We start from the raw sequence: 72,089 nt of genomic DNA on the forward strand, positions 1-72,089 counted from the left end.
AGAACTCGCTACCTTGTGATACACTGCTCCAACTTGTGTTCTGTTTTTATTATGAATTCCCCATTTTCTGTCTCGCGAGTAAAGGAGAAGAGCAAAGAAAGTCACGATATACCAGTGTTCGGCTCGATTTAGCTGAATCTAACTTGAAAGTTCAGATGAGTTCAATAACCGTAAAGCAGTGGTTCTAAAACATTTTAGATCAAAGTTTAAATTTAGTTTTCGCGACTCAAGCCGCACACATAGAAAGAAAGCATTATTTAATATTAGTATGCTACGATTTTACGGTCATGCATGACATATAGAGAACGCGGAGACAACAATTGTAGACAACACAGCTCTACGAAACATGTCTGACGTACGCGAATTCAAAATGGAGCGGATTGTTTTCCTATGTGCGACGCATTTGTACTACTGTCTTTTTTCAAATTGCAAGAACGCGACTATTCGGAGCCGACTGCCTACCATTACGACTACCCAGCATTTGAATATTGAAAGTTTCAGACAAACAGTCACGGAAATATTTGGCCAAGGTGTTGTCGCCGCCAATACCAGCGGTATGTTGGTCAAAACTTGCAGTCTTCGTGTGTCCAGACGCAGAAGGGGTTGCCCTCAAAATGAATGTCTCTCATAGGCCCACATCGTCTCGTTGTACACCTCTGCACCAGAGCATACCAATTCCCAATGGGCTTTGACGGTGCTTCCAGACACACCAGTCGGGCTGATCTGATCATGAATTCAAACCAACTTGTGTAATACAATGGTCGGCACATTTTCATGATCAAGCAATATTTTATGCTTGTCTGCTTGTACCCGGCATCATGAGTTCATGACTATGACTATGTAAAACCAATTCACAGGAAATTGCGCGAGGCGCGAAGAATATTTTTTGCAAGAAATTCAATGAATATTACATGCATAGTAACAGATCGCTCTGGTGCCGTGGTGACCCACAATTATGCCCTTTGCGACCAATACTTTAAGAATCCATATGAAGGGGGAAATTTGCGTTACAGTAGCTTGTCAATGTGAGTCTGTAATGATGTTATTTACTACCATCTTTGTGTCTCATGCTAATTGAACCGTTATTATGAAAATATCATGATTGCTCAGAGACAGAAAGCAGAAAGTCAATTTTACGTCATTTTTCCGGCGTCCCGCGTCCCGCGTGCCTGCCACTGCACCCGCTTGCGAACCAGATTTCTGATTACGTATCATTATAGTGCGCAAATATTAATCCCCTACGGCTGGTGCGAGACAAAGTTATTATAAGCTACGATTAACAAGTTTACAATTGCATCGAAACGACGAAAGTTAGGAAGCCACTTCACTTGAATTTCATATTAAGTTTATTTGAATTATTCTACATCAGAAAAGTAACAATTAATTACGAATTTCATCCGCACGACGTTTGTAATCCGGTTTGCAATTTTTTTTACCTGGACAAGTGCGCACCACCCCACGGGTTGGCCATTGACCACCCCTGCAATAAATGATGTATAGCTGTTTATTCTTTCGAAAATTACAAATCTATGCAATGCATGGAACAACCTCTTATATTTTAATTTTCGAGTTGCGTCTGGGCTTGCGATGAGACCATGCTTGAATCAACAATATCAGTTTTAAAAACATTTCCTAACACTAGCCTGCATCATGTCATCATGATGAACGAATCTCACGTTGTTGCCTAGGATCATATCAACTAAATCAACGAATTTTCTTTAAATTTCGTAACGCTATTTCGTAGCACAGAAATGGATATTTCGAGGCTAGACGATTGCGTATGCGTGAAAGACTTCGCCGTGCTCGCCGAAAAGCGGGTACCGTCGAACAACATGGCGTATGCGAACACCGGAGCAATGGAAGAACAAACGCTCAGCGAAAACTGCAGCGCTTTTCGCAAGTGGCGCTTTCAACCGAGGTGTCTGCGGGATGTGTCGGATATATCTTTGAAATGCACCGTTCTTGGCCGAGACCTCAACTTCCCGATAGCGGTCGGTCCGACCGGTCAACTGAAAATGTTTTCGGACGCGGGAGAGGTCGACGCTGCTCGCGCGGCAGAAAGTCTCGGCACCGTGTTCACGGAAAGCATCTTTTCCTCAGTCAGGATCGACGACATAGCAGCCTCCACTCCAAACGGCATGAACTGGTTTCAGCTGTATATTCTCAAAGACCGGGATTTAACAAGGCGTCTCGTCGAAAGAGCTGAACGCAATGGGGTGAAAACTCTGGTAGTAACGGTGGACTGTCCGATACCAGGGAAACGGTTGCGTTACATGCAATATAAACCGATCACTATCAAGCTGGCGGAGTTTGAAGATTTGGAAGGTGACTGGATGACCATCGTAAACAGCGTGCGCGATTGCTGCTCTTCATGGGAAGACATAGACTGGCTTCGATCAGTCACGCGTTTACCGATTGTCATAAAAGGCGTGATAACGCCCAAATCAGCACTGGAAGCTATTAACCACGGTGCGTCGGCGGTTTGGGTTTCTAACCACGGCGGTAGGCAATTCGACGGGGTGCTACCATCCATTTACGCGTTACCGGGAGTAGTGCGAGCCGTCGAGGGAAAATGTCCCGTGTTTTTTGATGGGGGAGTCCGTACTGGAGGTGATGTCGCCAAGGCTATCGCGTTAGGAGCTGATTGTGTCTTCTTGGGGCGGCCGATAGTCTGGGGCGTTGGTAGTGGCGGGGAGGAAGGAGCTAAACGAGTGCTCGAAATACTCGTGGACGAGCTGTCGTCGTCAATGAAGCTTCTCGGCGTCACTTCAATCGAGGAGCTGAAGTCTGACAGAGATTTAGTTGTGCACGAGTCAAAAATCATCGCCAGTTTTTCATGACAATGATTTGCATCACGATCTCCGGAGCCTTCAGTGTAGCCTATTCATTTCATCTGAACATTTGTCACATATTAATCTGGTTTGATTTGAAGCGCGTGTTGTGTTCTGTGGCAGTATTGCTGGATTAGCAAGGAATAAGGCGGTGAATGGAATGCTGAGCTCGGATCATACCAACCAACCATAAACAATTGAGCATATTACGTTTCGCCCGAACTATAGCATCTCCAAAATTATGCAATTCCGCGCATTGAATTAGGATATGTGCGATTGCCGTCACGCATTTTCATAACTTTGGTCGAGAGTCGATTATCAACAACGAATGAGTTTAACAAGGGACCGACGAGACAAAACAAATTCCTTTGGGCAGGCTATCGTGCACATGTTTCGCACTGCTATGAGATGAGTGATGAGTAAACTGACAACGCCTCCTTTTTTTTTATTCCAACAGGTGCTTGCGCGGGGAAGGAAAATGACCTTTACTTATAGGGTAGAGTTATTTTAGGTAGGAATTAGGTCCGAAATATCGGCCGGAAAGTTTGGAAAATGCCTAAATTAATATTTCTATTTTAACACCAGTAACAAATTTATGAATATGTAATAAGGTCGTTTGCGCTGGCTCAACGCAAATCCAATCGGAAATCGTTGCCGACTTCCACCGTATATATTCGTTATTATGTGAAAATGAGCTTTCTAGCCAACCAATCACGCAACGAACAGAGTCATCGAGTCAGAGTGAACAGAGCCATTGAGTTCATTGAGCGCAAGTCCTGAACATATATTCAAATGCGGGTACAACGAGATTGCATAACTTTTATGCCAGCGGCTCTTTACCAGGGGTCCATGAACCTAAGGTTGCATTTAAAACAGATGGTGTTTTATAACGCTTTGTTTAAAACAATGTCTTTAAAAAAATGTTTTTTTTTTCAAACGTTGTATAGTTATGCCATAAATGTGCAATTATTTTGAAAAAGCATATAGTGTGTGCATACGGACGATTTAAACCCGATATAGCGGACATACACGAAATAGAAAGGCTGAAACCCTCGAAATCGTCATCGATTCAACAGTTATAGCACGTATAGTTATGGATCATTGGCACGGAATGGATGTTTTGATGATGACGGCCGCGACCGTAAAATTGCTGCGTAGTGATATAGACCTGGTCAAAGATATTTTTTTCGTCCGTTAAAGTCGGGGATCTGAAGCCTTTTTGTCAAATGCGGCATATTCACCCTATATTTTCAATTGTCAATGTACTTCCACTGCTACGTCACAATTAAAGATTCATGACGTCACGGCTCGATAAAAAAATATTTAAAAAACATATTTGAAACAAGGGCCAAATTCTAACTATATGTTTGTTTTAAATGCAACCGTATGTATATAGCGTTGATAATAAAATATTCCAAAGGTATGGACTTGAAGGTAACATATTGGAGTCATTTGACTAGTACCGCCCGCGAGCGATCAAAACTTTTGCATCTGGCCGCGACCAATGTTTTGTTTGGCATCCCTGACCCCTGGTGTAAACGAACACAATATATATTGGTATTCTAGTTAACTTTTAGATGGTACTGATAGTCAATAATATCATTAATATTTTATTACATTTGTTAACATGTGTAAGTTTTGCTTCATTGCAATGATATGGCCGCAAAAATTGCTAAAGACATTACGCATAGGTAGATGAATCTTCGAAAATATATTCAGTTATCGTGAAACAGAAGCTATTTCATTCAGTATTTTGTCGTAGACTCTGAATCGAATCAGTCAGGTACTTAGGGTTGCATTTAAAACAAAAATCAATTTAAAACAAGCATGTTTCAAACAAGGCCCTGATTTAAAACATGTTTTTTATTGTTTTTTATGGCGTGACGAGTATTCAATTGTGACGTCATAATGGATTGACATTGACAATTGAAAATACGGGTAAAAATAGCTCCTTTGACGAAGTATATGTGCTATTGCTGTTGAACCGACTATTTTGAGGGTTCCAACCATCCCATCGCTATATAAGTCGGCTATATCGGGTGGTAATTGTCCGTAGGCTCATACAACTTGTTTTTTGCAAAGTATTTACACAATTATTCCATAATTTTACAACTTGGCTACTCGGCTAGAATGTACCCAGAGCTACTGGGAACCTGACAGCGTCATCTATACGTCTGGATGCATCGGTTTTAACTTTCGGGTCAGCTGCGAGGAAATCTGATGGATATCGAGTTTTGGTTAAGAAATTATTTTGACAATTCGCTTTATTGGAAGCTCCAGACGGGTGTGGATTTGCAGGTGCTACAGCTGTGTAACATAGCATTATACGCTATATCGCCAGGGTATGTGGCATAGATATTGTAAAATAGGTTAGAGCAGCGACTTCAGTTATCGGGTCCATTGAAAGTGGAAATTTTCCAATTCTGATATTTGTCAGATTTTCGATCTATCCAACTGTCAGGAGAAAATGGCTACTGTCTTCTAGGTCCAGCTGAAATGAGAGACTCTGCGGGTACAACGATTATATTGCAACAAATGCAGGCACATTGGCGCACATATACAGCAAACGCTTCAAAATACGTCAATATATATACACACGACTGTAAGCATGGCTGGTCTTTCCATCAGGAGGTCACAGCCTAATATTTCTCTATACAACAGGGCGGCTACTCTTTTACGGCAGATAATTTCATGCCGCAGCCTTGCCACTAGCCGGCCAATAGCTGGGCTAACGTATGGCGCCGACACTATGGTTTTGCTCGTGAGTAGTCAGATTCTGTGATGTCCTATGGCCTCTGATCTGCAAGACCCCCGTGTATTCACTGATCTACTGTGGATTGTGGATATCGAATGAAAAATATGACATTCATTCACCAGTACACCCATATCTGCACCAATTCACAATGGGCGAGGATAAAGGCAACAAGAAGCGGTCAAGGTTACAGTGACTTGCGTTGAGACAAACGTTTTCATCTACTAACTATGCAGTGAAAGGGCAAACAAAAAATACATCAAAAATACCAAGTGACAGAAAAAAATACAGAGAAAGACGATCAAATGACGTGAAATATCAAACAATTAGGTGTGACCGATTACATCAAACTGTCCTAATTAATATTTCTTTTTCAGGTCTATACATACTATGAAGTTGGACTCGTCTATGCCATAACATCAAATATCAAACCAATACCATATACCTTATCACAAACACGGATGAAACTTGAAAGAAATGAGAACGATCCGTGGGGAAGTGATTGAAGGAACTTCGTTGGGTAATGGTGAGCTGAAGGCAATGAATATCGACAAAGAATGAACTGGTCATGAAGTCATGAAACAAATGAAATTGGAAACCACATAAAATAAGCAGGCAAGCGCGACATCAAATTATTAGTTTAGCATGGATAGATTTGTCGATTGCAATGATATTCTACGTAAATGCACAATTCAGCTACCATCAGTCCGGTTGCATGCTGCTCTATCAAAAAAATTTGAGGAATTTTCATGTTGGAAGGTAGTAGTATTGCATACAGTTGAATCGAGAAAGTTCCTGATATTAGAAGGCTTTCTGCAAGAATAAGCAAAACAATATAAGATTTGTTGATGTGACCGCTCAAGGTAGCGTCATAGAATACACCAGCGGTGGTCAGCAACGAAGTACTTCTACATTTTCAATGTACTCAAGTCGTTTTACTCTACTTGTAGTACTTACTCAAGTAAATCTAACTATCTTCTGCTAATTCTACTTCGTCATATTTTGAGACTTACTTAGTTTTTGCTATTAACAGTTTATCAAATAGAAGTACTATGTTAATCCAATGAAAGAGAGAGAGAGAGAGAGAGAGAGAGAGGGATGGGGGGAGAGAGCGATTTCCAGACTACAACGGTCCATGACAGAGAATTTATTAGGGATGGTGTGAACCTCTGAAAGGTTCTGGTTCGTTTGAACGCGAACCTTTGTGAAAGGTTACCAGTGTTGGGATCAAGTCACTACCTTCGAATCACGAGTCATCTCGAGTCATTGCACATTTTGACTCGAGTCAAGTCAAGTCATTCGATTTTTGAAGGTGACTCGAGTCAAGTCGATGAGTCAAGTCAAGTCACGAGTCAGGTCACAATTCAATTCAAGTTGATTTTTCGTAGTACGAGGCAAAATTACTTTATTGCATTTTGATAGCTGTTTGAAAGTTGCCATTTATTTTGAAGGGAGGGATGAATACAGAGGTATATAAACATGCAAGAAGGCGTCGTTTCGCTCACGCATATGTATAACTGCTAAACTACATATAAGTAACTGTATAGCCTCAGTCTCAGCCAACAGAGAGAATAGAATACGAAACCGCAGAAAGTTAAAACGAATTGATCTGATGCAATGCAGTATAGCCCCCGACAAAACAGTGAGTTACAATTCAAGCCTGCGCCGATGGTCGACGAGTAATATAAACTTATAAACAATTATTAAAATAATAATTAAATCATACAAGAGGGTTGGTTAAGATAGGTAACGACCACAATAAGCAGTATATAGAACAGAGATAGATGCTTTGCCATCAGATCACTTTACTACTAGTTTACGACATTGTAAGCAGTCAGATGCGATCGCTTCGTTTGCAGTCAATTTATTTGTGATAGAATAATGGAGGCTCAGAAAAACGTACAATCATAAAGCGATTGGTCACGCTCACGGGTCACACCAGCGTATCGCGAACAATCCGAACATATGCAAGATCAGCCATTTTTATGGACACCGTAACTTGATGACTTGAAATTTACTCCTCAATTTTGCTTCTAGTCGCAAGGGCCAATCCACATTTCTGAAACCCCGAGTCAAGTCAAGTCATTTTTGCAAAGTGACTCGAGTCAACGGTCAAGTCACGTCATACTAAAAAAATGAGTCGAGTCATCCCAACACTGGTGTGAACGCGAACGTGAACCTATGACGTCACGTGACGTCATAGCCGTAATTCCAACCCTACATGTCGGTAAAGTAATGGAATAAGGTACATGATAACTAGCGACGACTCGGGCCACATCATGCCACAATGCTGAATTAGCCTACCGCCCTACATGCTGACTTTACGTCACCTAATATATCCTCTGGAACAATCAAGTGCTATAATAATTCTATAAAATCAATATCTTCTGCGATTTGCCAACGCAATTTCAACGAGGACTCTGGTAGACCTGACAGATGTATTTTTAAGAGTGAAACAACGGTTTCTATATTCGCGCCAGATAGACTCTTATCTCAAACTCAAGTCATACATTAGCCAACACGTATCCAATAAGGATATCAAATCAAGATAAATCCCGCACGCCTGATAAGTTTTTTTACATTAGACATCCATGCCTTCTTAATTTCATTCTCGTTGATGTCAATTATTGATGGTTAACTAAGCACAATTCGTTTACTTCCTATATGTAGTGTGTTTCGTTCTTGCAATTGCGTGATTGTGGGCAAAGCTCACAGCAGAAAGGCACTAAAGATTCACAAACGCAAAGCTGAATATTCCAGGCAAACTTTCGAGCGAATAGTTTTTGAAATTGGCAAGATGTATGCTCGTTTCGGGCTAGGTTTCTTATTATGCTGCCAGCGCCTTGCGGAAAGTGGTGCAAAGTTGAAAAGCCAAGAACTTCACCCACAGACACATTAGAATGACGTGAAACATTGTAATACACGAAAAAGGTCCACATTACCGAACCTACTAAGGTTCGTTTGTGAAGGCGAATCACCAAATTTCCAAGGTTCACACACAGAACGAGAACGCTTACCTCGCGTTCACACCATCCCTAGTATTTATCAGGGTTGCAACCAAGTAACAAGGCTCCGAGACAAAAGTCAATCTTAGTTTTGATTCGAGTCAAGCCAAGTCTTTTTCAAGTCACCACCGAGTCAAGTCCGAGTCCAAGTCAGCGAGCAGAGAGTCGATTCCGACTCATGGTATTATGACTCGAGTTTGAGTCTAAGTCATTTTGTTGACTGCTCACTTTCCAGGTAAATCTTGCTGAACCCACTTTTTATAACTTCGTTTGGTTATATCGAATGGTTCGCATTAATAATATACTAATGTTCCTGACTTTTAGCAGTTTCTAGTCGCGTTCTCAAGTACCAGTACCAATAGACGAAATCCCATGGTTATTTCACTATTCTTCCAAATTACAATGAAATGTCGGCATTGGCCGTCTGAGTCTCGACTTGGTTCGAGTCATGCGCAATGACTCGAGTTCAAGTCGAGTCAATACACAGATTGACTCGAGTCGAGTCATTTCCATATTTTCAGAAAATGACTCTAGCCAAGTCAAGTCATCAGAAAATCGTGACTCGAGTCATTACAACCCTGGTATTTATCACTGTTTTCCAAAACCACTTAATTATACTTACCTGAAGAGCTTCTTGGAGGTAACAGAACTTCAGCATACAATTGAGTGGTATATTCATATTGAAATGAACCCGAATATTTTGGGTTGACACACGTCAGGGGTAATCGTCAGCAACTAGTAGAGAATAGGAAATAACATTGTATGTCAACAATTGTATCACAAAATATGACGTCACCAGCAGGAAATTTCGAATAAGAGAGCGTTCAATATACTATTTTAGATGGTACACAAACTCTTTTTGATGACACAGCCTTGGCTGGTGTATTTTGATAAAAGTAGGGTCCAAGGAACAAAAATGAGAGTGTGAACGGCTCCTCCCAACGACGCGTGTACCATCTATAAATAGTACATTGAACGCTCTCTTATTCGAAATTTCATGCTGGTGACGTCACATTTGTGATACGGTTGTTGATATTCTATGTTGTTTCCAATTCTCTGCTAGTTGCTGACGATTATCCCTGACGAGTGTCTGCCGAAAATATTCGGGTTCATTTCAATATGAATATACTATTCAAATACTTACCTAGTAGTTCTAAAATACAGCAAATGCTACTTCTACTTAAAGTAGTATCGAGCCGTTTTGAAATGCACTACTTCTACTCGTACTTGAGTAGGATTCTTGACTACTTTGACCACCTCTGGAAATCTGGAATACTACTTTCAATCGAAATTTCAAGAAATGTTAGTTGTTATACCATACCGATCTGCAATGATGAGTAGACACGCAGTAGGCGCTACAGAACCCCTTTTCACAGCGTTCACACATCACCCAATCCGTAAGAAACTGGTAACTACGATGGCATCTGTGACGGAAAAAAGAAAGAGAATGTCATACGTTTCACCAACGCAGAGTCGGAAGTGCAGGCAAGCGGTTGATGTCACCAAACGTCTTTCGACGCATGAATTGTTCAAAAACTATTTCATAAATAAGTCAATGCTGTCAATCTAGACAAATAGGCAACTGAAGGGGTGCTTAATATCTGACAACTTGAAACCACATTCTTGAGTCACACTGATCGTAATTTGAGACCCAACAAGGCTCGATTGTACATCGAATTTGAGTAATTGAATAGTATATTCAATCATTTATACTGCTGCAGTGAACCCTAATATTTTCGGCTGACAATCGTCAGGAAATTGGAAATAACATTGTATATCAACAATCGCATCACAAAATATTACGTCACCGGCATGAAATTTCCAATAATCGGGGCGAAAAGACCTTAATGTACTATTTTTAAATAGTACACGAACTCCTTCTGTATGCACAGGCTTATTGGTTAGCTCTCTCTTCGCCCCGATCATTATTAGAAATTTCATGCCGGTGACGTCTTATTTTGAGATACGATTGTTGATATACAATGTTCTTTCCAATTCTCCACTAGTTTCTGACGATTAATCCTTGACGAGTGTCAACCGATAATATACGAGTTCAAATTCGATATAAAATATACCATTCAATTGTATATTGAAATTATGTAGGCTACCTCCAAGAAGATCTTCGAATTTGAATAAGCAAGTCATTTAAATATGGTAAAACAGAGCCCGAAAATTACTCCATATATAGTGCTCATTATACGTAGCCTACTTCCTTACGAGCACTGGAATAGTTTACCGATTTGACATTAAACTGGGTTTGACAGTACTAGATATAGGCTTGGGAAAGAAGTTGCTGCAAAATTATGGTCATAGAATAGCCTGTTAAACATATGTTGGACTCAACATGACTAGTGGATGCTATGAATAGCAATCGGGAACACTTCAGAACACCATCAACAAGCTGTTGACAACAGCAACGGAAAGATATGTTGTGGAGACATTCACTATGATGTATGTACAAGAAAATATGGAGATAGTTACCTCATCCCATAATGTGACGGATCAGCAGAGAATGCCTTACTTTCTTTTGGTATCTGTAATCATAATGTGACAATTTCGTCGATTCATAATCAATTCGCAAAATTTCCTTATAACTTCAACCAGATATAGTCTAGGAACCAAGCTTATTCAGAGGTGGTCAGTAACTACTTCTACTTTTTGAAGTGCTCAAGTACCTTTCTTCCACTTGCAGTACTTCCTCAAGCAAATCCATTTTTTCTACTTGTACTTACCCTTCGTCATATTTTGTGACTTGATTATTTACTTTTCGCTATTACAATTTGTCAAGTTGAAGTGTTAAGTACTGCCAATGAGAGAGGGATACCGTGACGGAGAAATTCATGATATTTTTTTTTGTGTAGAGACCAAAAATTTCGCTATGCTTCGTGCGGACTAGATATGGAGTGACCATTATCTTTACACGAAAGCCTTGGTCAATGGACCTGTAATTTATGCATGGTTAATGTGTGCAATTTCAGGCCGAATAGTCACTACAAAGACAATTTCATTAGAACAAATAGAGCGCAGCAAAACATTTGGATCTATACGATCCACCATATATTCAGATGCCTTCCTAATCGCGCAAAGCAATAATGTACGATACAATTCATCCGTATCGTTCACCAATTTGTCATTGACCATACTTTTGAATCTCTTGCGGGCGCAGTAAAGTAGGCAGTTAAATTTGGCCCATGGCCCATGAGTTATACTGTTTCAACTTGACATATCAACAAAATTGTAGACTTACTGGTACTCGTTTAACAGGTTCCCGATGTTTTCCCTCGAGTGGCCTGTAAGGAAAAATGTTCATATAATTATTGAAAACTTGCATTGGAAATGTTCTTCAAATCTCAATGGTAGTGTCTTGTGACTTTGATTGTCGTTTCACAAAGATAACGAATGTGATGTGAACTCTAGTCATACTGTGTGCTAATGGATATGGCCATGAGAAAGCAAGTGTGCCGATATGCACACACCCGATGTTTGCTTTCTTAGATCCTTAGTCTACATCATAAAGATCATAAGCGGTGTCACACCAGCTCGTATAGGCAAACACCTCGTGATTTAATTGCCCCGGGAATAGATGGACACCTGCATCTGAATTTACGTTATTGAATATACACGTACGAATATACTATACGTATTGGATGAACCTACACATTAGATATGCTGACTACTTTGATGAACTCTGTGTAGAGATATAAAATGCATTTGCACACGGTGTACAGATTAATCATGCAACAAGAATATATTACCTTGTTATTGTCACAGGTAAAGTGGAAGGATCTGACAGGCCACGGTTTGACATTTCCGCACTCTGTGAAATATTAGTAGATCTATGTATCATTTCACGTATATTCAGGACCGAAACAGCACTTCATCATGCCCCTTAAAACATTGGTTTTGGGCTCCCTAAAGGATAATTGACCAACGTTACGTAGAACTTTGAGCCCAGACACCCTTTCTACGACGGGCCTATCGACTTATAACACAGTCATCACATATCCCAATGTTATATAATTCAAATAGCAAATTCCGTCGATAATATTAGAAATTCCATACATTACTATCGGTTTTTGATGCCCTCTCAGCACACATGATCAGATTTACCGATGGAGTTGATGCAGGTGGTGTCTTAAAAATTTAGGTCACTCCACTATAATTACACATAGAGGGGGCCCATTGTTATATATATTACTTTGTTGTGGGTTGTTAATATTCGTGACCGCCCGTCAGGATTGTCGCTATAGTCAAAATGTATATTAGAATGGCAGGAACATATCCGATTACAAGGACAGAGCTATTCGACGCCGGTTTATGGACAATGGACGATAGCAATAATCAAGCACATAATATGCCACAATATTAATTTAATGAATCATTGCTGATGATATGAATAATTTTTGCACTGGTCGGAAATGTATCAATGATTTTGCTTTCCAACTGACTAGACGTTCATGTTGGCGATCGGCAGTTTTGTGGCACTATACAAAATAATTCATTATTTGCGTAGGACTAATAAAAATGAATCTCGCAGTTCAGTTCAGTTTATCAAGAATTTCACAAGATCAAAGACCACAAGATTGCAATACAAGGAAAAGATTAGAAGGACTCAAAGCGACTTGGTCAAATCAAACAATCTTACTCGCACTCGCACTCGCACTCCTACGAACCTTTTAAAAACGGTAAAAGGGTGTCAGATGAAGCATGCACAGTCCGCAGCACTCAGTGATAAATAGCCAACACAATTATAGCAAAATACGGATGTTTAATCGGTCGTTCGACATAACATAGCTGCAAGGCCTACCCTGGGATCATTGCATATATTTGGCATGGTAAGTCATACATTATGAACACATGATAAAATTATTCAAGCTGGTGTGGATATGAACAACTCAATTGTGTCATATGTTGACATCACAGTACAATGCATATCATGCATTTTCTAGCATGTCACCTACTTGATCTGGCCCATCCATACCAAAATCCCGCGAAGCCACACGTCCCACATCTTTGCTCCAATGTCGCCTGAGAGCAGTTGAAGGTTGGATTAGACACAGTCTGAATAGGTATTGTACTTACTTCGCAAGAATAAGATTATCATACCAGAAGTGTGAGAAACGAAAATGGCATCAAACGAATTGTGAACTGCATTCTAACCTGTTCTGAATAACTGCAGCTGGGTTCGGTGATATATTGCTAGAGTGCTGGTCCGGGTTGTGGGAGCTCTGAACGGTTGTATCCATGTTGGTGTATGATTCTTGCGAATCTTCTAATTCACATGGATTTTTAAGGTAAAGATTGAGACTCAATTCCTGGGGTCGGTCAGTCTGCCTATCTTGTGGGCTAATTTCGCCCAATATTGGTGCAAAATCCAGAGGCGATTTTTCCTTATGTTTGCGGTTGAACAGACTTTCGTTGGAATGCTCGCAATTTCTCAGTGTGTGAGGTTGGGAAATGTCCTCACATGGTGGTGGGCAAGCATTAAGTCTGACAGATGAGAGACTTGATCTGCTATCCGAGTCAAGGATTTTTACTTCCGATTCATCAGCAGCGAAATACTGAGGTGTGCTGCAATCTCCGTGAGCAGCCTCCAACCCTCCAGTTGCCTTCAGATCTTTTTGTATCTTACTGCTTGTGAATGACACATTTTCGTTCCATGAATTTATAACATCCGCTCTTTTCATTGTCTCCCGTGGCTCCGCATTTCCACTAGATCCTTCATTTTCCTCAGTCCGCAGGTTTGTTGTGCATTCCCATTTGTTATGCAAGTTTTGGAGATCCGAGATCTTACTGGTACAGCCCACCGCGTCATGCTTTTGGCCTTGAAGATCGCAAGAGGGCGGAGACTCAAAAATTTTTACACCTTTCGAATTTTGCGACAACATTCCATTCTCCCATACAGGCTGTTCCGTGTCTTCTTGATATAGAAAATATTCAACACCAGAGCTTCCCTGCTTTCCAGCATCATTCCACGTATATTCGCAGTTTAGGAAGGCTTTATTCTTCATAATATCCGATGATTCCCTTGAGGATGCATGTCTACCTGACCCGTTGTAATAATCTAGATCATGACCAACCGTATTTCCATCTATCTCGGCATGCGAGTGAAATGGACATGCCGCTTTGTCTGCCCATGCCTGTGCCTCTGCGTTTGCTTCTTCAAATCCAACGTCTTGCGCAATGACTGTGGTACTATTACACAGCAACACCTCATCTGATTCAGCTACGGCGATTGTGGGAATATAACACCCTTCCTCTTGAAATTCATATTTCTCTCGGCGTGGTACAATGGCTCTACGAAAGGAAGCTCCCATGGATGTTTTCTCCGGTAATTTGTCTGATAAGCAACGGTAAGTATATTTCATGAGATACACAGTACGTTTGTTGTATAAATCAATTCGTGAACAAACAATTTTTGATCTGAAAATATAAAACATCGGGAGATGTTATATCGGTGATATCAGTATCGGCTCAAAACATTTTGACATTGTTCGGGCTCACATCTAGTCGAATAAGCTACCCACGGACTACGTCACTTACGTGGGCAGGATTTGTTACGGCACAATTGATTAGCATAGCTAATACTCAGAGAAGATTGGAACAAACTACTTCTGCTTTTCCTGAGTTTTCAATTAGGCTTTGCCTACATGCATTACTTACTCAAGTGGAAAGATAGGCCTAGAATACTTACCTTTTTACTTACTTGAGAGTCGCTACTTCAACTTCTACAGTATAAATTTCTGAGGTTAGCTCTACTACTACTCAGAGGTGGCAGTCACGAAGTACTTCTTCGATCTCGAAGTACATAAGTAGCTTTCTTCCACTTGGAATATACTCACTCAAGTAAATCCGATTTTCCGTTACGTCCACGTCTACTTCGCTATACTCTGTGATCTTCTTACATACCTTTCGTTATTTATAGTTTGCCAAGTAGAAGTATTATATTCCTCCGGCGAGAGAGAGAGAGAGAGAAAGACGGAACAGACTCCGAAGAGAACCAGGAAGGATTTAGCAGCACATGGCGTGTCTTAATGTGGGAAAAGTGGTCATTGACTTTTGAGCTTTTATTGGATTTTAATCTATATTTTTCTTTTTTTAATTGCGTTTTTCTTTTTGTACAGGCTATCATTACTTTTAGGTTTCTAGTGAACCTGGATTCTTTTGTCTGGAGCGCATTCACACTGAATTTATCTTAAAACCAAGTGCAGTATTGCCTCTATTTACCGGAATTAAGTTGAATGTAAATAACATTTTATACGATCTACCATATTTTAGTTAACGTACTAATCGCGCAAAGCGTTCATGCAGTTTCCGGTACAACTTCTGCGTTGTGCTCTTCGTGTCACCTGTACTGGCCTTATAATACAGAGGAGGGTGACGTTCCATGACATTTTCTGAAACGGGCCGCTCGGTTAAACCCAAGTTAAGAACCACTGTTCCATAGCAAAACTTTTTTTGCATCCCGTGATGCGGTCTAATTCTTGCTGCGGAATTCGCAGCACGAACACAGCTTTTTGCATCGTTCACATGGATCAGTTTCCAGCTTTAGACAGGCCATAACAGCGTTCTGTTTCATGTTTTGGTGCCTTTTAAAAGTACTATTTCCACTCTTACTTTAGTTCATTGTTGCGTTGCTACCTCTATTTGAATAGCTTGCTTGGCGAGTTTGACCACCTCTGGGTCTATAATTAAGTACCGATGATAAATACCAGCGAAGCAATGTTCACGAATCCGACCTTTCTACCGACAATCACTTCAAAAACATCACACAGTTATTGCCATAGTTCATGTAGAACTGGACAAAGCCTGAAACAAAGCCTCTCGCCATATATGGCAAGTCTCGACTACGATAGCATTAAATTGCTGTACTCTTTGCAATCGATTATGATCATACATAGGGATCACCCATCCCTGCTCTGACACCAACTGAAGAAATTGTGTTGGATAGGGATCAAAGTATAATACAGTGATAAGATCCTCACCACCTCATTCTTCTCATAGGCATTGAATTATACGGTTCAGTTATTCCGCCTCGGCGTCGCTGACTGAGTGGACTGGAGCCTAAATATCTCACAGAAATCGGAGTAGGAATCCAAGAACTAAAACATAACAAGCCGTCGGCTATCAACTGGGCATCGGTCTATTTATCTATTTGTTGAATTAGATGTGTTTGCATAACTTGCGATGAATTGCTTTTTGTGTCGTTGGGGTTACGGTTCCATCATAACAGCAGCATAATTATGGGCGTAGCCAAGAACTAGATTTTCGACTGGGTCATGTGACTTATTTCTCTCGTATTGTTATATTTTTCAATGCCTATTCGTATCGTCATGCCAAAGCGCATATTAGTAGGCGAACATCCCGCCCATTTATTTATCCTGGCCACGCCTATGAACATTGATGGGTACAGTGATACTTAGCCTACTTTTGAGACCGCCACCTTCCATTCGGAATCTATATGCGACATACTTATGATCGTACGTAATGTTCAATGCTACCACACTCAGCTTATTCCTGCCTGTCACTATAATTACTTCATTACGGTCAACTGTATTCACAATGGCGACGATACATATGGGTGTATTAGATTTATGTAACTAAAACCGATGATGACTGTGCTATATCCTTTTACTAGTTCGTCGTGACAGTCGCAAGATGTTCCAATCACCACTCGTCGGGTAAGGGGCAGAGGTGGTCAAAGTAGTCAATAAAGCTACTCAAGTAGAAGTAAAAGTAGCGACGAAAAAATCTACTCAAGTACGAGTAGAAGTACTTCTTCCATGAGGAACCTAAAACTACTTGAAGTAGAAGTAGAATTGACTGACTTTAAAAGTACTCAAGTAAGTAAGTAGTTGTGAAAACGATCCTAATTCGTTCACATGGATTGTAAAAAGGTGCAAATTGAGCTATGCGAAAGGTGATGAGCTTGATTCATATTGATGCATACCAGCAGGCATCCAATTTTCGATAGCATAAGGATAAGCATTCGTCCGCATCATGGGATAAAAATGATAGTATTGATATGGCAAATGCGATACTAATCCTCTGTTTACTCAAACAGCACGATTTAGAAATTATCATTGTATTGCCCACTTCCCCATATTATAAGGCCTTATAAGTTTAGTTGAAGAGCAATACGGAGATGGTGTGTTGGATACGGTGTAAACACATTGTGCGATTAGTAAACGTTAATAGAAAATATGGTGTACCGTAAAAATGATATATTGTGTAGCTTTATTTCTGGAAATTGAAGGCATTACTACACTTGCTTTTATACTTCAACATGTACGTTATCCAGACAAAAGAACTGATATTAATTAGAAATCAAAATATATGGTACTGGGAATAAAAAGTGAAATATAAATCTAAAAACGGAACACGTATTTAATGTCTTTAGTCCAGAAAGTTTCGAAGGTTGGTATGCTAAAACAGCTCTAAAACTAAAGAAAAATCAGAGTCCACCTTTCCAGATTAGTACACGCCATGGACGGCTAGATTACGATATGATAAGTAAATGCTAGATTGCGAAGCATCAGTTACAAACATTACGATAAGCCATATATACTGTGATGAAATATTTGATATGGCGAAGGGTGACAATGCGGTGTGAGCGGAACCACGCCAACCCGCTATACCTAAATTATATTCACCGATACTTTCGTGAAATCATACTGGATACTCCGCATTCTCTGAGCGTGAAGCGCGACCAAAATTCTAGGCTTAACTCGACTTTTATGGAAATTAAATGTCGATACTCCGTGGAAACAGCCCCGAAATTTCTCAGGCTATCTTCCTGATTGAAGGATTAAACTACTTCTACTTGACAAACTGAAAATAGCGAAAAGTAAGTAAGTAGATCACAAAATATTATGAAGTAGAAGTAGAAGTATTGAAATTTAGATCTACTTGAGTAAGTACCAGAAGTAGAGGAAAACTACTTGAGTACTTCAAAAAAGTAGAAGTACTTCGTTACTGGCCACCTCTGGTAAGGGGGCCATCTGTGGTTGCCACTGTCGTTATTGTATCAAACATTAGTAAACGAACCTTACAGACCAATACATTTATAAGCTGATTCATTACATAATATTTTTGCTAATAGTATTCTATGGACATTCAATTATTCGTATCGGTCATCAACTTGATCAATGATGGATAAAGAAAGTAACGCACAAACATTCATTCACCTCGAATGCAAGTGAGTGTTATAGGCTATAACTGATCATATTTTGGCTCCCTGGCAGAAGTATTTCACGACTGATATGAATGCGCACTGGAAGCTTCCCCCAAGATCTGCTATCATTGCAACACTGACCAACGGGATACATAGCCTACTTATTTTTCCGTTAATACTGTAATATGTTTCAACTAAATTTCCGCAACCGCTTATGTGCTGTCTCCGCATGCGTGATGCTCGGGCTAATGGCGATCATTAACCGACTCCGCGATGCGAATTCTTCACACGACTGCGTGTTTGCACCAAAGCGTTGTATGCTGCTGTCTGCGTAATCTTTCGGCTTATCAGCAAATATGGCCCCATAGGGTTGCCATACGTTCTCTCGGAAATGTCAGAAATGTGAGAGCTTTAAATGCGTCCGGGGAGGGATACTAAAATATGACGAAATTTCCGGAATTTTGTTACATTGGACTCCGAGTATTTTCAGGATGCTAGCTCGTCTAAACGTCGTGCTATGTAGATCGCCCTGCGACCTCTCGGGGTTCATACACTTATAGCATATATAATGTCTCGTTATGGTACATCGCCCCACTCTGTATATCACGTGAGTAGTTATATAGATCGGTCTGGGGGTGCCTGGGGCTCTTATGGGCCCGCTCGCATGCGGCTGGGAAACTCGTGTTGGCATGCGGCTCTTATTTCTTATGGGCCCGCTCGCATGCGGCTATTGCGTCTTATGGCCCCTCTTGCACGGTAACTCTTTTCAGTATAGGACCCGCTCGCATGCGGCTGGGAAACTCGTGTTGGCATGCGGCTCTTATGTGTTATGGGTGAGTTGGCATGCGGCTATTGCGTCTTATGGCGGGGGTGGCATGCGGCTATTGTGTCTTGTGGTCGCAGATCTCTGGTGATTCGCTAAGTGTTCTTATGGGTGCGGTCATGAATCGCCCTTTCGGGTATAGTCAACTCTCGCGCTGTGTTGAATAGGTATCAGGAATAGTAAATAGTCACGTGATTGATTCTTAGTTAATGTGTATATTACAAATTATTAAATATGACCGATTCGAGTTAATCCCAACGTTTACGGTGAGTACGACAATGATATATCGTTATTCTTGTGGCGGGGGTGGCATGCGGCTATTGTGTCTTATGGGTGCGACCGTGAATCGCCCTTTCGGGTATAGGCATCTCTCTCGCCCGGTGTTGAATATGTATCAAGTAAATAGTCATGTGATTGATCCTTAGTTAATGTGTATATTCCAAATTACGGCGAGTACGACAATGATATATCGTTATTCTTATGGACGCGGCGATGATTCGTACTTTCGGGTATAGACTGCGGGCGGAATGTCGTACTTTCAACAAAAAAGGCGTGAATATAGTTTGCAAAATCTAGGAATTACTCGCATGGTAATGTTTGAGTAATTAGATTACCCCAGAGCCGGCGTAGACGGCGATTCGATTACCAACAATAACCACGCTCACAAACTAACACTTCAAATAGGTGTGAAATATATAACAAACCCCGCAATCACTGACAAGATAATGTATCGGACATAACCATCTTTAGCGACTTGGTGTTACAGGCATATCGATCACTCACGCGGTGAAATTTTCGTAAGCAGTTTGGCACAGAACTTGATCTCACTCGTAAGATTTAATAAGTAACGAATAACAGACCGCCAGTGTCGGTAACTTGAATAGCGACAAATTGTCACTCATTTCCGCTCTAACCCTAATCCTTTGTGAAGTGAACGCTTATTCAAAAGGGTGTGATATAATTTTAAAATCCAACGACCGCTCACCGGATAATACTTCAGACATAGCAATCCCTCATGCCCGCTCACAAGGTAATATTTCCGCAATAAGTTTGTCACATAGACGATGATTCGAAAACTAACAATTTGACACTTTCTGGTGGTTGCTATATGTTTCACGCCTCCGGAATAGTGTCTGACTTTAGTTGCGTGATAAGATCCATGAAAATATTCAATCAATGCGTTAGTTTGTCAACTTGAAATGAAACTTACTACACAGCTCAAGTTGATTCGTATCTGAATGTGTTAATTCGGTACAATTCTAATTAATTTGAGAAATCTTTTCGTGATCTTTTGATTCGACCGTAACCTGAATATTACTGACGCCGACTTTCAGCCATATTGAATTATTCGCACATTCCGCGCCGCTGTTTTCACACCTATAGAATCAATACCAACTATAACTCTACAAGAATCAAGAATCACAAGTATGTGCATTATACAGTTATTATCTTTATCAACATGAATTTAAACTCTTAACAAAAACACGCAACTAATCATTTGCCAACTCTAGCATTACCAAAAAATTCAGGTATTGTTGATTGAAAATCCTTGAACCCGTATTATTAAGAGTGTTATAGCACGACGTCGGAATCCACTCGCGAGATGTACTAAAGGTAAATCCAGATAATCCAAAATCAAATAATTGGACTTTGACATAGTCTGAATTGAAATAGATTGACAAACATGACTAACAGCTTTCAACCCAGTCATATTTAGAGATTATACGCACATTGATTCGAAACAAGTAATGAAACATTACAACTTTATTCGCGACCTGTCTTTACGTTTGTCAAAGAGAGTTTCAGAAATATTATCACTATGACATCTCAACATTTTAACATCTTGCCATCAACAAAAGAGTAAAATACAAAAACCTTGTTAAGTCAATCCGTTTGTAACTCACCGAACCAAAGCAAAAAGTGTCCATACGAAAAGTAGACAAGACTACGCAAGTAATCACTACAACCCACAAACATATCAAGTTCGGTTTTAGACATATAGCACCAACTCGTCTTTTTTGTTCAACTGTAAAAGTCGTTACTATGCCGCAAGACCAAGAAATTACTATGCGGTATATTTTGTAAGACAAAAATAATTACTTCTCGGTGTCGGCGACTTGAGATTAACATAATATATTTGAGTATACGACATTTGAAAGTATGACCATCGTATTTTCTTACAATCGAACGCAGGTGTTATATCGAAAATTATCGTGATGTAAACATAAGGATTGTCACATCGATTTAACATATGAGATTTTGCAATGGTCTATCATGACTTGATTATTAAATTATTCGCGTTAATTAGACCCGGCGTTGTGGTAAAGGTTATTATGACAGCAACAAACTTTTCAGTACCGTTGTTATTAACATATTGAGTTGTAAAACTATGCGTGTCTGAAATGTTCTTGAATGGAAAATTATTCCACCTTGGTACATATCACCCTGCGTATCGCGGATATCAGAAAATATTTTACAAATGTAATTGTCTCCACTAACCAAGACTAAAGATGAAACAACAATTTCCTTTGTTAAACAATAACCGGTACAATACTTTATCATCGTAATCAGCAGTGAGAATTGAAACACTTTCGCACATTATCCGGTGTCAAGATATCACACTAGGTGAATTGACATACCGCCGCTTGATTAATACCTAATCCATTCGCACCATTTCACATACTTTGATCATTACAAAAGTAAATCGGAATATGTTTGCTAGATGCATTCAATTCAGTTAGAAATGTCTGGTACACAACAATCGTAATATCAAGGAAGTACTTGCTACGCTGTAATTCACTTAACGTGTTTTGTATTGTTGTTCATTTGTAGTATTGATTGTTTTTGAACCCCCAAATAATAATTCCCGACATGAAACCAAACCGCCGAAAGTCGTTACCATCACAACGAAACAATTTGTACGATGTTTGTCAAATGTATCCTATAGTTAGGTGTACTAGAATTATTTGTCTAACACATACACCGACAATGCAATCGAAAATTTTTCCGTTATCATTCGCTAAAGTAAATGTCATCACAATACTCATCAAGCTGTCATCTGTAAATCAAGATTACATCCAACTTGTAACTGTATCGTTTAACTACCGGGTTGCATCAGTTTGCTATTTTTGTCATTTAGTGACTGCTGAACATACCAAACGATACACATTCACTTACGAAATACTGTGTTGGTCGTAATTTCCATCATCGTGATCATCGAAGTACATTTGTTTCGAGTTCATAACAACCGACTACTTCTCTATGACATGACGAATTTTTGAAAAGTTATGCTTAGAAGATTGGTGCATCTCGCGAAAAATAATATACCACTCATATTGATACTGTTACTCCATTGACCGGTATTTTCAAACGAGTCGATTTTCAACCGAGCAAAATTTATTACTTGAGTTGTCCCGCTTACTATATTTAAATGTAAACTCACCCGTCTTTCAACAACAAACAATGATAAAAAGTACACGAGCAAACACAACAAGTTTTACTTTTGTTGGACACTAATTATTATTCCACACATCTCATTTCATACTAAGTGTATATGAAAGATATTCACGGCACACGAAAATATTCGATATTCCATGCTACGAACATACGCAATGATTGGTGACGCTTTCACACTATTTCGATTTAGTGTAACAAAAACAACAACAATAATTTCCACTCTCTTGACTTATGAAAGCAACAGACGAACCTTCATTCAATATTTTGTTTTTTTCAACTAGTTACTTTTTCATGAGACCCCCACAACTCTTACAAAAGTACGAAAGATATTTACACAAAGTAATCAACTTGACTCGATATTCTCACATTACGAAACTAAAGAATGGTTGGTTTGACTCTACAAACTGTTTAGTTACCTCAAGAACTTAATTGTCTGAATGGTTGTTCATGTGTCTTAAGAACCAAATAGTTCAACACAGCACTAGTACCAACAGTAACATCAGAGTTGTTTACACAAAAGTTTGTATGTGCGCAGTATGCGAATACCACGCGTAAGTCCAGCACAATTGCAGTATCCAGCCGAGATTAGTTAACACCAATTTATTACAACGGAGCCACGTAAACTTTCGTGAATGTAAGGCATACTCACTTCTCGAGATTCTGTCAATGTCATAGCAATAAACCAGCTACTCCAACAACAGAGTACATACGTTTTCTAGTAACGACTCTCGAATCTTACACACAGATCAATCTACTTTGCTAACGAAAAGTGCTGAGTCATCACATGATTATCCTCACAGCAACCAGTAGATGGAGCTGTATTAAAATGTTCCTAGCCCTCTGCACACCAGTGACAAATTGTTTTGTGAATCGAGTTGTTGTTCCGCGTCAAGTCTCCATGTTGAAGCGTACATTAAACAGCGCAATCCAATTAAAACCATGAATCTATTTTCATTTCCTCACAAACTGTCACATACAGAAAAATAAATTTTATTCCGCCAAAACATACTTGTAACCAATCGCTTTCATTAAACACACAACACCATAAAAGTATTTACTTTCTACAACATAGACATTCCGATGTAGTCAAGAAATATTTTTATTAATCAAAATCATCGACTTCTGTTTACGGCGTTAGTGTGTGCATGTCATACATGTGGGGTCCGTATTAAAATGGACACGACACGACTGAATGTAAGGAGATAGAAGTCTATCGCATAGATTTACATGTGGTCTTCGCTACGGTTTCAAAAAACTAATCATCTCTTTTGCATTGATCGAGACCGAGCAAGTTAGTTAATGGCCATGATTGTGTTTGTCATATGCGAATGATAGGGTTACTGTCAAATCTACATACAACAACCTTCTGACACTCATAATAGCAATTTCATTCTCTCCCTTCGTAATTGTAGACTCACGACAAGTATATTGTACAACTCGACAGCTACGTTTAACAAGACCAACGACACTGAACCCACGACGTTTACCTACGTAAAATTACCACTTTCACTTGGCAGTCCATCGTTTACTTGACTAAACATATCATTTTCCTTTGGAGATCTGACGTCTACCCAGAGTAAGAAACCATTTTCATTGGGAAATCTATTTTTTTCCCTGGGTAACAAACCTTTTTTCACTTGGAAATATATTTTTTCCCCGGATAACAAACCTTTTTCACTTGGAAATATATTTTTTCCCTGGGTAACAAACCTTTTTCACTTGGAAATATATTTTTTCTCTGGGTAACAAACCTTTTTCACTTGGAAATATATTTTTTCTCTGAGCAACAAACCTTTTTCACTTGGAAATATATTTTTATCCTACAGCAACAAACCATTTTCACTTGGTAGTCCACCGTTTACCTGAGTAAAAATATCATTTTCCTTTGGAGATCTGGCGTTTACCCATACTAACAAACCATTTTCACTTGGAAAAATACTTTTACCTAGAGTAACTAATCATTTTCTTTTGGAAATATATTTTCTCCCTGGGTAACAAATCCTTTTCGCTTGGAAAACTGTCATTTACCTGAGTACCAATACCGTTTTCACTTGGAAAGCTATCTTTTCCCTAGGTAATAATACCATTTTCGTTTTGAAAACTGACACACACACCGGACAATTTGATATTTTTTCTATATATTGTTACAACAGACGGTGACAAAATATACACCAACAACGACTCCATACATTTGTGTAATCAAATATTCAGTTGCTCTGATGCATCCCATCAAAATCATCGGTTACCCACTTGCAATGTGCTGTTGTACATCGACATGTATATTTTCGGAATTGGTGAATAAAGGGGTTTCCGATATGTCCGTGATGTCCGGGTTCGTGCTTTGGATTTTCCAGAGTCAAAATATCTGAATAAAACACCTCCTCGACTTTGGTAACTGGTTGATACACGGATAATGGTGTTCAGAAAACGGATGAATTTATGTTCCCCATCGCGCTGACAACATCGGGTTACTTGTGAGTTTCCTCGGGTCTGTTTACTATATTGTGTCTTTACTGGTCAATACATGTCGCTCCAGTCAGCTGAAACCGGATCACTAATATGAGAAAGTGTGGGGGCCGGATCCGGATATTCACTCATGACCCAACGACCGATATTCAAGTAAACATGTTACAGACCGTGTTTTGTCTCCATGAAAAATACCAATGCATACACCATCACATCAAGTACGTCACGATTGTTCACAAGTATTCGCGTAAACGAGGTGTACATACAATGTGTCGGTGTACAAACATCATGGGACACAAATTCATGTTCTCAAGTCTCATCATGCGCCGACTCTGTACATTCAATGTGGGCATAGATGACTTTGGGACAGACAAGCAGCCATATTTGGACGTAACACGATCTTAGTATGAACCGCCTCCACCCAACTTGTGAAAAATGAATCTCACACGAGTACAATCATTTCACGGGTTCACACCTTGATTTTGCAAGATTGTTTGGATTCTCAGGTAGACTTGCATCGTGATCCAGACCTCGACATAATCGGTTTGCGTAACTCGCTCAATCCCCACGTATTGTTGGTCATAACCTGTGAACTTTTTTTTGCTGAGACCGCAGTGTTTCACCTGGTTTAATGTATTTGGCGATCACCATCGTTATCAATCTTTCACGCGATGAGTATGTCGGATGTCGCTACTCCCACATAACGACTCCAGCTAAACATCGTGAGCAGTGACTCCGGATTGAAATCGTAAACGGGGACTCTGTGTGTGTGAATCTCGAGTTCGATTACGATTTGATAATGTAATCCAAGGTGTGTCTCTGCGGGTTGAAGACTGATTTCGTGTTAACCACTCCCCAAGAGGGTGCTGTCTCGTAATTCTACATGTCGTTATAAAACGCGGTTGGAAACTTTTGGTCTAGTTCAGGGGTTCTCAAAGGGTGGGCCATGGCCCACTGGTGGGCCAGAAGAGCAGTTGAGGTGGGCCACAGAGCTATTAGGAAATCTTTAGAAATAATGTAATTTTAGTAATATTTGTTGTGTTAATCGCTAAAAAATAAAGTCATATTAGTTGATTATACATAGGCTACATAAAGCTTTTCATCCGACTCTGGTGAGACGTAGTGGTACGTATGGAGTCAGCATTTCAAGTCGAAAATGGGAGGCAAAAACGGCGGCTTTTTCCATCTGGCTATGACTACCTCTGGCTAACGGCAACTAAAATAATTTCGCGTATATAATACCTGGAAGGTAATGGTGAAGTAACCAAGTATTCCGGCAGGGTCATATGTCGTATGCCGTTGAAAGGGGTGTGTAATAAACTCGCAATAAAGTGTAATTGATGTATAGATTTACTGTACTTCGGCAGGACGTATTATTGTAAGTTCAAAATGGCCATAATTGCAAATTATTAGCAACTTCTGGTGGAGGTATACTGCACCACCGCAACAAATAGTAATGCATTGAGGATTCAGCGGAGCGCATTAATAGTTGGATTCTGTTTTAAAATGTCATGACTGGAAAGCAATGTACATAATGAAAGAGTCACATGAATTGCTAGCATCACTGGATTGAATATTCCAACATCGCAACTTCAGTTGGTTCAGTACGTGACATACAATGTACATTGTATACAGCATGCATAATATGAAAATCTTTCTCCACTTCTATGTAGTACCTCATTCACCAATGAATTGTTTGAAGCTGGCTCAGAATGATTATACGATTACTATATTCCCCTCAATAGTGGAACTAAAATCCCGATCACGCAGTGTATGCGGGAATCCGATCATAGTTTTAGCATATGATCTACCAGAGCCGTAACTGCCGCACCCAAACCACCAATTGGGGGAGCTAGAAGGAGCCCATGCTTATTTCGTTGGTCGTTTGTTGGAAAATATTCATTCAACTTGAAAACTGTCATCACGCTAGGCGCGACTTCATGCCCCGACTTGTTTATATTTTAATTTCATCACTAAATAAGGAGAAAAATGCGCATGTTTTAGAGAAATGGGCATATCGGTGCCGTCGATTACCACGCATTTAACAGGATTTGACTTTAAGATTAGAGGTGGGCCACAGCACATTTTCAAACCGGAAAATGGGCCACGGCCAAGAAAAGGCTGAGAACCCCTGGTCTAGTTCATCCAGCTACGTATTGAAACGGTGCACCCACGCAGACCACTGAGAAAACGTTATCGTTACATGGTCATATCCACGAGTAATTATGGGACTACGCGTAACGTTCCATAGATTCCTCTGGCCCCACACCGTGGTTTTACGACACAGACAAGATGCAGCGGTGGAAATATTGAAAATGAAAAACGATACCTTGGTGACATTTGATTTGGATTTTACACCTGATGAATCATACACTCGATTGGTACATTGGGATGACAACTCTATCGTCGAGGTCAAGGGAAAAGAAATGTACAGATTTGTTGGTGTTGTAGATATTCAGCGAAAATCAGGATATATGGCTATTAATGGTTCGCATATTTGACTGAGAATATATCGGTATGCATAATGCACTGTCCGTTGTATCATGTCGTGTGTAGGGCTGGGCAAAATCGAGTACCTGAGTGATTCGATTCTGAATCACGTAAAATGCTTCGAGTCGAGTCGAGTATTCGAGTATCATCCATTATGACGTCACAACAGAATGTACTATGTCAAAGTTCAAAGATGTACCTTTTATGACACCGCGAAGAACATAATGCCTGTTACCTAGGCTTACCATACGTCCTCTTTTGAAAGGATTTGTCCTCTTTTTTGAAAGTGTCCTCGAAGAACGCCCTTTTGTGCTCTTTTTTGAGATTTTGTCCTCTTTTTTGAAAATTTAGGTCAGATTTAGAGCAAACTGCGAGTGATATGCCGCAAATTAGCACAGAAGTGAAGCTCCGGCGGGTATTTCGGAGTGAAAAAGGGTGATTTTAGCTCTGAGCGAAAAGTTGACCTTTTGTTTTTTAGTCAACCGATCACAAAGTGGGAAAAATTTACCGGTTTTTGAGAATTCTTGTCCGGTTTTGCAAGTCTGAAATTTCTAAAAAAGTGTCCTCTTTTTAGATTTCCAAAATATGGTAAGCCTACTGTTACCCGTCACATTAATGATACTTCGGTATGTTTTCGACCATACCGACTTCATTGCACTTCTTGACAATGTTGTGGAACGATCATGACTTCGGAAATGTGTTATTTCCAGTAACGTGCGTAGCTTTGTACTATGTCTATCATGCTACGACACGGCCAATCAAGGTTTTAAGGCTTCCCCAGTGGAAAATATTATCAAAACTGTAATTCTTTCTGCAACTGCAACTGCAACTGCAACTTTCAGTTGCGAGGAGCGTGCAATTTCAGTACTCGAAAAAATCGTCTTTTACTACTCGACTCGAATCATTAAAATTAATACTCGATTCAGATTCGAGTACTCGAATCATTGTGCCCAGCCCTAGTCGTGTGTCATCTATGCCCACATTGAATGTACAGAGTCGGCGCATGATGAGACTTGAGAACATGAATTTGTGTCCCATGATGTTTGTACACCGACACATTGTATGTACACCTCGTTTACGCGAATACTTGTGAACAATCGTGACGTACTTGATGTGATGGTGTATGCATTGGTATTTTTCATGGAGACAAAACACGGTCTGTAACATGTTTACTTGAATATCGGTCGTTGGGTCATGAGTGAATATCCGGATCCGGCCCCCACACTTTCTCATATTAGTGATCCGGTTTCAGCTGACTGGAGCGACATGTATTGACCAGTAAAGACACAATATAGTAAACAGACCCGAGGAAACTCACAAGTAACCCGATGTTGTCAGCGCGATGGGGAACATAAATTCATCCGTTTTCTGAACACCATTATCCGTGTATCAACCAGTTACCAAAGTCGAGGAGGTGTTTTATTCAGATATTTTGACTCTGGAAAATCCAAAGCACGAACCCGGACATCACGGACATATCGGAAACCCCTTTATTCACCAATTCCGAAAATATACATGTCGATGTACAACAGCACATTGCAAGTGGGTAACCGATGATTTTGATGGGATGCATCAGAGCAACTGAATATTTGATTACACAAATGTATGGAGTCGTTGTTGGTGTATATTTTGTCACCGTCTGTTGTAACAATATATAGAAAAAATATCAAATTGTCCGGTGTGTGTGTCAGTTTTCAAAACGAAAATGGTATTATTACCTAGGGAAAAGATAGCTTTCCAAGTGAAAACGGTATTGGTACTCAGGTAAATGACAGTTTTCCAAGCGAAAAGGATTTGTTACCCAGGGAGAAAATATATTTCCAAAAGAAAATGATTAGTTACTCTAGGTAAAAGTATTTTTCCAAGTGAAAATGGTTTGTTAGTATGGGTAAACGCCAGATCTCCAAAGGAAAATGATATTTTTACTCAGGTAAACGGTGGACTACCAAGTGAAAATGGTTTGTTGCTGTAGGATAAAAATATATTTCCAAGTGAAAAAGGTTTGTTGCTCAGAGAAAAAATATATTTCCAAGTGAAAAAGGTTTGTTACCCAGAGAAAAAATATATTTCCAAGTGAAAAAGGTTTGTTACCCAGGGAAAAAATATATTTCCAAGTGAAAAAGGTTTGTTATCCGGGGAAAAAATATATTTCCAAGTGAAAAAAGGTTTGTTACCCAGGGAAAAAAATAGATTTCCCAATGAAAATGGTTTCTTACTCTGGGTAGACGTCAGATCTCCAAAGGAAAATGATATGTTTAGTCAAGTAAACGATGGACTGCCAAGTGAAAGTGGTAATTTTACGTAGGTAAACGTCGTGGGTTCAGTGTCGTTGGTCTTGTTAAACGTAGCTGTCGAGTTGTACAATATACTTGTCGTGAGTCTACAATTACGAAGGGAGAGAATGAAATTGCTATTATGAGTGTCAGAAGGTTGTTGTATGTAGATTTGACAGTAACCCTATCATTCGCATATGACAAACACAATCATGGCCATTAACTAACTTGCTCGGTCTCGATCAATGCAAAAGAGATGATTAGTTTTTTGAAACCGTAGCGAAGACCACATGTAAATCTATGCGATAGACTTCTATCTCCTTACATTCAGTCGTGTCGTGTCCATTTTAATACGGACCCCACATGTATGACATGCACACACTAACGCCGTAAACAGAAGTCGATGATTTTGATTAATAAAAATATTTCTTGACTACATCGGAATGTCTATGTTGTAGAAAGTAAATACTTTTATGGTGTTGTGTGTTTAATGAAAGCGATTGGTTACAAGTATGTTTTGGCGGAATAAAATTTATTTTTCTGTATGTGACAGTTTGTGAGGAAATGAAAATAGATTCATGGTTTTAATTGGATTGCGCTGTTTAATGTACGCTTCAACATGGAGACTTGACGCGGAACAACAACTCGATTCACAAAACAATTTGTCACTGGTGTGCAGAGGGCTAGGAACATTTTAATACAGCTCCATCTACTGGTTGCTGTGAGGATAATCATGTGATGACTCAGCACTTTTCGTTAGCAAAGTAGATTGATCTGTGTGTAAGATTCGAGAGTCGTTACTAGAAAACGTATGTACTCTGTTGTTGGAGTAGCTGGTTTATTGCTATGACATTGACAGAATCTCGAGAAGTGAGTATGCCTTACATTCACGAAAGTTTACGTGGCTCCGTTGTAATAAATTGGTGTTAACTAATCTCGGCTGGATACTGCAATTGTGCTGGACTTACGCGTGGTATTCGCATACTGCGCACATACAAACTTTTGTGTAAACAACTCTGATGTTACTGTTGGTACTAGTGCTGTGTTGAACTATTTGGTTCTTAAGACACATGAACAACCATTCAGACAATTAAGTTCTTGAGGTAACTAAACAGTTTGTAGAGTCAAACCAACCATTCTTTAGTTTCGTAATGTGAGAATATCGAGTCAAGTTGATTACTTTGTGTAAATATCTTTCGTACTTTTGTAAGAGTTGTGGGGGTCTCATGAAAAAGTAACTAGTTGAAAAAAACAAAATATTGAATGAAGGTTCGTCTGTTGCTTTCATAAGTCAAGAGAGTGGAAATTATTGTTGTTGTTTTTGTTACACTAAATCGAAATAGTGTGAAAGCGTCACCAATCATTGCGTATGTTCGTAGCATGGAATATCGAATATTTTCGTGTGCCGTGAATATCTTTCATATACACTTAGTATGAAATGAGATGTGTGGAATAATAATTAGTGTCCAACAAAAGTAAAACTTGTTGTGTTTGCTCGTGTACTTTTTATCATTGTTTGTTGTTGAAAGACGGGTGAGTTTACATTTAAATATAGTAAGCGGGACAACTCAAGTAATAAATTTTGCTCGGTTGAAAATCGACTCGTTTGAAAATACCGGTCAATGGAGTAACAGTATCAATATGAGTGGTATATTATTTTTCGCGAGATGCACCAATCTTCTAAGCATAACTTTTCAAAAATTCGTCATGTCATAGAGAAGTAGTCGGTTGTTATGAACTCGAAACAAATGTACTTCGATGATCACGATGATGGAAATTACGACCAACACAGTATTTCGTAAGTGAATGTGTATCGTTTGGTATGTTCAGCAGTCACTAAATGACAAAAATAGCAAACTGATGCAACCCGGTAGTTAAACGATACAGTTACAAGTTGGATGTAATCTTGATTTACAGATGACAGCTTGATGAGTATTGTGATGACATTTACTTTAGCGAATGATAACGGAAAAATTTTCGATTGCATTGTCGGTGTATGTGTTAGACAAATAATTCTAGTACACCTAACTATAGGATACATTTGACAAACATCGTACAAATTGTTTCGTTGTGATGGTAACGACTTTCGGCGGTTTGGTTTCATGTCGGGAATTATTATTTGGGGGTTCAAAAACAATCAATACTACAAATGAACAACAATACAAAACACGTTAAGTGAATTACAGCGTAGCAAGTACTTCCTTGATATTACGATTGTTGTGTACCAGACATTTCTAACTGAATTGAATGCATCTAGCAAACATATTCCGATTTACTTTTGTAATGATCAAAGTATGTGAAATGGTGCGAATGGATTAGGTATTAATCAAGCGGCGGTATGTCAATTCACCTAGTGTGATATCTTGACACCGGATAATGTGCGAAAGTGTTTCAATTCTCACTGCTGATTACGATGATAAAGTATTGTACCGGTTATTGTTTAACAAAGGAAATTGTTGTTTCATCTTTAGTCTTGGTTAGTGGAGACAATTACATTTGTAAAATATTTTCTGATATCCGCGATACGCAGGGTGATATGTACCAAGGTGGAATAATTTTCCATTCAAGAACATTTCAGACACGCATAGTTTTACAACTCAATATGTTAATAACAACGGTACTGAAAAGTTTGTTGCTGTCATAATAACCTTTACCACAACGCCGGGTCTAATTAACGCGAATAATTTAATAATCAAGTCATGATAGACCATTGCAAAATCTCATATGTTAAATCGATGTGACAATCCTTATGTTTACATCACGATAATTTTCGATATAACACCTGCGTTCGATTGTAAGAAAATACGATGGTCATACTTTCAAATGTCGTATACTCAAATATATTATGTTAATCTCAAGTCGCCGACACCGAGAAGTAATTATTTTTGTCTTACAAAATATACCGCATAGTAATTTCTTGGTCTTGCGGCATAGTAACGACTTTTACAGTTGAACAAAAAAGACGAGTTGGTGCTATATGTCTAAAACCGAACTTGATATGTTTGTGGGTTGTAGTGATTACTTGCGTAGTCTTGTCTACTTTTCGTATGGACACTTTTTGCTTTGGTTCGGTGAGTTACAAACGGATTGACTTAACAAGGTTTTTGTATTTTACTCTTTTGTTGATGGCAAGATGTTAAAATGTTGAGATGTCATAGTGATAATATTTCTGAAACTCTCTTTGACAAACGTAAAGACAGGTCGCGAATAAAGTTGTAATGTTTCATTACTTGTTTCGAATCAATGTGCGTATAATCTCTAAATATGACTGGGTTGAAAGCTGTTAGTCATGTTTGTCAATCTATTTCAATTCAGACTATGTCAAAGTCCAATTATTTGATTTTGGATTATCTGGATTTACCTTTAGTACATCTCGCGAGTGGATTCCGACGTCGTGCTATAACACTCTTAATAATACGGGTTCAAGGATTTTCAATCAACAATACCTGAATTTTTTGGTAATGCTAGAGTTGGCAAATGATTAGTTGCGTGTTTTTGTTAAGAGTTTAAATTCATGTTGATAAAGATAATAACTGTATAATGCACATACTTGTGATTCTTGATTCTTGTAGAGTTATAGTTGGTATTGATTCTATAGGTGTGAAAACAGCGGCGCGGAATGTGCGAATAATTCAATATGGCTGAAAGTCGGCGTCAGTAATATTCAGGTTACGGTCGAATCAAAAGATCACGAAAAGATTTCTCAAATTAATTAGAATTGTACCGAATTAACACATTCAGATACGAATCAACTTGAGCTGTGTAGTAAGTTTCATTTCAAGTTGACAAACTAACGCATTGATTGAATATTTTCATGGATCTTATCACGCAACTAAAGTCAGACACTATTCCGGAGGCGTGAAACATATAGCAACCACCAGAAAGTGTCAAATTGTTAGTTTTCGAATCATCGTCTATGTGACAAACTTATTGCGGAAATATTACCTTGTGAGCGGGCATGAGGGATTGCTATGTCTGAAGTATTATCCGGTGAGCGGTCGTTGGATTTTAAAATTATATCACACCCTTTTGAATAAGCGTTCACTTCACAAAGGATTAGGGTTAGAGCGGAAATGAGTGACAATTTGTCGCTATTCAAGTTACCGACACTGGCGGTCTGTTATTCGTTACTTATTAAATCTTACGAGTGAGATCAAGTTCTGTGCCAAACTGCTTACGAAAATTTCACCGCGTGAGTGATCGATATGCCTGTAACACCAAGTCGCTAAAGATGGTTATGTCCGATACATTATCTTGTCAGTGATTGCGGGGTTTGTTATATATTTCACACCTATTTGAAGTGTTAGTTTGTGAGCGTGGTTATTGTTGGTAATCGAATCGCCGTCTACGCCGGCTCTGGGGTAATCTAATTACTCAAACATTACCATGCGAGTAATTCCTAGATTTTGCAAACTATATTCACGCCTTTTTTGTTGAAAGTACGACATTCCGCCCGCAGTCTATACCCGAAAGTACGAATCATCGCCGCGTCCATAAGAATAACGATATATCATTGTCGTACTCGCCGTAATTTGGAATATACACATTAACTAAGGATCAATCACATGACTATTTACTTGATACATATTCAACACCGGGCGAGAGAGATGCCTATACCCGAAAGGGCGATTCACGGTCGCACCCATAAGACACAATAGCCTAGGCTTACAATATTTCGGAAATGAAAAAAGAGGACACTTTTTCAGAAATTGCAGACATGCAAAACTGGAGAAGAATTCTCAAAAACCGGTAAATTTTTCCCACTTCATGATCGGTTGACTAAAAAAAAAAAAAAAAAAAAAAAAAAAAAAAAAAGGTCATCACATCCGCTCAGAACTCAAAAACACGTTTTTCACTCCACATTACTAGGTGGATGACTAAAAAAAAAAAAAAAAGGTCTTCATTTCGCTCAGAACTGAAATCACCGCTTTTTCCTCCGAAATACCCGCCGGAGCTTCACTTCTGCGCCAATTTGCGGCATATCACTCGCAATTTCCTCTGTATCTGACCTAAATTTTCAAAAAAGAGGACAAAATCTCAAAAAAGAGGACAAAAGGGCGTCCTCCGAGGACACTTTCAAAAAAGTCAAAAAACAGGACAAATCCTCTTAAAAGAGGACGTATGGTAAGCCTACAATAGCCGCATGCCACCCCCGCCACAAGAATAACGATATATCATTGTCGTACTCACCGTAAACGTTGGGATTAACTCGAATCGGTCATATTTAATAATTTGTAATATACACATTAACTAAGAATCAATCACGTGACTATTTACTATTCCTGATACCTATTCAACACAGCGCGAGAGTTGACTATACCCGAAAGGGCGATTCATGACCGCACCCATAAGAACACATAGCGAATCACCAGAGATCTGCGACCACAAGACACAATAACCGCATGCCACCCCCGCCATAAGACGCAATAGCCGCATGCCAACTCACCCATAACACATAAGAGCCGCATGCCAACACGAGTTTCCCAGCCGCATGCGAGCGGGTCCTATACTGAAAAGAGTTACCGTGCGAGAGGGGCCATAAGACGCAATAGCCGCATGCGAGCGGGCCCATAAGAAATAAGAGCCGCATGCCAACACGAGTTTCCCAGCCGCATGCGAGCGGGCCCATAAGAGCCCCAGGCACCCCCAGACCGATCTATATAACTACTCACGTGGCTTATGTCTTTCTTCTCGTAACCACCTGACTTGCCATTTTTAAGGCCGTGTATTGTAATTATATGTAGACTCATTTCGCCATATCCTACTGTCAAGTAGCCTATTCCATCCATTCGACCAATTTATGTAACTGAGGCAATACTTTCGTCGCATTCTCGTTGATTTGTCAGATCAATAGGGATGGTGTGAACACTGTGAACGTGAGGTTCACGTTGGCGTTCTGTGTGTGAACCACGGAAATTTAGAGGTCCACGTTTACAAACGAACCTTGGTTGGTTCTGCACTGGGAACCTTTATATACAACCATATATTACAATTTTCACTTCATATAACATATTTGGATGAAATTTATTGCATTTCAATTGCGGGCCACTCTATGCATCTGGCTGGCAGCATAAAAAATCAACTCTAAACGTGCATGCATCTTGACAATCTCAAAAAATTTACTTGCTTCGTTACCAAAGTTTGCTCGAAATATCCATCTTTCCGTTTGTGCATATTTAGCGGCTCTCTGCTATGAGCTTGACCCGCTATCACACAACATCAAGAGCGAAATAAACCTATATGTAGGTAGCGAGCAAATGATGTTTATTCAATCAAACAATGGGATTGATATCGTTGTCTGAAGTACGGGGCCAATCTTGATTTCATATGTTTATTTTATCATAATAACCAAATCCGTGCGATTGGGATGTTCGCTACTGCTGTATAACGTGTTAATGGGGCAATATCGGTAGCAAGTACAGAAACCCGTTTTATACTCTGCTTAATATCAACGTAGCAATACTCAGACACCGAATACATTGTCCGGTCTGGTCTGGACCGTTAAGGCGTAAGCTTACATTCCCTTCCAAGTCCTCGTCGAAATTGTTGGTGAATCGACGGAAAATAATCATTTTATGGGATTACTATATCATTTGATTGTCTCAGTTGATACATTTGGCGATGTTTAAAACGTCAATATGTAGATACTTCAGTATAGTGGAATTATGTGGTCCGAGTGCTCGTTGGGTATCGTCTACAAACTCTACATTAATATACGCTATCACTTCACTGAAATGTAGGGTTGGAATTAGCGAAATGATGTCACGTGACGTCACGAGGCTCACGTTCGTGTTCACACAGAGCCTTTCACAGCCTTTCCAGGTAGGCTACATGGAATTCTGGTATTGAAAGAAGTCTGCACCAACACGGGACCAGAGTCTCTCTGGTAACGATGCTGAGAGCATCGGTTCCACCCTTTCTCGCTGATGTTCTGCGCACTTTTCGCAATTTCTGACAGTTTCTTCTATGTCCTTATAGAAATTCCAGGCCACCTGCATGACTGTGATGCATTGAGTCGGGATTTTGTCACCCTTTAATGAGCATCATTAAGGTATCTTAGAACGTCTTGTCTCAGCGTACAGGGGATCACCAAGCGATTCCCTTTAAGCAGGAGTCCGTACAAGTAGATAAACAAGCCCTGTAATTCCAGTATGGCCTAAGTGGGCCATGCAACGTCTCTTTGCATTTCAGCCACCCTGAGGATACATAGCCTATTGCATCACTGTGCGCAATACGTCAGATCGAATTTCATCCAACCGTTTGTAGGACGCAGGAAGGTAGGAAGTTGAACTTCATCAGGCGCATTCGGAACCATTGCACTCTGAGCGGAAGCTCGTCAAGAGTCTTTGTTGACAGAAGTGGAACTAATGGTTGATGACCAGTCTCCACGTGAAGTTGATGCAAAAGCCAATCAGTAGTTCCTTCTATCTCTCCATAGACCACATTATTGCGAGGGCCTCCTTCTCGATTTGAGCGTATCGTCGCTTTGTCTCAGTCAGGGATCTGCTGGCATACGCGACAGGATGGAGAGAGTTAACGACCCGGCGCTGCATCAGCACAGCTCCAGGCCCATAACTGCTGTAGTCGACAGAGATAACAGTTTCCTTATCTGGGCTATACATAGCAAGTGAGACATCTGAGGACTGCTCTGCCTTAACCTGGTCGAAGACCAGCTGTTGATCAGCATCCCAGAGCCACGAAGTGTTTTTCATCAATAGATCCCTTAGTGGCTTTGTAAGCTCAGACAGGTTGGGTGATAATTTCATGAGTTGTTTAGTCATTCCCAGAAACCTTCTCAGTTCTGGAACATCTGAGGGAGCGGAGAGCTTGACAATCGCCTCAACCTTGTCGATGCCATCCTTACCAACAACATGTCCATGCTATTCCAGTTTGTTTAGTCGCTGAAAATACACATTGTCTTTATTCAATGTAATTCCCTCATCTCAGAGTCTGTCCAGTACAAGTCCGAGGGTGGTTTTGTAATCCTGTGGTGAGCTAGCAATCATTATGTCATCCATGTGAAATATCACATCGGGGATACCAGCAAGCACCTAGCTGATTCATTTTTCGTAGACTTCGGGTGCGCTGGGGATGCCGTATGGAAGCCTCTTGAATCTGAACCTCGCATCAGGGGTGATGAATGTAGTTAACTTTAAAGTAAATTTAGACACTCCGGTTTAAGTTCTATTTGATAAAATCAACTGTTTGCATCCAATTTGGTGAAAACAGTTCCTTCAGCAATCTTCCCCAGAGTGTTTTCAACTGTCGGCATGGGGTAGAGTTCCCTATCGACAGAATCATTTAGTTTCGTTAAATCCACACACAGGCATATTTCAGAGCTTTTTCTTCGGTAGGCGTACCACTACGATCGGTGCACGCACACCAGTCTGCCAGTCTGTTGGCTCGTTGACAGGTTCGATAATGTCTGCCTTTTGCAATTTATTTAGCTCAGCGGTCAAACTACCAAGCAAAGGAATGGGAACTCTGCGAAGTACTTTCAGGCTGAACGGTTTAGCATTCGCCTTCAGTTTGATAGAGTACTGCCCTTTCATTTTACCCACTCCTTGAAAGAGTTCAGGATAAACCTTGGCGATCTCTGAAAGCCGGGGTCGCCTACTCAAAACGGGTCGCGGGTCACGTTTCAACTTTCGTAGCGGCCGCATGAATTCAATATCGATATATAGTAGGGAACTACGTATTAAAACTCGGCATCAGTACAATGCTATGCTACCTAACATAAGCGATGGGCATAGTAACCACAAAAGAAGTAATATTTATTAAAGGTATAAAATACATCAAAAGATAATTATCATCAACTTGAGCTGTGCACGATACCTGCAAACGCTTTTAGGGGCTAGTGAGATACGTGCTACTGGCTGAAAGACCATCTCCGCGTAAAACTTGATCTTGTGGGGAAACCCTAACCCAGTGGTTCTCAAACCTTTTTAAATATGCCCCCATAATGATAGTGAAATATTTCGAGCCCCGTTCAGATGCTTTCACGCACCAGAACCACTGCCTTAAGCCGTTTTCTCAGCGTCTCGGTCTTGGCAGTGTTCGGGCCTTTGCACGTTAACTTCAGCATTTCAAAATGTTTTCTTAGCTTTCCTCCGAAATCTCAAAGTACCGAGTCCAGCTAACCCCGATATCGATTGTTTAGTCCAGAGGTGGCCAATCCGCGGCAGTATGTGGCAGGAAAATTATGCGGCCGTCGTCACGTAATTCGATTCGGATATGTTGGATACCGTCAATACGCAAATTGAATTTACGAATTGACTCCCTAATTAATGAGAGGTAGGGCTGGGCAAAATCGAGTACCTGAGTGATTCGATTCTGAATCACGTAATATGCTTCGAGTCGAGTAATCGAGTATCACTCATTATGACGTCACAACAGGATGTACTATGTCGAAGTCCAAATATGAACCTTTTATGCCACCACAAAGAACGTAATGCCTGTTATCCATCACATTAAAGATGCTTTGGTATTTTGTCGACCATACCGATTTCATTGCACTTCTTAACAATTTTGTTGGATGATAATGACTTCGGAAATTTGTTATTTCCAGTAACGTTCGTAGCTTTAAACTGTGCCTGGTATGTTCAAACACGGCCAATCAAGGTTTCACGGCTTCCTCAGTGGAAATTAGTATCAACACTATAATTCTCGTCGATAAATTAACTTTCAGTTGCGAGGATCGTATAATTTCAGTACTCGAAAAAATCGTCTTTTACTACTCGACTCGAATCATTCAAATTACTACTCGATTCAGATTCGAGTACTCGAATCATTTTGCCCAGCCCTAATGAGAGGTTTGAATCATTCTTGAAATTTTCTTCGCGTTACGCGCCGTTCAATGCCAGTTGATTTTCGATTTTAAAATATAATAGTGTCCTTCGTAATCTGAACCCCACAGTACAGATGCGAACAGCAGTTTAGGAACTAGTATCCAACTGAGTAGTTAACTAACTACGAAACTCTCAGTTAAATACAGAGAACGCCAGACAAGTACAGCAACACTCACTCTTTAATCATAATAACAACAACATAGAACATGCTCTCCGACTAGCACCTTTTGAGCATGCAAAGAGCGGTACGGATGAGTCGGAATGCTAATATTAGAACAATAACGCGCCAGAAATAAACGTAATACATTTGCGAGTCGCGATAGCTTGGATATAGTTTGTAGGTGTATCATGTGCAGCTACACCACCCTCCACCAGATCGTGAATAGCCTTTTCAAGTTAGGAATCGAGGGGGTACGTTGATCACTCTTCAAATGCGTGTCTTATTCATTTGCGTGTTGTGCGTAGACCCCGTGTCGTCCTGTTCCCGTTGGGAGCTTTCCAGAGATCGTTGCTCAGGATCTGGAGATGACATCGACGTATCAGGCAAGGGCAGTCTACCTCTTGTGTAGGTGGTTGTACCGACATGAATGGATGTTCTTTGTCCATGTAGGCTGGCTTGAGTCGATCCTCAGTTCTTCGTGCAAACCAATCATCAGTCTGAAAACCTTCTCCCCTGGGGAGATTACCTCGTATGGTCCGTCATACGGTCTTGTCCACGGGTGCCCATGCGCGCCTCTTCGCACGAAAACGAATTTGATGTTTGATAAGTCTGAAGTCACATGAGCTGATCTGATTCAATGAGACGAGGTAGGGGTTGGGCGCACACTTCCGGCAGTTTCTCGAAAGCGGCTAAGCAGTGGAGTGTAGTCCGTGGTGGTCTCAGGCAAAACCATGAAATCTGCTGGCACTGCTAAGCCAAGGCACAGAAATAATTACAATGATTACATTTCATTATACTTACATTATGATTGCATTACATGATTAAAATGTACACACATACACATCGCATCATTACATGACAATGATATCGCATTCATGAAATATCACAATGGCACCTGATTTTAGTTGTAATACACCACCAAGTTTTCGAAGGCGCCTGTAATGTCGCAATGAATTAAATCATCATTTCACTATTATCACACCCGAAACGCTGCGATTTAGCATCACTCCTTACTTATTGATACAAATATAGAGGAACTTTCGACATAAACACCTTGAATTTTTTTCGGAACAAACATAGAACTCTCAGTGGGACACTGGATGACCAGTAGGGCTGTTCAAAAATAACTTTTTTTCCTGAATCTTGCTGGTTACTTGATTAAATCGTTAGGTTGCCTTAAAAAACGACGCATACCAAATTTGAATTCATTCCGACAAATATTCGCGGGTTACGTAGAGTTTGAAAATTTTGGATTTGCCCAGAAACGCAAAAAATTTTTTTTTCAAATTTTTCTGCCAACCCCATGAAATTGTTGGGCTGTCTTCAAAAACTATGCAAAACAAATTTGACTCAATTCCAAGCCGTAGAAGCGGAGTTATTTCAGTTTTTATTCGATAATTCTGGGATTATCCTTGATTGCTGGATAATCCAAGAATTATCACCGAAAAACTGGAATAACTCCGCTTTCACGGCTTGGAATTGAGTCAAATTTGTTTTGCATAGTTTTTGAAGACAGCCCAACAATTTCATGGGGTTGGCAAAAAAATTTGAGATTTTTTTTTTTTTTGCGTTTTTGGGCAAATCCAAATTTTTCAAACTCTACGTAAACCGCGAATATTTGTCGGAATGAATTCAAATTTGGTGTGCGTCGTTTTTTAAGGCAACCTAACGATTTAATCAAGTAACCAGCAAGATTCAGGAAAAAAAGTTATTTTTGAACAGCCCTAATGACCAGTCTTGGAACAAATACATAAATGATCACCACATAAAATGAAAGAACGACTTTTCAGAGCACCGGTAAATTACTACCACGTTTGCCAATGTCATGAAGCCACAGTTTCGGGTGTGGATGGCGTTAATTCGCTTTCTGCAAAAGAAAGAAAAAATATTTGTGTGATGTGCGAGAAACTGCCAGGGAAACAGGCATGCAATGGAAGGCAGACCGGCGTCGTCAGTCTACAATTGCATCATCATTTTGTACACATCCCCTCATTCGACAGCAGTTCGTGATACAGTGTAATGTGTGCGCCTCTAACCTAACCAATAATAAATCAATCAGGCTCTACTAGCTACTGATTACAAATTTGTGATGAGCATTTCTACATCAAATATTGTCTTCAGTTCGCTCAATTGAGCATCAGTACTTCTGTGTAACACATAACACTTTTTCAAACTCAAAGGTGTGCTGATGACGAAGTTATGGGTATGTCGCATGCCCACAATAATTACAATGCATGCGCGGCATATCTGCTACACAGGTCCATCACTTATGCCTAGACCAGTGGTTCCCAACAAGGAGGATTTAGCGTTAGGATTGAAAAGGAACTACTGGACTGGAGCGTAGCATCATTATATATTTTCGATATAATACACGCTTAATGGGCACATGGGCAGAGCTGGACCAATTTATTAGTTCGCAGATAATATTATTCAATATTACACTTGAAAGGAAATATTGGTATCGGGGATTCGAGGTAAAACAATGTTCTTTTTAATATCGGCTAAATATAACAAGGTTATCGGTGAAGGTGCTAGTTACCGGTTTTATGTGATCGTTTAAATCAGTGAATCCCAACCGCGGCCCCCACAAAAATATCAAGAAATCGATTTATGAAAAAAAAAATTATATTTATAAAATACTCGTGCTCGGCTTGGAGTCTGGAGTTTTCAATTAGGATTGCAGGAAAGTTGTGAGTAGACTGCTAAGAGTATACGTCACTGCTGTTTCAATGCAATGTGCCCTAACTTTCCAGTTGAACAAGCAGTACCTATAGATATAGGTATAGATATAGCTATTGACAGGACCGTAATTGCCGCACCCCATGTCCCCCAATTGGGGGGGAACGAGCTCGAAGTGGGCCCAAAATTATTTAATGAATTAGCATGAATTATAGAGTACGTTATGAAATTTTATGCAACTTTTTCAAAATTTTTTCGCTCTGCGCGCGATTTCAAGTTTCCAAATACCTTCATTATTGAATACTTTTCCACCAAGATAAAATACGCAAGATTTATAAAAGTGGGCATATCGGCGTTGGACATTACCGCGCCACGACGCACGAAGACATAAAGTTTTAGGCCATATAACATGCGACTCTTAAGAAGTGTGCCAGAACGATCGACAACGAGAAAACCTTGGCCGAAAAGGACTGCCCTTACGCTGACCGGAATCTTCGTTATGTATATACAAAATACATATAGGTATAATTGACCATAGGCGCCTAAATGACTGGCGGCGAATATTCCTGTCTTGGCAATCTGAACCTCACGAGACAAATAGGCTACCATCCCGCAGGAGAGATTTATGTGCCAGTGAAGAACTACCAATTTGAAATCGTGTGCATCTTTTAGTTTAGTACGTTTGGGCGATTCTATATTTTTTGATATAGCAGACTGAAGGTCACGAAATAACATCATGTAACGAAGTCGTACCAACGGGTCCGCCCGTTCGAAAATGTTTAATTATTATTTACGGGCCCTACAGTTTCCAAGACACCTCACTCAGCTCTACCGGTAAATCTAATTACATGAGCAGAGAGGACAAGTAATTGATAGCAATATAGGCCTATATGGAATTCCCGATCTTGTTAACCTATTTTATTTTGAATTATCGAAAATTTTCGTGCTCCACACTGGCTCACTAAACGGTGATCCTGATTTCGTGGCAGAAGCGAACAACGGGACGGGGGTCGGTTTATCACCCTATGGGAGCTCAAGACCTAAGTGTTTTGAGGGGCCTGACGAAGTGCTGTTACGATCCTGCCAACGGGTATACGCCCGAAGATGTTTAATTATTATTGAGTGGTCCTACCTTTTCAAACACAACTCACTCGGCTCAACCGGTCAATCTGATTACGTGAGCAGAGAGAGGATAAAAATTGATACCAATATATTTTCAATTCCCGATTTTATTGACCGATTCAATCATGAATTATAGAAATTTTTCGCGCCTTGCGTGATTAGTCTGCCTAAGACGGACACCCGATTTAGATGATAAATAGCGGTAAACAGCCATCTAGCCTGAGGGGGCCAAGAGCAACGTTTTTTTTTTTTGGGGGGGGGGGCAACGAAGTGCTGTTACGGCCCTGGTTATTGATAACTAATTTACCGATAGATGTGCAACAAGTGACTCACGATTAAATACGCCAAGATGCGTACTGCTTAGCCGGCAAAAATAGCATACTTGGTAGTCCTATAGCTCGCGACCCCCAAGCGTCCCAATAATTTGATATGACGGTGTTTATCGAAAGGAGTTGTCGCACTGATTCAAAAAATACGAATTGAAATCTCGCCAGGGCAATAAAACTACTCCGAAATAGCCAGCAAAGCTTGACTTTTCTGAACAACGGGAGTGCGGCAACACAATGTCCAATGGCGTCAAGCGAATGATCGGAACAATGCGAAATTTCATATCTTGGTGACTATTTTGGGTTACTTTCATTGCCCTGGTATTCGTGCGGCCCCGACCGTACTCTGAAATTCTAAATTTGGCCCTGCCATCGAAAAAGGTTGGGAACCACTGGTTTAAATAATCCGATGTTGTTGGAGTTCTACACATGAGCATGCGAGATGAGGACATGCTGGTGAAGGTAGGGTGATGTGGTAAGTTGATTTTGGGGTCATACAAACACATATTCACACACTTCGTTTTTCAAGACCGATGGAATCGGAATACGCATAAACCCCTCGCTATACATAACCACTTTCAATTGAACTATAATCCATGCGTAAAACACAGAGATCTCACCATACCTGTGAGCAGTGATGACCGAACATGCAGCCTTGGCTGCAGAACAGATTTCCACAACTTTCACAGTTCAGCCAATCCGTCAGAAACTGATATTGGGGACATCGGTGACATCTTCTGCAATAGGGGTAAAGCGTCATATACTCACTCTCAGTTGAATGATCTGGCACAGCTGTACAGGGATTGTGTCATTAAATTTCTAAGAGTAGTGGTTCTCAACCTGTGGTAGTCATTTCAGGTTGCACGCAGTAAATGCTTTTCTGAGTAAAGCTACAGTTTTCACAAATTGAAAACATAATTTTTTCTGATGTAAGAAATGTCCTCGTCGAATGCATAGTTAAATACTTAACGCGTCATTTGCAGGCTGCCTGTACCAGCTTGCGGAGAAGAAACAATTGCAATGATAAGATTTAATTAGTGTGTGTGTTATTAACAGAGGTGGTCAAAGTAGTCAAGAAAGCTACTCAAGTAGAAGTAGAAGTAGCGACGAAAAAATCTACTCAAGTACGAGTAGAAGTACTTTCACCATAAGCAACCTAAAACTACTTGAAGTAGAAGTAGAATTGACTGACTTTAAAAGTACTCAAGTAAGTAAGTAGTTGTGAAAACGATCCTAATTCGTTCACATGGATTGTAAAAAGGTGCAAATTGAGCTATGCGTACGGTGACGAGCGCGCTTGATTCACATTGATGCATACCAGCAGGTATCCAATTTTCGATAGCATAAGCATTCGTCCACATCATGGGATGAAAATGATAGTATTGATATGGAAATGCGATACTAATCCTCTGTTTTCTCGAACAGGACGGTTTAGAAAATAGCACGGTATGGCGTCATCCCCATATTATAACGCCCGTAGTTTAGTCGAAGAGCAATACAGAGAAGTTGTATAGCATACGGTCTAAACACTTTGCGCGATTAGTAAACGTTAATAAAAAATATGGTGGACCGTAAAAATGCCATATTGTGTAGCTTTATTTCCGGAAATTAAAGGCATTATATACTACACTTGCTTTATACTTCAACATGTATGTTAACCAGACAAAAGAACTGATATTAATGATAACTAGTGCGATTTTTTATTGACCTAAAAAACGGAAGATTTTGACCTAAAAAATCGAAATTTTGACTTTTTTTGACCTAAAAAAACTGAAATTTGACCAAATTCTGACCTCACGTATACAAATTAGGTGTTTTCGCACATAATGTTAAAATTGTACTACTTATCTTCATTTCTGGTTGGAACTGTCTGTCCTTACAAAGTACATTGACCTGAAAGAACGTTTTTGGCTCAAAAACTGACAAATTTTTACATAAAAAAACTAGCATTTTAACGAAATCTGGCCCTATGAAAAAATTTGTTGTAGTACAACGAAAGATACTTTCCTACATTCTCGGGTAGAAAGTGTTTGTTTTGTGCTATTCATGGTGTTTGTCAACTACTATGGTCATTTACACCAGGCCGATATTCTTCATTAATTTCCGTAACTGCCAACATATAGCAGGGCCCACCTCTAGGCTCTTTTGTAAGACACCGCTTACGCGGATGAGGTGGCGAGGAGGAGCCTAGGTAAAGTCGACCTCGGTCGAAATCGAACCCACACCCATTGGTGTTGCAGCCGCGGATTATACCACTGCGCTATCTCGGGTAGAAAGTGTCTGTTCTTAGTAAGTAGCTTGCCAAGAATGGAGAAAGAACGTTCAACAGCAGCAGTTGTTAGCTGCAGCAGTTGTTAGCTGACAACACTGAAGTTGTGTGCACACTGCTTGCTGGTGATGCACCGTGTTGCTTCATTCTGACAATGTTGTCTATATCACAATTTTTCAGCTTGCGCTTCTTGATATAAGAACCATGCAATGCCTAAGCAGTCTTGCTTCAGTTAGGATATTGCGGTACGTTGACCATAAAACCATGTCACTATTTGTTTCATTTGACCGTTTATGATTCACAATGAGCAGACGATGGGCCGTTTACAACGGTAGGCCTATAAAGTAGGCTACAGGCTGTAAATTATGAAATGATAATTTCACAGACAGCGCAAAATCTACGATACAAACGAAATGTAGAGGTCAAAAAATGTTTGATTTTGTAAACACTTTTGACAAATTTTGACCTAACGCTACAATTTTGACCTAATTTTGACTTTTTTTGACATGTCAAAAAAATCGCCCTAATGATAACTCAAAGTACATGATATTGGGAATTGAAAGTGAAACATAAATACTACTTATAAAAGCGGAACATGTAATTCATGCGTTCAGTCCAGAAAGTTTCAAGGGTGGTACGCTAAAACAGCTCTAAAACTAACAAAAAAAAAGTCAGAGTCCACTTTTCCAGGTTAGGACACGCCATGGACATGCTAGATTACGATATGACAGTTAAATGCTAGATTGCGAAACATCAGATTCAAACGTTATGATGAGCCATATATACTGAGATGAATTATTTCATATGGGCGAAGGGTGACAATGCGGTGTGAACGGAACCACGCCAACCCGCTACCTAAATTATATTCATCGATACTTTCGTGAAATCATACTGATCACTTCGTATCCACTGCGCGCGAAGAGCGACGAAAATTCTGGGCTTTACCCAACTTTTATGAAAATTAAATGTTGTTACTCCATGAAAACAGCCATGAAATTCCTCAGGCTATCTTCCTGATTGGAAGATTGAACTACTTCTACTTGACAAACTGAAAATAGCGAAAAGTAAGTAAGTAGATCACAAAATATTACGAAGTAGAAGTAGCGAAAATCAGATCTACTTGAGTAAGTACCACAAGTAGAGGAAAAATACTTGAGTACTTTGAAAAAGTAGAAGTACTTCGTTACTGACCACCTCTGGTTATTAATAATTACGGGCGGAACTTGCCAATTTGTTAATGTTAATAATCTTATATACCAGTACAATTGGAGTTAAGTTGAGATTTTCGATGTGCTGATAGTTGATACGCAACAAAATCATAAGACCTCGAGGTGGTACGCGGTAAGAAAAAGGCCGAGAACCACTGCCTTAGGGGAATTGTAAAAAATCAAATTATATTTTGACATTGGGATAACAGTCGGGAGCGATTACTAATCTCAATCATGTGAACACTGCAATGTACAGTGAACGGGTTTTAGTTACCATGCAAAAGCCTGAAACTAGGAGGGATTATGGAGTATAAAGCCCAACCCCTTTCAGTGTGACATGCGCAATTACATGAATTTTTGTTGGTTTCAGCTTGTAATCTAGATCAGAGTCAAACCCACATTCGCAAGTCACATCAAATGTAACCTGATCTGAGACTACAAAAACTCGATTTCATGCCGCATATGGGCAATCAATCAATTATTATAGCTAGGGCTGGGCAAAATCGAGTACCTGAGTGATTCGATTCTGAATCAAGTAATATGCTTCAAGTCAGGTAATCGAGTGTCCCTCATTATGACATCATAACATATTGTGATAATATTGTCAAAATTCAACTATGTACCTTTTATGCCACCAAAAGAATACAATGCCTGTTATCCATCACATTAAAGGTACTTTGGTATTTTTTCGACCGTACCGATTTCATTGCACTTGGTGACATGTTGTGGGATGACCATGAATTAGAAAATCTTTCCAGTAACGTTAGTTGCTTTGTAGCCTACTATATGTTTTATATGCTAAGATATGACCAATCAAGGTTTCAATGCTTCAACAGCGAAAATTAGTATCGAAACTATAATTCTCATTGATAAATTAACTTTCAGTGTCGAGGAGCGGATAATTTCAGTACTCGAAAAAATGGTCTTTTACTACTCGACTCGAATCATGAAAATTAATACTCGATTCAGATCCGAGTATTAGAATCATTGTGCCCAGCCCCAATTATAGACAGTTCTGTGATTAGTAGCCTACTTGCAGTGGTAATCTTATATCAATTTCAAACTGTTGTTCTAATAATAATAGATATGAATCAACAATCATACATCAGAACAATTTTTCGGGTTACCACCATGCTACAATTATCACGGGGTAATATACTTACAACCGTTATTTCAGTTGCGTTGTGAGTTTTGTGATGAACTTGATTCATCCGCACCACACATTCTTAGGATGGACACAGTACTCAATGAAGAATGAAAATACTCTACTCTGGTGCCTATGAAATAACGAGGAAAATATTTTAATTGGATTTGAATGCTAATTGTTTTCGATTACGCATTTCATTTGTTAACCCTGATTTTAGTAGATTTTCAGATAGGCTGTTCTTACCGCTATATAAAGCGTCTGCGAACCACCATTTGTTGGTTATTTACGTTGACGCAAAATTAATTGTAAATCTTACTTTGTTTCCTTGCTTACGTTAATCCTAATTCTGTTACGTTCGTCGGCCGTATGTTGCTGTTGCTCTGCTAAGTGTCAGCTATCTTCATCAAGTTGTATGTTGCTGTTGCTGCACTACGTGCCTGCTATCTTCATTCGAATCCGACTTGAGCGTATTATTGCGTTATTAAAGTCATGGAATACGTGTATGAATTACAACGATTAGCATCCGTAGATAACCCCGTTAGACAGGCTTCTGCGCCTATAATCGGCAGCGCAGAATTAAGACTGCCCCGCAGAAACACTAATTGTGGATGGGATGGCTTACAACAACGAACTATTGGTATTCACAACAAAACAGACGAAAAGCTTTGTGTAGATATTCATTGTGACAGGATATCTACAATGCTCACCTCATCATCTCCTTATGTGGCAATGTGGCAGCTGGGACAGGCATTGGTTCCCCATCTACCTGTAATCAATGTGAAAATGTTATTTATTAGTCACGACCGTAACTTGGCATATCAATAGGATGCATTCCAAACAAGGCTTCTTTGGACAGAGTTGGAGTTTGAAAACATTTATTTAAGGAAGAAAAATATGTATAAAGATGAATCAAAATGGCCTGTCATGTTGGATGATCTTTTGGTAGTCCATGAAAGCTAATTCACATTGATGACTGTGTCTATCTCAAGTTTGATTTATGTCATGCCCGAATTGGGATGGATTAACAACATATGGCGTTAGGGTTACCACTTTTTGGACCACAGCAAGCAACTCTACGAGTGACTTATTGCTCATTTGGAATAATTCTAATTTAATTGTGCACTTATCCTTTCCTAGTCATCAGATGGACCTATTTCATGACAATTTATAGTATTTTCATTTAAAGTACACAAAATATTCGCCAATTGCGCATAATCACCTCTCCGCTGATTGCTTCATTTTTCCCATAGTTAGCGAACTCTAGTGACTTTGTTATTGCATTTGAAAAAGTTGTTGGGCAAGTCATTAAAAAATGTTGATGAAGCAAATCTACACAGATAAAGCAGCCACCTCGTATAAGCCCAAAATCATATCCCATGCCGTCCAAAATTTAACTGCTCTGATAAAATATCGGGGGGAAACTTTGGATATGACATATTTCGTATAATGATCTAATAGGCGCCAACTGAGATTTTTGCTAAGGATTGGGACTGCTTAAAGCTGTTGACAACTATCCAACTTATGGCTCATACAGTCCCACGTCATTAGGTTTCAAATTATCTAGTTGTGACGAGTCTCATTCCGATGAAATAAACCCCCCATCGTTAATTTATCTTCAGCAAGTCAAGCTTATATTGCAGCAATAAAACCACCAACACTCTTTTTTATAATTAGTCAAGGTAGTCTTAGACCCACAAAAGCAGCATTTTTCCTTATATAATACAGATATTTTTCAATGGAGAAGTGTCCAAAGGTAAATCAATGTCCAATATGACCCCACGTTACGAAAGTAAAGTCAATGCCACTAGGACTAATATCTCGGACAAGCTGCAATGCGAAAGGAATTGAATGTTGAGATTTTTAAATTTATTAAATGTACACAAAGTGAAACTGGTACAGGAACAATCCGAGCATTAACTGATGGAGCGTGGTAGGCCCATGAAACAGCTGACAGCAGTTCATCTTCATCGTCTTTACTATAAGGGAGTCTTAGCAACCCAAAATGTAAAAATATCTTTCAATTTTGAACGAGCCTAGTGGGCGGTGCTAAAGCATGCATCCGGATCAGGTTACCAACCGCCCTCCTCCTAACAGCATTATTCTTGGTTCGATTGGAATATCCCGTTCATCAGACTAGCCTATGACAGACACAGTTTCCTGTACTAGATTTCACGGAAAAGTATGACTGAATACAACTCCTGACTACAATTCAATTTACCTCATACATGATTTGGCACTCCAGGCAAGTCTCTCCAGGGTCCCAGGAAATGAGATGCTCCACATCACCTAGACAATCTGGACAGGTCCTGAGATACAGGAATAATATTATGAGTCGTCCATATACAAGACTATGATAAATAATACATTCACTGCATTAGAAAATAGGTGATATCTATAACACTTGGGTCATTCCCTGCCAAATCAACCAAATTTTTTCCAAAAGATAACCCTATGGTCATGGATTTTATTCAAATCGCACACAAAGGGAGACAGTGATCTCCTGATCAGAAAAAACTTGATTTTATCAAAATCGGATAAGTCGTTGAGATTTTATCGCAGTGAGAAAAATACCACTTGTTGCGTTCATTGAACCATGTCGAAATGGCATTTCTGAACAACTTATTTTGCATGGATCTTTATACATGATGGACTTGAGTTTTCGTGGGTGAATCAACGTTTTTGAGACCGCTGTTACGTGAACTTTGAATGTGAACAATAATATGCTGGATATTTCAAAAGTTTATAGGTCAAATGAGCAGAGACAGTTGGGCCCCCAAAGAAATCAGTCATGCATGACGGAATTTTCTGGGCCGAATTGTGAAAAAAGGTATACTTCAAATTTATTGAGTAAGGTATCAAATGAAAGCTAAGAACAAATACAATGCAGTAATAGGAATCCCAATAGTGATTTCAAGGATCTAAGCAGTGTTATAGCAAGAAAACTAAGGTCATGATATTTCCCCCGTGTCTGAAGGTATTTTGGGGGGGGGGGGGGGGTATAATTTATACAGCTGCTTGGTTTTTGGTTACGTGATTAAGTATATTAATTAGCTAGCACTGTCCATTTCCTTCCATGGTGCAAGTGATATCAAACATTTAATCAAGCTATTATTCAGTCAAAGATATAAGGAAGTGCCTAGTTCTATATTATACATAACATTTCACTCTAACATGTCCGAGTAACCAATACATAGACAGTCATAGACAGAACCCCTGAGTGTGCCTTTTGGGGTATTGTTGTTTCGTAACACAAGATTTTAATTCATGAAGTTGAGTGTGGTGCATTTTCGGAATGCAAAATTTTGAATCATTGAAAATATCATAGGATTGCTTTTCAAAGCACAATCAGTTGCAAATATTGCTTTGTAATTCGTGTCATAATTCGTATCTAACCGTTCTTTCTTTGAGCATCTCGTCTATCCTTAGATTAAATTACCAGCTACTAGTTAATATCAGAAAAAGAATTATATTAGGCCTACTTTGTTGCGCTTTTATGTTACTTTTCTTCGCACGTCACTTGTTGCTGTAATGTCACAAAACGAACTGAACATAGGGTGAGATTGGTTAGTCATGTGCTCCCAAATTCCATCTGCATCTTGTCACAATTTGGTGAAATATATTTATATTCTAGCTCACGAGGTAGCGTCTCATTTGGCAAACTAATATCAATACAATCAAGCTTCTAGGTCATTGTATTTGGATTTGACACCAAATTTTGTAATGATACGTCATTTTGGATAAAATATGGTTTGGGCAGGGTGGTGATACGATATTGGCCATTCTCTTTGAACAGTTCGTCATTCTTGTACATTATCTTTAAAACCGCAATTCTCGACTATTTGTCTCCATTAGTTTAAAAATCATCTGTAAGTAGTTAATTTAGTCATTTTAATCCTTACTGATAGAAAACAATCAAACTTAAATGGTCCAACAAATATGGTAATCACACTGAGTGTTCAAGTCAGGATATATTATAAACTTGTCAGCATACATGATATATTACATCAGGGGTCACCAACACGCGGCCCGCGGGCCGCATGCGGCCCGCGGCCTGATTTGGGGAAATTTTGGAAGAACGTTCAGTAAACCATTTCGAAATGCCGAAATTGATTTCAGTTTAAACATATTGTTGTTGTTGTTCAAAGTAAATCATTCTACTGTGCCCAATATCACTATTCCTTCGGTTCGGCATGGTATTATCATTATATGGAGGAATAATTTGCTGATATGAATGGGTATATTGCCTTGGCGTGCAATGGCCCACCACTGCCAAGACCGGGAGGCTTGGTAAACGATTTCGGAATCTCCAAGAGATCATGCTTTACGAGGAGTTGGTTTTCGAGCAAATAGGCTACCATCCTACTGTGTCTATAACTAACCCCAATATCGATTTTTTAATCCTGGGGCGGCCAATCTGCGGCAGTAGAAGAAAAATTATGCTGCCTTCGACACTCAATTCAATTAGGATGTGTTGGTGGCTGTCAATATTATGCAAATTAAATTTATGAATTGACTCCCTAATTAATGTGAGGTTTGAATTATTTTTGAAATTTTCTTCGCGCTACGCGCGCTTCAATGCGATTTAACTTTGGATTTTATTACAGCAGTGTCCTTTGTAATCTGAGTCCCACAGTACAGATGCGAACAGCGGAGAAAAATGATGCGACCCATAAAGAAATACCAATTTTTATTCGTGTTCTCATCTCGAATTATTTTTTCTGGTAGACCTGCGTTTGGGCGAATCCAATATATTTCCACTATAACGACAATTCTAATGGAAGGTCAAGAAATAACTGCATGCAACATAGGGGACTAATGAGAATTGGCCTACACAAAGATGCACCCCAGCATTAATAACTTCTCCAAGTTTTTGCTGACACCCACTGCATAAACTCTACCGGTGAATCTGATCACATGGGCCGAGAAAGGATGAATATTTGATAGTAATATGTGAAACTATACTAATATTAAATTCACTCATAGACATGAAAAAATTTTCGCGCCTCGTGCCACTACAGTTCCGTTCCCTGTAGCTCTTCTTAACATGACTATATTCACGGTCTCGGTGCCCATAGTAAGCCGATATGAGTAAATAGATTTGTCCAGAGTGTACCAGCAATGGACAAGGTGAGTTTGACGTGGATATTTGGCCCCAGTTTGTTTATGACCACTATGCACCGGAATGCAGCCGGGGGCTACATGAGTAATCGAAATGCGGCCGTGAATAGCAAAAATGTTGCCCACCCCTGTTTTAGTTGCTACATAGTGTTGTCTGGTATCGTGCATAGCCCATATAGTTCAAAATATAATGAAATTGATGAGCATGATATTTTTTGTTGTATTTGTGTTAGTTCAATAAAATATTATTCATTTTGTGGTGACTATGCCCATCGCCCATGTAAGAGAGCACAGCATTGTACTTACGTAGAGTTATCATTCGTAGTTGTTAAGCAGCGTTGGCTATGTTAATCTCGATGTTGAAGTCATGCGGCCCGCGGCCTCTAGGAAATTTGAAAAGTGGCCCGCGACCCATTTGGAGTTGGCGACCCCTGTATTACATTGATGCGATGCAGAGATGGCACAGGCTGATTTCTGATTGATGTATCTATCCGGTTCATGATGAGGTTGGAGAATGTGAATTCTTGCAAGACGATATACTTGTGATCAACCCGCAAATTTTACTACTGTGTTTGAATACGAAAAATGGAAATTAGACGTTCTGGACTTGGAAAATGTCTCTACAATTGATAATTATCAATTATAATTCATAAACTTTGTGGGTGACTATGAACATGTACTTCATGTTTCAAGTTTTGTTTTGCTTGAATGACTGATGAGACACTGTCTCTTTTGACCGCATGCCCCTACCAATGCCAGTCACAAATCTCAATTTTGCAAACAATTTCAGTTATGCACTTGGATGGGTGACGCATACATGTGACATTGAGCTTTCAAGATGAATCTTTGCCACTTAAAAAGAATAATTCCTATGGAACCAGATCATATGTGCATAGTGCAGTTATCAAAATTATATTTTTCAACCATGCACAGCTGCTATACCGCCCGACTATTTGAACATTAATAATCTATGCACCACTCACCAAAATATGAAATATAAAAAGCTGGAATATAAAGTAAGCCCTGCCCCAAGCTATTACATATGCTTAATGAAGTAATAATCTATAATATATCAAGGTGTAATAAAAAAATATATAACCCAAAATACCTTTAGACACATGGGAAATATATGAATATAGTTTTCTTGTTATAACGCAGCTCAGATCCTTGAAATCACTATTGGCATTGCTTTTATTGGACAGTGCTCGTTCTTAGCTTTCATATGATACCTTACTCAATAAATTTGAAGCATACCTTTTTTCACAATTCAACCTGAAAAATGTCATCACGCATGACTGATTTTACTCCAGCATTACCTTTAGCCCCCCTTTCAACCCCAAACGGCTAGGTTATTATCATAATAAAAATATTCAAAATGAGTGTCAGGCTATGTACTTTCTGAAAATGTACTCCATTTAAAGCCACACAGAAAGACTAATTTACAGTAAAATTCTAAAGTTCATGATCTAAAAAATGATACCTCTTAACGGTTGACTGAGCACAAAAAGTGCACTTTTTCAAATCCCCATAAATCCAAAACCGCTGAATGTATTTCTGCGAAATAACTTTTGTTCATTTTGAAATTGATCTATGTTGCTTAGGAATTGCATTTGATGTCTATTTTGAAACACGTGGTTATCTGCCTCAGTTGATTTGGGCTGGAATTACCCTATAACTACAGTTGGGGTAATGAAATTCAGTGACATGCTCAATCCTGTAGCGAAGAGATGAGTAATGAATCCTTATTGGCATAGATTTATGCTCGAAATGTATTGCGATTGAACCTAGTTGCTTCCATGTTCAACTTCTATGTGGAATTGGAATGGAATCGATGATATTGAAATTGAAGGCCGATCATAACGTTTTTGCGGCTTCTATGTCTGTTCGATCAACACAGAATTTGGATTACTTGAGGATTTGAAGGTTCAATTCAAATGATATAAATAGTGAGAAATAGTAACAATAACAAGCAACGAATCAGTGCACAAGAACATGAACAATGTGAAATATATAAATTACTGTACATTGGCTGATACCAGACAACATGGGACATTGCGGGCAATTGTAAGGTCCTACTGTGGTTAAGTACGGTAGCCCACAGGAAGACAATAATAGTGCATATGATAAGGAACAAATATTAAATGATCAGTTTTGAGTCAAGGAATTACTTGCAGCTGCATAAACACTGGCTGGGTTACACATCACACCATACAAAATCACTTTTACATATCACCGTCACATGTGTATTACGATCTGTGCTGAGGCATCTCATCGATCACATCCCGTGTTCACAGCAATCCGACAGTCCGACACACAATAGAAAACATGCTCACTGCACATTGAGACCGTTTGAACACTAACACATCAACACCCGGAACAAATAATACCACATACGTATTTTTTTATTGTGTTGGTCCTGTTCACTTCACCTTGAGTAAATGAAGCAAGCAGTCTATTTCACATATTCGTCACAAATAGTTTCCTCACACCGCAAAACAAAGTGTCTTGTAAGTCAGAATTAGACTGAACTCACAAAAGTGGTCGCTTGGACGTATACTGAGATAAAATGTCAGAACGCTGAATTCTTGTGTAAATAGGCCTGCCTACGGTATAGCCTATAGGTAGCCTAGTACAGTGCTTTTAAATCGAGTGTATCGTACACCACTCCGATGGGGTGTAGCAGATACCGCATTACAATATCCTGATGAATAGCTATCGCGATAATGATAAGGTTTATGCTTTAGACTAGTGCTTTTGAGAAACAAGGGGCGAAAATGTTAGAACGTCCAGTGAGAAATTTAATCAACATTGCCAATATATGCATGTGAAGGCGGTTTATTCTGTATTTGACGCGAAAAAAGGTCAACTCAACAGAAAGTAGACACGAAAACCGATTATTCGAACACCCACTCCAAAAAATGACTTTTTTTAGACTATTCACCAGCAATCAGAGTCGGTGAATGAATTTCCAATTCATATGTTCTCTTTTTCGGATCCGTAAATTTGGGGGGAGAAAAATTGTGTCGAGCTTGATAAGGGGGCGGTGAGTTGAAAAACCACTGCTTTAGACCAAGTGTGTACCCATATCATAAAGTCTGAAAAGCACTGCCCTAGTCAACATCTGATTTAAAAGCAGTAGGAGCAAGGCCAATACTGTCACGAACAAGAAAATTAGACTTGTAAATAAGGACGCATGATTTATAAGAGGTCAATTTTGAAGCAGCTATAATTGTAACAAGTATCGGTAGGCCATTATTGGAAAAGAAATAACAATGCTCCAAATACATACCTCTGTACGAAAGCCCGACTGAAGCCCTGAAATAAAAAGTAAAGTTACACACCAAATATTGGCTCGTTTGATATGGTTAACGAGAGTAACAGATTTAAAGGAAGATACATGATAAACAAAATGGTACGGATGCTATGTTATGGTGACCAATTTCTCAAGTCAGTCTTGTCAAACAAACTATTGTGTAGTCTATGTTTAGCTGGTCATTGGGTGAATTCGGTTAAAGTGTCTTGCAGAAAAACTGTTATTAGGAGGCGGGTTGGTGTGATCGAGTACACAATGTGGGCGATTGTGAGCATAATAAAAACTACTTGAACTTAAAGCAGAAAAAGACCAGACATCACAGACGATGGTTAGCCTGGACAGTCGTCCATAAGATTGTAAAATCAATCTTTGTGACTATTGCTTCAAATAAGCCGGGCTTTAAAGCAGGAGCTGTGCATTTTCAACAGAGCTAGAGCCGGAACTCTACGAGAAAGTCACACGGATCTGGAGCAGGAGCTGGTTGCTTCAAAAATTGTTCTGGTTTCAATGCATTTCATACCCTAACATTCTATGCTACAACTAAGGACTCAATTGACTTTCAACAACAATCCTTCACAAAATAAATAATTGTTGCCTCTTCAGTAACACCTTGTCCAACTAACCACGTTGCTTAGGATTTGACGGTGGAGCAGTCTCATGTTCAAGCTTGAACCGATGGCAGTGAATAATGACTGATCTATTAGATAGTTTTCATTCAGGTATTTTATGGAGTCGGAGCTGGGTCTGGAGCGGTGACATCAATGAGCTGTGAGCTAACATATGAGAGCTACGGAGCTGGCACAATTTGACAGTTACGCCTGCTCCAAAGCTCCATACGCAGTTGCAAATTATGATCAATCATTACACCGAGAAGCCACACGGCCCAGTTTTTCTGTGATGATTATAGTGTAATAAAAGCGATCCAAACCCACGCCAATACTAGTTTATACTTGACTAAATTTAAGAATGTAGAAGTTAAGTAGCTTTTTTTTAAACTATGGGAGTAGAAGAGAAAGAACTCTGAGAACTTTTCAAAACTAGAAGTACTCCAATTCTACTTTCCTTCGTGTTGACAAGAAAAGATGATAGGACGATCTACCAAATGAATTTCTAGCATACCACGTACCGGTACTTGATCTGGTGCATTAAAAGCAGAAGCAGGTGAAGACACAACTCCCACATCTCCCCTTGGATGTTGCCTGGAAGCAATGAAGGCAGATTAGCCCCATTCCATGTACCGCACACCAGGGTTGCAATGACTGAGTCATGACTCGACTCGAGTCACGATTTTTTTGTGACTCGATTTAACTACAGTCATTTTTTCAAATGAGTAAAATGACTAGACTCGTATCAATTTGAGTATCGACTCGACTTGTACTTAAGTCATTGTGCATGACTCGAACCAAGTCATGTGACTTGAGACTAGGACAGACTAGACAGACATTTCATTGTAATTCGAAGAACAGTAAAGTCACCACATTATTGGTATTTCGTATATCAGGCCTGAAACTTGGAAAATAGGGCCAGAAACTGTTAGGACCGAGGAAAAATTCGATATTACGAATGCGAGCCATTCTGTATAACTCGAGCAGAATTGAAAAAAGTGGGTTGAACCCAAAACTGAACAGTGAACACAATGCCTTGGACTCGAGCCCCGACACTATGACTCGGACTCGACCCTCTACTCACTGACTTGAACTTGACTCGGTGGAGAATTGAAACTGACTCGACTCGAGTCAAAACTATAAAAGTGAGATTGACTTGGAACCTTGTGTCTTGGTTGCAACCATGCTGCACATGAACAAGTTGGGATACCGAAAGAGCAAAGCATGCAGAAGGACACGAAGCGAGCCTACACAACCAACTATTTCCCAACCTGTTCTGAGTAGCTGAAATGGAATTCGGCAGTGTGTTCAGGAGGTCAGGTTCATTTGGATTGCGGATGGTTATATCTTTCTTGTTTGTGCATGATGTTTGAAATTCTTCCAATTCATGTGGACTGTCAGGATTCACATCTGGGACCAGTTTTTCTTGATTGTAGAAACTTCCAGTGTCATGTGGTTCGATTTTGACAGATATTGGGCCGGATTTGTCATATCTGCCATCCACATGATTGGCACTGCCTGAAGATGAGCCATCAAGCTCGGGTCGTTCCTTCTGTTTAAAAATTTCATGTTGGCCTGACTCAATTTTTTTGACCGACAATTTTGGTTGTTCGGGCTTGCACTTTTCCGTAACGGGGAGAGATAGGCCTATCATCAGAAGCATCATCTCATATTGCCGTATTCTCTCTGCCACACTTGAATTTGTTGCTTGGTTATCTTGTATCTGTGAACTTTCTATTTCAGCCCCGGCACGATTTAGAGTACAGACGGACGACTCCCGTAGTGACACAACTAAATTGTCAGATACATTCTTTTGGTCTTCTCCAGCAATTTTGTTGCCAGGTTTGCTTGCTTCACACTCACTTATAGCCATTCTTGAACTTATGCTAATAATTGCAATCTCCTGAGAAAAATATCACAGATTAACACAGTGTCAGTATGAATCCTGTCGTTACTAATATAGTCATGACGGCAGGGATCAAGTCACAAGTCATCATTTCACACTTTGACGTGAGTCAAATCAAGTCAATTCCTGAAGGTGAGTCGAGTCGAGTCAAGACAGTCGATTTTTGGAGGTCACCCGAGTCAAGAGAAAGGAGGGAGTGTGATAATGATACGAACCCCCAACCCTAGTGACCCTAACCAACACCTTAATGACCCTCACCCCAGCCCTAACTAACACTCTAATGACCCAAACACCAAGGACCCCAACCCTAACCCACACCCGATCACTCTCATCCCAACCCATACCGGTCACACTACAAAAATAAAATAGACAAATTTGGTCTCAAATTTAAGAAAGGCGGATGATTTGGTCTCATTTTCAGCAATTTCAGTCTCACTGATGAATTGAGGTCTTAAAATTGAGACTGATTCAGCTGTTTAAGACCATATATAATTGTCACAATCAGGGCTTTGGAGCAGCCGTAAATTTAAATTGCTCCAGCTCCGGCTACGGAACTTTCTTCTATCGTACATTAGCTCCGGCTCCAGCTCCGGAGCCGCATTATTACCATTGCTCTGGCTCCAGCTCAGGCTTTGAAATTATCGAATGGGCCTATCTATATCAGGGATGGTCAACCCGCGGGCCAAATGCGGCCCACGAGAGGGTTTTGCGCGGCCCGCGATGTAATTTCCTATTAGATTATCGAAAATGAATTGCTCAGATTGTGAACTTGTAAGGCCAACCAAAAATTACAAGTCTGACTGCTACACTTGGGATGTTGATGACTAAAATATCAGTTCCGACGCATTGGCAGGTCCAGGGTCCAGTCAAATTTTCAGGAAATCGTCGTACATTACAATAAACTAAAATAGTGGTGAAATTTTTCTGCACGCTTCGCGTGTTTACTTGTCACGCGATTTCTTGCTTGGTAGCCTACCCCCTACTGAAAATGAAAAAAATGCCTAATTTACCCGATTGAGTCTAACTGTATTCGCAATTACGGGAGAAAGTCTTTTCGCGCTTGCGCTCGCATAAAGATCGTCGACGGTGAAATGTAGGCACAAAATGATTGTCGCATATTACACTGGTCAACAAAATGAAAAAAAATTTTTTAGGCAGAACATCTGAGAGCCGTTTCTGGGGTTTTCGAGATTGCTGATTACGAATATCACATTAGTTTTGTCAGATTGGCTCTTTGTCAGGAGATATTTACACCCCTAAAAAAGCCCAAAATTACTGTTTTTGCCCCTAAATATTTCACTTGGTACGAAGAAAATCGTAGTTTTTTCTAATGTTATACTGCGTATAAATAACTAGTTGACTATAAAGAATCCTCATGTCATTCTAAGTCGTTCTATCAATAATAACATGACATGATGCGAAATATTTGTTCGTCAAAAAAGCAGTTTTTGAAGCCTAAAATTTGTACTTTTGCACAACGGAAATACATATTCTCCTGTATCAATTGGTCATTCTACCAAGATTAAAGATGAGTATAAAACTATAAAATTTGTCCTTGGAAGGCTTAACTACAATACTCGTATGCGTCTCCTTTCTTTCGACTGGTAAATTGATAATTTTCCGCTGAGTCAACAAAGTGGGTATACCTAGTAACCCTATCAAACGAGAAGCTTGAATCTGGTATCTGGTATATTTGAATACCGATGAAAGATTCCAATTTTACATTAAGGAGTTCACTGCATGTAATTTCTCCTAAGATGTAGTAAATAAAACTTTTTAGATGATCATAAAGCACCCAACCACAAACAATTGGTCCGAAAATTCGTATCTGCATATCGAACACTTGAGCACAAACATGAGCATAAAAGTTCACTTCCTGTTCAGAAATCTTGACATACTTCCTGATCATCTTGTTGATTAGCAAGGAGAGAGGTTCTACCAAGACATCAGAACAACAAAAGAAAGATATCAGCGCAGATGAGATGAACAATTGAACATATTATGTCAGAACATTGCCGCAAGCTTTCAAGAAACTGAACTAAATAGCTTACAGACGAAAATCTTACAAAAAAAAATTGCGATTTAAAATATATCAATAATATTATATTCCAACTGATTATTTCAACTTTACAATAGCTGGTTGACGTAAAACTGATTGAATTAATGCCACGTTATTTGAGTATCAAGGTAAATACTTATGTACATGACTGGAGTTTATTTATGTAGGCTACATGATATCCGTGAAAATCTGTAACTATGATAAATCTATTACCCCTAAATATAGTCCTGTTGCTGTATTTTAATTTAAAAGAGTCTTCTGTGTGTAAAAATAACAAGTAGATTGATTTTCCAAACTTTATAGTACGACTGAGCCGATTTTATATCTACGGTAGTCATTATCGCGAAAATGGGAGATTTCGGTCAAAATAGCCCCATGGGTTATCTCCACAACAAGAGCCAATTTGAAAAAACCAAGGTCATATTCGGAATCAGTGCCCTTCAGAACCCCCAAAACCACTCTTACTTTGTCCGCCTAAAAGAATGTGTTGACCAGTGTTATCGGAGACCTTCGATATTGATGTGGCCAGACGCCGAATAGTCGTGTCCTTGCAAACTGAGCCTAGCAGGCGGTATACTATGCAATAGACCCGCAATCTACTCTAATATTATTGACCTAGACACCTAGTTTATAGTTAATTTTGTAAATTTTACCCGCTTGGCGCGGCTAGTGGACTGCGCACTCGATCGTCAATTTCATGTGTCCCTTTAGCCGAAAAGGGTGGCCCTTCCTGGTCTATATAGATTACTAATCTACCCATAGGTTAGTTATCTATAGTAATTTAGAGTCTGTCAGCCGTCAGTAACATCCGATGTAGCAACGAAGACATAGGTGCCGCCGTGTCGGCTTGTGACGTCATAATGAATACTTGTCAATTGTCAATAATATCATAGTTGCACTAGAACGCACTTTACTCTATGCCATTGCTGCGCACAGCATTAAAATTCAGGCCTGCTGTTCAATTATGATAAATCAGCAGATGTGGTTGTTGCATATATATATAATAGCATCTTATCAAATACGTCGGAGCCGGAGCTACTCCTCAAATAAGGGGCTCCGGCTGAGTTGTATGTAGAGCTCCGGCTCCAGCGAAAATGCACGGGGCTCCGGCTCCAAAGCTCTGGTCACAATTATTTGGTCTTAAAAATGAGACCAATAAAACGCATCTCATAAGACATAATGTGCTAATTAAGACAGTTTTTGATGTGTCAGTATTTTTGGTCTTGTTTATAAGACAAATTTCGCTAATAATCAAGAAACGACATGATTTGTGGTCTTAAAAATGAGACCGGAAAGTTAACATGTACTGGAGATAGTACAGTAGTAGTAGTAGTCAGTATTTTTGGTCTTGTTTTTAAGACAAATTTGGCTTATCAAGAGAAAACATGATTTGTGGTCTAAAAAATGAGACCAGAAAGTTGACATGGGTCAGGATCTCTAAGACATAACAAGCTTATTGAGACAGTTTTTGATGTGTCAGTATTTTTGGCCTTGTTTTCAAGACAAATTTCGCTAATCAAGAAATGACATGATTTGTGGTCTTGAAAAGGAGACAGGAAAGTTGACATGGGCCAAGATCATAAGACATAATTGGCTTTTTGAGACAGTTTTTGATGTGTCTGTATTTTTGGTCTTGTTTTTATTTTAAGACGAATTGTGCAATATTTTTGGTGTCATTTTACCCACTAACCATAAATCCTATTTTCGAATCAGACAACCATATATATATTGATCTGAATAGTACATGTGAGCTGAGTAGAAAGTGGCATGTACCTTGAAAACTATATATCTAGTGGATATCTTGTAAACTCCTTAGTACAGTATTATCCCAACACTGCAAAGTCTGGTCTCCCTCATGCTTCCCCTTCACTCGGACCCTAACATTGAAAAGGATGCCCCAAAGCACTGCTACTATTTTCGATCAATTTGTGTCTTACTTTTGAGACATAAAGTACTTGGTAAGACTAATTGGTCTTTTAAGACTATTTTTGCTCAAAAATCGATTTGAGACAGATTGTACTTGGTAAGACTAATTGGTCTTTAGACTTCTTTTTTTGTAAAAAATCGATTTGAGACATTGAGACCAAATTTGTCTCATTTTTTTTGTAGTATCACCCAAACCACAAGGACACTCACCCCCAACCCTAATGATCCTCGCGCCCGCCAATTCTAGAGTATATATCTTTCAAACAGCTTTTCCTTATTAAGGATCAAAAGCTGCTTCAATCAGAAATCAACATCAAGTATCATTTGGACAGTATACTATCATATGATTTTATGAAATACATCGGAGCAGGAGCGGGCCCCGCCGCGCTGAAATGAAAATGCACTGCTTCAAAGCTTTCAGCTCCTGCTCCAGAGCCCTGCTAAAGACTATACGTATACAACCATTCTATTTTATTTTTTCAACTACTGTAACCTTTTTTACAGCCAGACTGCTTAGAGTCAAGTGTACCTGTTTGATGCTGGTGTGATCAGACTAGATGACCTTCAAGGTCTTATCGATCATTCCTATCTAATACCGAATACTGTGCAAGCATATTTTCTGTACCACCATCACTGCCGTGTGTTATGTATTTTGGTTAGATGAAAATAAAGACTCTCTCTCTCTCTATGAACCATAAACGACCTAATACCCACCAAAACAATTTACCTTATCCTTATGCCGATCCCGTGGAACGGCACTTCCTGACATAATTAGCCAAAACTATTCGCCGATGTCTAATAAGTAATAACCCCATACTCGCACACCGGTCAAATCGAGACCGGTACCTTGCCATTGCCGATCGATAACGCATGCTTACGCTATCGATCATTGCCGATTACGTAACGTACCGTCCGCAGGAGGCGTGTGGCGTGGGCTTGACCAGAATGACTTCAAGTGAACCCGAGTTCAGTGACCCCTGGAAGCAAGTACGAACTAGACTAGAGCATTGAATTAAATAGTATATTCATATTGAAATGAACCCGAATATTTTCGGCTGACACTCGTCAGGGGTAATCGTCAGCAACTAGTAGAGAATTGGAAAGAACATTGTATATCAACAATCGTATCACAAAATATGACGTCACCAGCATGAAATTTCGAGCATTGGTGTCGCACTATAGATAACTAACCTACGGATAGATTATAGATAACTAACCTACGTGCGACAGTAGCTTTCGAATAAGATCAACTTCCTTGAATTTAAGCACGCGGGTCGTCAGCTATGGGATTAGCAATTATGTTACGTTCAGATTGCTTAGCAGTAATTTCCTCCGGGCAAGCAAGCGTGACGACGGGTGTTGCGTATCTATCCGTAGGTTATCTATAGTCGCACTATAGAGACTGTACACTGTACAGTCACACCTACAGTCTCTATAGTCGCACCAGAGTGTACTCAAAGGTGGTGTGGACACAGAAAGAAATTCTCTCGTTCACGCTTCACTTGGGTAGTCAAGATTGTTATTTTCGATCCGTTTTCAGTACTGACTAAGTGCAAAAGTCGGTATTGGTATATGTCGATTTTGACGATGTTTCATATTGATATGGGTGACAAGTTTTCGTATGGTATATCTGGATGATGTGATCTAATACTGTACCAAGTTTCAAGGTCCTCACTTCATGATTAGGGCAGTAATTTCGTTATCGAAGTCGACCGCTTATGTAGAGACCTGCAGCTGCAGCGTCTGTCCTCTCGAATCTAGCCTACCGCATAACAGAATTTACGCAAAAGCCGGCACTGGCCGGTGTCCATTTGTCCGCATGGTATATCTTCATGATGTCATCCAACACTGATTCAAGTTTTAGGGTTGTAACTCAAGGATTGGGGTGCACTCATCGCTAACGAAATTACTGCCCTAATCATTGAATGGCAGCCTTGAAAATTGACACGTTAGCTGATATAATCAAGATATACCACGCGAAATCTTGTTTCCCAACTCCGTATAGAACACTGTCAAAATCAACACACATCAATAGCGACTTTTGCGTAAAATCTGCTATGTTGGAGCCTAGTTTTAGTCTGACTCTTATCGTCGAAATCGGTAAAGCAATTACTACCCTAATCAATGAGTGAAAGAGTTTAATCTTGGTACATCGTTAGCTGACATTACGAAGGTAAACCACACGAAATCTTGTCTCCAAATACGTATAGAACACCGTCAAAATTAACACATATCAATAGCGACTTTTGCGTAAAATCTGTTATGCGGTAGCCTAGTTTCAGTCTGACTCTTATCGTCGAAATCGGTAAAGCAATTACTACCCTAATCAATGAGTGAAAGAGTTTAATCTTGGTACATTATTAGCTGATATAATATACAATAAAGATATACCATACGAAATCTTGTCTGCCAACTACGTATAGAATACCTTCAAAATCAAAACATATCAATAGCCAGTTTTGCGTAAAATCGGCAATGCGTAGGCCGCGCACACTTATACTTAGTCGATTTGAATAAGGCAATTACCACCCTAATCATGAGTGAGAAACTTGAAACTTGGTACAGTGTTCCATGATATCGTCAAGATATACCATACCAAATCTTGTGACCCATCTCGGTATAAAACATCGTCAAAATCAACTCATACCGATACCTACGTTTGCGTCAAATCACTGTTTCAGACGGATCGACAATAGCATACTTGACTTCGGTAACGCAATTACTGCCCTAATCATGAAGTGAAGACCTTGAAATTTGGTACAGTATTAGATCACATCATCCAGATATACCATACGAAAACTTGTCACCCATATCAATATGAAACATCGTCGAAATCGACATATACCAATACCGACTTTTGCACTGAGTCAGTACTGAAAACAGATCGAAAATAACAATCTTGACTGCCCAAGTGAAGCGTGAACGAGAGAATTTCTTTCTGTGTCCACACCACCTTTGAGTACACTCTGGTCGCACCACGCTGGTCGCGCTATGGGTCATTACTAGAGCTGGGCAAAATCGAGTACCTGAGTGACACGCTTCGAGTCGAGTCGAGTAATCGAGTAACACTCATTATGACGTCATAACAGAAGGTAATATGTCATCAAGTTCAAATATGTACCTTTTATGCGACCACAAAGAATGTAATGCCTTCTATCCATCACACAGTGGCGGCTCGTCCTATAGGGCAACTGGGGCATTGCCCCACCTAAAATTCTGTTCAATAACAATTTAACCATTCATAGACGCACAGCGCTCGATATATATCGAGATCACAGCGAAACCCGCGTTCTTCTTGTGCTTTCGCTTGCAAATGCCCATACATAGCGAAGTCTCCGCGAAAATCGAATTCTCTTCTGTGTTTTCGCTTTGTGAATGCCTAGCCGGGGCTTGCCCCGGTAGCGCTCATAACAAGCTTTCACTATCTATTCTCTCAAAGCTGCGCACAATTAAGAAACGTTGCTTTACTCTCTCCTATTCGTAAAATGGCCGAGCAACCGGGGCAAATATGCTTGCTCGCCCCTAAGGTGTGATGTAACAATCGTATCTATATCTGAACTCGGATACCGTGATATGCGTTGAGTCGACCGTTGCTGGTACAGGTCGATTTTGATGGTGTTTCACACCATGATAATTCTTGAAACTTGGTATGTCATGTCGTGATGGTGGTATTTAACACTGTCCTAAGTTTCAGGGTTTCTACTCAAAGTTTAGGGTAGTAATTCCGTTTCCAAAGTCGAGTGTGTGCTGATCGGTCATGTATCGCAAACATATTTCACGCAAAGCCGGTATTGGTCTCCATTGATTTTAACGATGCTCCTTAGCTAGATCCGTCATGAACTTTTACATGGTATGTCTTGATTTTAGTATCGAACGCTGTGCCAAGTCTCAAGGTTGACACTCAATGATTAGGGCAGCAATTTCGTTATTAAGTTCGAGTATGGTAGAGATGTGCGCTGATCTGACACTTAGCCTACCTAACGCATTGCGGATTTCACGCAAAAGCCGGTGTATCTGTGTTCCATACTGAGATAGGTGATGAGATGATGATATCATGAAACAGTTTACTAACATCCTCGGTTTGCATTCAAATATTTAGTTTTATTTTATATTCTCCAATGTCAATTTCACCGTGGAATGGTGGCCTTCGGGCCATTTGCTCACAATTACAACCCCTGTCAAGCGCGATAGCTGTTTCGTTTTCGATGGCGGCTAACAGCTGATCGCTTGATCAGCCGATTCCTCAGTAAATATTACGCAAAATTCGGCGTTGATCTGTTCGTATTCATTTTGACAGTGTACCATACCGAAAACGGTCATGAGGCTATACTTCTCGATGATTTCATGTAACAGTGTACCAAGTTTTCGGCTTTCATCCACGTATTTATTCGGTAATATATTTTCCGAAGGCGATTTTGCAGCAGACATATAGACACTGTCTATATGTCTGCTGCAAAATCGCCTTCGGAAAATATATTACCGAATAAATACGTGGATGAAAGCCGAAAACTTGGGAGATTCTGGCCTTGAGGCTGGAGACTGTCCCACGACACATACGGCTTACGGTCTATAGTGTCTATTAGACACTATATTAGACACTATAGACCGTAAGCCGTATGTGTCGTGTGACAGTCTCCAGCCTCAAGGCCAGAATCTCCCAAGCTGTACCGGGACCGAATTTCCGAGGCTGCTATCCGTAGTTCTTCAGAATGATGTTTTGGATTCAATATGACATTTCCTTGTCCAATCTATGAGATAACAATTGCGTATGTGTCCGAACTCGTTGACCTTTCCAGTTAGGCATACGCAATCTCTCGATTTATAGTCATTTCCATTTCTGCAGATAAGTAGTCAGGTCAAGTGCGAACATGAATCGTGTTGAATCTTTGCTCCGTACGCCGTTTAGCCAGCTGCCTTTAGAGCAAAAATTAGAGGTAAAGCGACTAGGTCCGTATCAGCCTAGAAATTGCCCTTTGATCCAATCGTACGCCGGAGGAAAGCGCACTCGTGCCTTTTCTTCAGCGCATTTCGATAAAAATGAATGGCTTACTTATGGCGAGGATAAAAACGCCTTGTTTTGCTTTTACTGTCTTTTATTCGACAGTGCCGGTACCGGAAGCAGTGGCTCTTGTTGGAACAAAATTGGTTATCGCGATCTGAAGCATTTGTCAGAGCGTCTGAAAACGCACCAAAAATCCCAAGTGCACATGGCTAGTGCAGTTAAATATAAATTGTTTGGCAGAGTAAATGTAATGTCGCAGCTCAATGAAAGTTATCGCGTATCAGTCTGCAAGCACAATGAGCTTGTAGATAAGAATAGGCATGTTCTCTCTCGGGTGATTGATGCCATTAAATTTATTGGAGTTCATGAATTGCCCCTTCGAGGCCACGATGAGAAGGAATGCTCTCTCAATAGGGGGGTATTTTTGGATCTAATTAAATACACGGCTTCCATTGATAGCATTTTGCGCGAACATCTCGACACCGCGACAGTAGCTAAGGGTACCTCAAAGACTATTCAAAATGATGTGCTTGATTCGATATATCACATCTATCTACAGCATTTGTTTACCGAGATTGTTGACGCTGAATTTCTATCTATTCAGTCTGACATTACGTGTTTGTCACAACTAGTCGTGATTTTTCGGTTCACGAAATTTGGTATGCCAGTCGAACGATTCCACAGCTTTGTGGCTGTTGACGATCGCACTGCTGTCGGAATTTCTTACGTATTAAAAAAAACATTACAGCCCTATTCAGTTGAGTCGAAACTTATTGCGCAAACCTACGACGGCGCAGCAGTCATGAGCGGATCGCGACATAGCGTACAAGTTTTAATGAAAGAAGTTTACCCGCATGCGCATTTTTTGCATTGCTACGCGCATCAGCTCAATCTTGTAGTGAAAAAAATGTGCTTAGGAATATCTTCTGTCAAGATATTCTTTGCAAATCTTTCAGGGTTCTCCTCCTTTTTCTCTGTTTCGCCAAAGCGATCTGATCTATTGCGCGACATATGCAAGCACCGGTTACCTAGATGCGCATCAACACGGTGGAACTTCCAATCCAGAGTTGTGCAACGAGTGTCAGAGAGTAGGGTGGAGCTTCTGGAATGCTTCTCAGTGATTGAGAGCTCTCCTGTCTGGGATGATACTTCCATACGTGAAGCGGCGGGGCTTAAACGACTCCTGGAAGACGAAGAATTTTTGTTCTTTTTGAAGCTTTTTTGTGACATCTTCATGCACGTCGATACACTGTAAAGCACTTTTCAGTCGCGTATGGCCGATGGTACTACTGCGCAATTGTGTATTGCACATTTTTGTGAGGCAATTTCGCATATCCGGGCGAATGTACACTTCGCTGGTGACACAGCGCTTTTACGTCGTGGGATAAGTGTGCAAAACCTGCTTGTTGCGGCTTACGAATGTTGCGATATACTGATGTCCCAAATCCAACATCGTCTGAATAGTGACCAGTTGGTTACTTTCGCCCTGTTAAATCCGAGAAATTTCCCTGCCTACAAAATTCATTTTCCTTCTGGACTACTGCGCAGCGTGCCTCGTTATTACCCGATGATCGACATTGCTCGGTTGGAGAGCGAGTTGACTTGTTTGTATTCTAACACATCCTTTTCGGAAATTAAAACCACTAGTGAACTTTCAAAATTCCTAGTTGAAAATTCGCTTTCGATCAACTTTGCTACAGTAACTAGCTTTCTGAATATCATTTTGACCACCCCGATTTCATCCGCGGAATCCGAGCGCAGTTTCAGCACATTGAAACGTATCAAGACCTTTCTCAGAAACAGGATGGGCCAAGATAGGCTTAATGCGTTGGCTGTTCTCTCGATTCACAACGACGTGGTTCTGGGAATTCCAGATTTCAATAAACTCGTTATTGAACATTTTGCTAATAAGAAATCACGTCGCGCACAATACTTACACAAGACATAAATTAATGCTGGTGGGCGGACGACTGTACACATCATGTTCTTTCCGAATAATTTCAATCAAGTGAGCCCAGGTAACTCAACCATGTCTATGGCTAAGGAAAAGTGAGTGGTTTTCATCCTTATTACTCGAGGCACACTGACAGTTAATTTACCGATATATTTTGTTATGGCTATGGAAAAAAAGTGAAAAATTCATCAAGATGAAATAATTTATTCATGAAATTGTTTAATGCGATATGTGCTCGCATTTCAATTTAACACAATGCTTTGATTCCTGCTTGAATGATGGCAGGCAGACTCGTAATTAATCTTCCATGGATAACAGCTGGCTTTTTATAATGTTTTACGTTTATGGGTGCCACCGCTTTGATTGCCTATCCCCTGGTCGTAACGCATCAGGATCGTGTACCAAACACTTTCGGACGAGGGCAAATCGATTTGACTCGCTTTCGGGACGAGAATCCATATACAAATCGGGTCGGAGGCGCTGCAGCACTTTACAGAATTGCTGAGCATGGAACGATTAAAACACCACAAGGTGTCATGCGAATGCTCTTTGTAGGTAGTTGGTCTGTGTATTTTTGGTATAGTCTTACTCGGCGCTTGTGTAATCTCTACCACGAAATCATAACGCATGCTACTAAGGATAACCTGATGATTGATTCGTGGCATGGGAACGATTCTTAGTTCGCGTACATTTTGTAAAATAATCATTTGAATAAAAAACAATGAATAAAACATTTGTTACCGCACTTCAAGTCACGCCACCGGCAAACCTCTCGCGGCACCTACGTTAAAAATCATTGTTTACGGGAAATTCATGTGGCCATCATGAACGTTGAAAAACGCTACTGTGACGTCATATTGATAACAAGTCGCTTGCGGCCCTTGCCCCACCACCCGATATTGTCACGAGCCGCCACTGCCATCACATTAAAGATACTTTGGTATTTTTCGACCATATCGATTTCATTGCACTTGGTAACAATGTTGTGGGATGATCATGACTTCGAAAATGTGCTATTTCCAGTAGCGTTCGTAGCTTTTACTGTATATCTCGTATGTTACGATACGGCCAATCAAAGTTCCAAGGCTTCAGCAGTTATCGAAACTATAAGTTTGGTTGATGAATTAACTTTCAGTTGCGTGGAGTGTATATAATTTCAGTACTCGAAAAAATCACC

The 72,089-nt window shown here is 39.8% G+C and overlaps 1 protein-coding gene and 2 long non-coding RNA genes across 4 annotated transcripts in view; 1 reads left to right on the forward strand and 2 right to left on the reverse strand.

The window, feature by feature from the left end:
• Window positions 1–6,310, forward strand: part of LOC145446600 (uncharacterized) — an 8,238-nt gene extending 1,928 nt beyond the window's left edge. Inside the window, exon 3 of the long non-coding RNA XR_013917321.1 lies at window positions 5,961–6,310. This is a non-coding gene — a long non-coding RNA (uncharacterized LOC145446600). The remainder of the gene's footprint in view (window positions 1–5,960) is intronic.
• A 20,431-nt stretch (window positions 6,311–26,741) lies between these two features.
• On the reverse strand, window positions 26,742–29,389 carry LOC145446434 (uncharacterized). Its single transcript, XR_013917287.1, has 2 exons — window positions 28,602–29,389; window positions 26,742–28,232 (listed from the first exon to the last, which is right to left on the reverse strand). It is a non-coding gene; the product is annotated as an uncharacterized LOC145446434 (long non-coding RNA).
• A 10,179-nt stretch (window positions 29,390–39,568) lies between these two features.
• On the reverse strand, window positions 39,569–60,311 carry LOC145446333 (uncharacterized). 2 transcript variants are annotated; one of them, XM_080324594.1, is made up of 7 exons: window positions 59,337–60,309; window positions 58,587–58,659; window positions 57,437–57,462; window positions 51,248–51,335; window positions 49,737–49,795; window positions 45,031–45,142; window positions 42,011–42,145 (listed from the first exon to the last, which is right to left on the reverse strand). In XM_080324594.1, exons 1-7 carry the CDS (start codon window positions 59,936–59,938, stop codon window positions 42,134–42,136), a joined length of 972 nt encoding a protein of 323 aa, XP_080180720.1. In that variant the 5' UTR covers window positions 59,939–60,309; the 3' UTR covers window positions 42,011–42,133. The 2 variants fall into 2 exon arrangements, with proteins under 2 accessions (XP_080180721.1, XP_080180720.1); XM_080324595.1 differs by lacking the exon at window positions 45,031–45,142 and having other exon boundaries at window positions 39,569–42,145; window positions 59,337–60,311.
• Window positions 60,312–72,089: the final 11,778 nt, after the last annotated feature.

The sequence above is a fragment of the Botryllus schlosseri genome, chromosome 9 (assembly GCF_051294905.1).
Source record: "Botryllus schlosseri isolate E-star chromosome 9, Bs_hap1, whole genome shotgun sequence".
Classification (NCBI taxonomy): domain Eukaryota; kingdom Metazoa; phylum Chordata; class Ascidiacea; order Stolidobranchia; family Styelidae; genus Botryllus; species Botryllus schlosseri.

Excerpts from the sequence above, each read along its gene's own strand:
- LOC145446333 (XM_080324594.1), bottom strand. The coding sequence starts at position 59,938 with ATGGCTATAAGTGAGTGTGAAGCAAGCAAACCTGGCAACAAAATTGCT. Across the intron at positions 58,660-59,336 it reads ATTTCAGCTACTCAGAACAG|GCAACATCCAAGGGGAGATG; the intron begins GTTGGGAAATAG and ends CATTGCTTCCAG. Across the intron at positions 57,463-58,586 it reads ATGCACCAGATCAAGTACCG|GGCTTCAGTCGGGCTTTCGT; the intron begins GTACGTGGTATG and ends TTTTTATTTCAG.